The sequence below is a fragment of the Cryptomeria japonica genome, chromosome 7 (assembly GCF_030272615.1).
Source record: "Cryptomeria japonica chromosome 7, Sugi_1.0, whole genome shotgun sequence".
In the NCBI taxonomy this organism is placed as follows: domain Eukaryota; kingdom Viridiplantae; phylum Streptophyta; class Pinopsida; order Cupressales; family Cupressaceae; genus Cryptomeria; species Cryptomeria japonica.
Genome location: NC_081411.1, coordinates 362,611,817 through 362,683,905, shown reverse-complemented (window position 1 = coordinate 362,683,905; position 72,089 = coordinate 362,611,817). Strand labels below are relative to the sequence as shown.

General features: G+C 35.0%; 1 protein-coding gene across 6 annotated transcripts; it reads right to left on the bottom strand.

The window, feature by feature from the left end:
- Positions 1-30,833: 30,833 nt before the first annotated feature.
- On the bottom strand, positions 30,834-64,000 carry LOC131040010 (uncharacterized). 6 transcript variants are annotated; one of them, XM_057972879.2, is made up of 7 exons: positions 63,789-64,000; positions 63,556-63,712; positions 62,534-62,666; positions 41,008-41,111; positions 35,301-35,472; positions 35,070-35,210; positions 30,834-34,950 (listed from the first exon to the last, which is right to left on the bottom strand). In XM_057972879.2, exons 2-7 carry the CDS (start codon positions 63,594-63,596, stop codon positions 31,741-31,743), a joined length of 3,801 nt encoding a protein of 1,266 aa, XP_057828862.2. In that variant the 5' UTR covers positions 63,597-63,712; positions 63,789-64,000; the 3' UTR covers positions 30,834-31,740. The 6 variants fall into 6 exon arrangements, with proteins under 6 accessions (XP_057828862.2, XP_057828863.2, XP_057828864.2 ...); XM_057972880.2 differs by lacking the exon at positions 63,789-64,000 and adding an exon at positions 62,875-62,930 and having other exon boundaries at positions 63,556-63,694; XM_057972881.2 differs by lacking the exon at positions 62,534-62,666.
- Between the last annotated feature and the right edge of the window lie 8,089 nt (positions 64,001-72,089).

Below are 72,089 nucleotides of genomic sequence, written 5' to 3'. Positions count from 1 at the left end.
ATCATAAAAGACAAAAATTTATGTGTGCCTACACCACCCCCTTCATTTTGATAAAACTAATTAAAATTTGATTTTTTTAAATGCTATAGAATGAAATCTAAAATATAAAAAGTTGATTTTTTTTTTTTAATTTTATAAGTGAATTATAAATAACACCAAAATATATATATAGATTTTGTGCGAAAATTGAACAAACTACTAAAGCTAATTAGAGATCAAAATCATAATAATTATATGTTTTTTAAATAATACGTGATTACAAAACTAACATGGAGCTATATCTCATGGTGCTTTATGTTTATAATTTAATCGAATAAACACATAAATGTGATAGAGAGAACACTTTATGTTTATGTGTTTTCTATATTATTTTGTACAACACATCTCTAGTAGCAAATTGAATGTATAACCCTTTAGATTGGAAAACTCAGTTTTGTACCAAGCCTAATTTAGAAATTTGATTGGTTAAAATAAGAATGCGAATGGATTATAACGAAATAATTTATTATAAAAAAATATCAGTCATAGCATGTGTACATTATAACATGCATGCCTTAAGTTTTTCAAAATGCAAGTGTATTTTGAAGAAATATGGAGTTTGGCTACTTTTTGGCCTCCTAATTTTTTCTACTTACCTAAAAAAAACAGCCATTGTCTTGCACCTTTTTATATTGTCCTAGCCTAGCCCCTACCCTTTTGTTGTCATTTTCCAAAATTTAGTGTAGGTTTTTTATTTTCCTAGCGGAATATTTATTTTTCCTTTGTCTTATGTTTATCCTACACTATTATTAAGCTTGCTTAGGTTCATAAGTGATTTTGACTATAGATTATGATTTTGAGGTGTCCCTTCCTTAAAATATGGTGTCCTACCCTTAAAGGGTGGCAAATTCCTTAAAGGGTGGAGCTTTTCCTATTTTTATACTACTAGGTAGCCACACCCTATTGGTTGGATTGGTCACCTCCATCCTCTCCTTATTCCTATATAAACTCACTACCTAGCTTGTATTGGAATTATTCTTTTGCATACATTTTAATGCTCTTGCATAGGTTGGCATTCATGTACTTTGATTCATGTGGTCATTATTTTCCAACATCTCTTTGAGCTCCTAATGCAAGCTTGTCATCTTGACAATTACACATCTCTTGGAATCACTAATCTATAATTGGTTTATTTTATTTATAATTTTATAGCTTATCTCTCCCATAGAAAGATCTTGGTTATGTACCTATTTCATATTTCAAACACCAATCCACCAAGTTGCCAAAAATTTTATTTATTAATCTCTATTAGTGGGTCATTGTCATGTTTTCCTCCAATTTTGTTAGGCAAAAAATACCCATAAATTCCTTCCACCAAAATAAAGTGCTAGAAGAGTTCAATCAATCCACAATGTCAAACATGTGTATGCATCTAGGCTTTGAAAAACATTTTTTGCACTTTTCATACGACACATGTAACCTTCGAGTCATGTCATTGTCCTTTCTCATTTTTTTATATTTGTGTAGCATAATTGCTTTTTGTTAATGTATGCCTTGGGTGCTTTAAACAAATGGGTGCACAAACTAGTGCAAGAATAATGAAAATCAATGAATACTAATCTCTCTCATTTAGTATCCATATATCATTTACATTTAATAATTAATGGATTATTTTATTATTTTCTTTCATATACTTCCTCATAAATAGTTATTTGTAAGTCTACCAAAGCGGTGTTTAAATGTGATAACACAATTTGCATGTACTCTTATCACTCATTTATCATCATTGCATCCCTTTTATTATGTTCATGTCATTTTTTATTCTCTTTCCTTGTCCTTTGTTGTCTTTTATTCATGGTGTTCCCTATGTTGTCTTAAGGATTGTTTAGCTTCTTGAAGCTATAATTGTAGTGTCATAAAATTGCGACCTTGCAATTTTCGATCGCATTTAGGTCTTCACATTGGCGAATGAAACCCTAAGCCTGATTGGAGACTCGAGACTTGCTCACACCTCCTGAAACTTGCATTTCCTCGCACCCTGCACTTCCTATTCCCATTTCCTGTCCTAATTTAGGGCAAGAGAGGGGCGTGGGGCCTCTATCCTTGCCCTATTTTGGGCCCCCTTTGCATTAATCTTGCATTGAGCTTATCAAATGAGAAGCGGGGAAAGTTTTCCTATGTCGTCCTAAGAAGAAAAAATCAATCAAATAACCCTAATTGACGAATATATAATACACATTTTCTCCTCCTATTTGCATAAGTCAATAAGCAAAAATTAGGCGAAAGTAAGGTGAACAAGCATTATCGTCATCCAAGCATTCAAGCATTCGAGCATTCAAATATTCAAGTGTCCATTCAAGCATCCATTGAGCATTTCAAGTCTCCTTTCAAGGCTAAGTGTTGCATTCAAGTCGAGGATTCAACCATTGAGGTGGAGATCACTTTTGACATTCAATTCTACATACCCTTTCAAACAACTCTATCAACATTTCAATTGCGTCCTCTCTTGAGGTGAATTCTACTTCAATCATTTACTTTCATTTACTTGCAAGTATTTTTCATCATTTGGTTAATTTCAAAACCAGGGTTTGACCTGAAGGAAAACCCCCAATCCCAACAACATTTCCTCTCTTTTTTGTGTGTAGGTTGCAGGTGCGCAGCTGTATTTGCAGATTTGGACTTCAGAGACAGTAAAACCCTTTTCAACACGTGGATTTTTTCAAAGGACCAAGTACACTTTCAACACGGTCCTAACAACTTTTGCCCAAATTTGCAGGGGAGCTTCGTCTCAGCCTTTTACTACTAATTCCAGGTGCACAACTTCATCCTGCATTTTTATCTCAAGTTATAATCATTTCTTTGTCACTTTTACACTGAGTCTTAAATCACATAATTCAACTTATCCATTATAAAAGAGGGGTTAATATCACTTTCCAAATTCATTATCAATTCATTTAGCATTCAATCTCCTTCTATTGAGATTGGATCTAGTGAATTTTCCCCCCTCTTTTAAATGTAATGGTGTGTGAGAAGTTGAAGGAAATGCTTTGTGAGATTTTCACTCCTTTTCTTGAGGAGAGAAAATATTTCCATTTGATCTCCTTTCATCACCTTTTTACACCCATTACAATAATTTACATGTATAATTGGCGATCCCTCTGTTTACCCTTAATTTATCATCACTGGGTGAACTCACAATAATGGTTCCCACTTTTTTGCCACTTTTGACACTGAGATGTACATTTTTAAAATAATCTTCAACTTCTGAGAACTATAACTTTTAAACTATTAAAAATTTTAAGATGATGTAAATTAGTGATTTGTAGAATTTTGTTTTTAGATTCTATATACATTTTTTTCAAATTTTTTTGAAGGACTTTTTTAAAAAATTTCCATCTCCCTCGAAAAGTAGTTTTTTACAACAAACTACATTTTTTAAGAGTGACGTGCCTCCCAAAACACATAACTTTTTTTCTATAAATGATAAAAAAAATCAATTCTTTCAAATTTTGGTTTGTAAAATCAATATCCAGGGCTTGCATTTGATTTTATAGTGATATGTTCAATATTTTTCATTTTATAAAGTTTTGAAGTCCGACTAGTCATAATTCAGACATAGGTTTAAGTTTGAACACATAATTTGTTCTATATAAATCAAAATTCAATTTTATTTTTTTTGTTAGAAAGAAGACATCAATACTAGGGGCTTAGATATTTTTCAGAATTTTTTTGAATTAGTTTATTATTTTTCCCAATGCATTGAATAGAGAAGTTCATGTTCGGTGAAAAACCAATTTTCCATAAAATTAAAAAAACAAGAACATAATAAATTCAAAATATAACAAAATTATACTCGTTGGAAAGCTTGCTCCGAGTACTACCATCTAATATTTTTGGGTTATCAGGATTATTTCATTTGTGCTTTGAAGTAGAGCTCCGAAGTCATAAATTCTTCAGAACTCTAAAAAATTCTGGGAGAAACCTCTAATAGGAGGGTTCGAATGAACAGTACTTCGATCGAATGGGGTTTGCTCAAACCATAAGGGGTTCGAGCGAACCCCCATTCAATCGAACCCATGGGCTTGATTTTGGCCCATACTTTTTTGTAACGGCCATGTTCGAACGAACCTGACCATTTTTAACTGTTTGGTTTCGTTCAAACTCTGGCCGACACAATTTTTTTTTTTTCATTTGTGGAGTTCTATAAATGTCCATAATTTTTTTTATTTTTTATCACACAAATGATTAAAATAATTCGCATTTTTTGATGAGAGAAGACATTTGAAAATTATTTTCAGGGCAATAATTTGAAGGTTTTTTTAAAAGCATGGGGAACAAGAAGAGAAGGCAAAATAAGACTTGAAGGAATTATTCTCTCAAAACGGAAGAAAGATATCGAGAACAAAGAAGACAAAGATATCATGATGCAAGTATGTATTTTTAATTTTATTTCTATTTAATTTAATATATATTACGTAACAATTAATTAGTTCAATATTTTTTATCTAATATTTTTAATGAAAATTAATTTAAAAAATCTTAATTAAATTAATTGGAAATAATAGGATTAAAAATAATCTTGTTTTAATTGGAAAGCATAATTAAATTGAGATAATACATGTGTATTTGCAAATTTCAAATTTCATCAACTTGCTTGTTGTGTAATTGCATTTTTCTCCTATATAATTAAGTCCATTTATAATAGATAAGACCTATTAAGTCATAAAATTAATAAGACCTATTATGTCATTATTTCTAGGTTCTAAATTATATATATTGAATATTTAAGACATGTACAAGTAATTTCATGTGATAGGTCCTTTAATATCACATAATATATCTGTCTTAAGGGGAGTTAAGTATATTAATTGTGAAATGTTTTTTCATACGTGGTCATATTGATTTTAATAATAAGGCCTATTAGGACTATTACATTGATTATAGGTCTTAAATGTGACATAAATTTATAACCTATTACATGTTGAATAATTTAGATTCTATTTATATGACTTCACGTACATACAAAAACATTTCAGATTAGGAGGTCTATTATGCAATAATAGGTCTTAAATATACACACATGTGACAAGTTATAGTCCACCTACATTATGGTCCATAAAAAATTAATATGAGGTCACCTTTATCCTATGCATGCATCAAAATATTTGTTCTTTTAATTTTCAAAATTGGATTTCTAATTTATCAAAATTTTATTTTATGTGTTAAATTAGTGCTCAAAATTAGAGATTGAGGTTTTCAAAATAACTCATCAATATTTATTTCCACTTTATATGTTTATTTTTATTTACATTATATTAGTGCAAAACAAAACTTAACCTTAACACTATACATAAGGAATAACATAAATTAAACGATAATAATAAACTAATTATAATTCTTCATGTGTAAATCTAGAATTAAACATTAGAAAAAAATTAAATTAAAATAATTATCATCTTCTTGAAATATTAAAATTACTGAACAAAATTTAACTCTAACTCTAAACCTACTTACACAAGTTAAATTTAAATTTGAGCCCTAATCCTAACCTGAGAACAAATTGAACTTTAAACCTAAACAGGTAATTTAATTAGAGTTATAACAGTAAGGTCCTGAAAGTAATTAAATTTAATAAACCAAATTGAACAGGCTAATTTTAACATGTAAAGCTTTAAGCCAAATTCACCCCTATTCTTAAACCTAATTGAATAATCTCTGATTAATTCAAGAACCTTACACAAACTCTTAAATTATGTGCAGAATGGGCTCAAGAAAAAGGGAGTTCTGAAGCAAGAGTCGAGGCAAATGAACCTATTGAAGAACACAATATAGTTGATGAACATAGGGAGGAGATTGTCCAAGTTGAACCAATGGATACCTTTGAAGGAGAGGGGTCAGTCTCCTTACCTCCTACCACTGATGTGGATGAGCATATTGTGGATCTAGCTAAACCGGTGAAGAGAAATGTTTCTTATAAAAATTTAGATCATTTACTTGAAATGGATGTGGATGAGTTGAAACGTCTCAATGAAGAACCTAGACATACTAAAAGGAGGTCAATGAATAAAAGTGGAAAAGAAATAATGTCTCATTTCAACAATCTTGATACTACACTAGAAAAAGCTCGATTGTTATCAATTGTACTTACTCATAAAGACTTAATAGATCCAATGAAATTGTTGGGTATAGATACAACAAGTCAAAAGAGGAAAACTTCTTAGCTACAAAAATCTATTGTTGATAATGTTAAGAAAGGTTTGGTGAACATTGGTAAAAAATATTGAAAACTAGATAAGACCATTTCAAGAAGAGTGATGTTGACATCTTTAGTAAATGAAAGATTGCCTCAAAAAAGACAAATCTCTTCACTATCATCTGAGTTTGGTTTTAGTAGAAGGACAATATCTAAATATGTTAAAGGAGAAAGATTTTGGATGATACTACCTCAAAAGGGAATTGGGCAATTATGTGTAGAGCTCCTCGTTCTGATAGAATTGAAGATGTTGTTAGGAACTTTGTGACAAGTTTTTGGAATGATAATACTCGTCCTTCATCAAATAGTAGAGATGTTATCAAGCAAAGGATTGGTCCTGATCTTTATGATCTCCATGTTAAACATTGGATAGACACAACAAAACATGAATTGTATGTATTGTTTACTAAAACAAACCCTCATATAAAGATTGGACAAACCATGTTTGAACGGTTAAGGCCATATTATGTGAAGTTAAACAAAGTTTTCGAAACTTGTTGTTGTCGTTATCACATCAAATTTGACTTGTACGATCAGGTGTTTCAAAAGATTAGAGAAGATAGTGATGGTTATGAAAATGCTCTTCCTAAACGAACAAGTCAATTCATAGCATCCATCTTATGTGATAAATCAAATGATAATGCAACCGGTCAAATAAATTGCATAAGAGGAATTTGTGGAACATGTAGGGACTTGGCTAAATTGCCTTTGAGAGATGAAGATACTGACATGCGGAAGATGATAAGTTGCAAGAGTTACAAGTACAAAAAATTTGAAACAAAATTTGGAAAGGAATCTACAAGGCTAGATTATGTAGAAGAGGAAATGCCTATTGGAACATTTATGGAAAATTTTCGTAAGTTGATAAAACCATACATATGCCATGGATTTTTTTCCAAGTGGCAAGTAGAACAATTTAAAAGTTTAAGAGACACTTTTCCACTTGGAACTATTCTATCTGTAGTTGACTTCGCAGAGAATTACTCTTTTGAACATCAAAAAGAGATTCAATTAGAGTATTACTTTTCAAAGCAAATCACTATTTTGGTGCATGTGTGTTATCAACATGCATGGATGAATTTGGATGGTGTTGATAGTACATTTGAAAATTGTGTCATTAAGAAAGAGTACCACTTCTATATCAGTGATGATAAGGAGCATGACACACTTTTTGTACAACATTGTTTTAAGAAGTTTTTTGAATATTTGAAAGATAGAGGCATAACAATAGTTAAACATTTTGTTTGGTTTGATGGATGTGCGGCACAATTCAAATCTTTGAGGCCATTTTGTGCACTATGTAGATATCATCGAAATGACAAAATACCACATGTTTGGAGTTTTTTTTAGAGTGGTCATGGAAAGAGTGAACATGATGGTGAAGGAGCTTGTATCAAACGTGCTCTAAGAAAGCATCAAATAAAGTACATAGAAGATCATATAGAAGATGCACATGATGTTGTTGAATGGTGTGAGAAACACTTTGAGCAACCTAATTATCCTTGGGAATCATCATTGAGAACATACAGACTCATTCCATATAGAGTGTTTTGGGAGATAACTGGTACGTGTTCTCTTTTAGTGTTTTATTTAATTTTTTTTAATCTTTTAAAAAATACATGTTCCTAGTTCAAATGTTCATATGGACTAAGGGGTATGTCGTTCACACTAGGATTTTATAAGGGGTCATATGCAGTGCTAAGGGGTCACGCATGTGTTATAACACATGTGTGACCCCTCAGGACCACATATGACCCCTTAGGACACATAGGAAATGTCATATGTACAATAGGATGTTATAAGGGGTCATATGTGACCTACTAAGGGGTCACGCATGTGTTAATGCATGTGTGACCCCTTAGGACCACATACGACCCCTTAAGACACTATGTGACGAACTAAGGGGTATGTCATTCACACTAGGATTTTATAAGGGGTCATATGTGGTTCTAATGGGTCACGCATGTGTTATAACACATGTGTGACCCCTCAGGACCACATATGACCCCTTAGGACACTATATGATCCTAAGGGGAATGTCATATGTATAGTAGGATGTTATAAGGGGTCATATGTGACCTACTAAGGGGTCACACATGTGTTAATGCATGCGTGACCCCTTAGGACAACATACAACCCCTTAAGACACTATGTGATGGACTAAGGGGTATGTCGTTCACACTAGGATTTTATAAGGGGTCATATGCGGTTCTAAGGGGTCATGCATATGTTATAACACATGCATGACCCCTCAGGACCACATATGACCCCTTAGGACACTATGTGATCCTAAGGGGAATGTCATATGTACAATAGGATGTTATAAGGGGTCCTATGTGACCTACTAAGGGGTCACACATGTGTTATAACACATGTGTGACCCCTCAAGACCACATATGACCCCTTAGGACACATAGGAAATGTCATATGTATAGTAGGATGTTATAAGGGGTCATATGTGACCTACTAAGGGGTCACGCATGTGTTAATGCATGTGTGACCCCTTAGGACCACATATGACCCCTTAAGACACTATGTGATGAACTAAGGGGTATGTCATTCACACTAGGATTTTATAAGGGGTCATATGCGGTTCTAATGGGTCATGCATGTGTTATAACACATGCGTGACCCCTTAGGACCACATATGACCCCTTAGGACACTATATAATCCTAAGGGGAATGTCATATGTATAGTAGGATGTTATAAGGGGTCATATGTGACCTACTAAGGGTTCATACATGTGTTAATGCATGTGTGACCCCTTAAGACAACATACGACCCCTTGAGACACTATGTGATGGACTAAGGGGTATGTCGTTCACACTAGGATTTTATAAGGGGTCATATGCGATTCTAAGGGGTCATGCATATGTTATAACACATGCATGACCCCTCAGGAAAATATATGACCCCTTAGGACACTATGTGATCCTAAGGGGAATATCATATGTATAGTAGGATGTTATAAGGGGTCCTATGTGACCTACTAAGGGGTCACGCATGTGTTATAACACATGTGTGACCCCTTGGGACCACATATGACCCCTTAAGACACATAGGAAATGTCATATGTACAGTAGGATGTTATAAGGGGTCATATGTGACCTACTAAGGGGTCACACATGTGTTAATGCATTCGTACCCCTTAGGACCACATACGACCCCTTAAGACACTATGTGATGAACTAAGGGGTATGTCATTCACACTAGGATTTTATAAGGGGTCATATGCGGTTCTAATGGGTCACGCATGTGATATAACACATGCGTAACCCCTCAAGACCACATATGACCCCTTAGGACACTATATGATCCTAAGGGGAATGTCATATGTACAGTAGGATGTTATAAGGGGTCATGTGTGACCTACTAAGCGGTCACGCATGTGTTATAACACATGTGTGACCCCTCAGGACCACATATGACTCCTTAGGACACATAGGAAATGTCATATGTATAGCAGGATGTTATAAGGGGTCATATGTGACCTACTAAGGGGTCACACATGTGTTAATGCATGTGTGACCCCTTAGGACCACATACGACCCCTTAAGACACTATGTGATGAACTAAGGGGTATGTCATTCACACTAGGGTTTTATAAGGGGTCATATGCAGTTCTAATGGGTCACGCATGTGTTATAACACATGCGTGACCCCTCAAGATCACATATGACCCCTTAGGACACAATATGATCCTAAGAGGAATGTCATATGTATAGTAGGATGTTATAAGGGGTCATATGTGACCTACTAAGGGGTCACGCATGTGTTAATACATGCGTGACCCCTTAGGACAACATACGACCCCTTAAGACACTATGTGATGGACTAAGGGGTATGTCGTTCACACTAGGATTTTATAAGGGGTCAAATGCGGTTCTAAGGGGTCATGCATATGTTATAACACATGCATGACCCCTCAGGACCACATATGACCCCTTAGGACACTGTGATCCTAAGGGGAATGTCATATGTACAGTAGGATGTTATAAGGGGTCCTATGTGACCTAATAAGGGGTCATGAATGTGTTAATTCATGTGTGACCCCTAGGACCACATACGACCCCTTAAGACGCTATGTGATGGACTAAGGAGTATGTCGTTCACACTAGGATTTTATAAGGGGTCATATGCGGTTCTAATGGGTCATGCATGTGTTAAGACACTATTTGATGGACTAAGGGGTATGTCGTTCACACTACAATTTTATAAGGGGTCATATGCGGTTCTAAGGGGTCACACATGTGTTATAACACATGTGTGACCCCTTAGGACCACATATGACCCCTTAGGACACTATGTGATCCTAAAGGGAATGTCATATGTACACTAGTATGTTATATGTGATCCTCTATGACCTCCTAAGGGAACGTATAGTGTCATCAGGGCATATGTGGTCTTAAGGGGTCATGTTGTGCGTGTAATAGGATGTCAAAATGGGTCACATTGTAGAGGATTTATTTTTGCTAATTTGTTTAAATTTGTTATCTAAATTTTCTAATGTTTTTTTAAATTAAAATTTATTAATTTTTTTAACGTTTAATTTATTATATTTATGTTTGTGACATTTTTCTAATTTTCTTTTTTTGCTAATGTTTTTCTAAGTTCTGATTTACTACCTTAGTTTTCTATGTTTTTCATAACAATTTTTTAAAATGTTGAAAAAAAAATACATATATACAATCATGTAATTTTAAAAACAAATTGACACATTTCAGTCAAAACATTAAATTATCAAACATTTTTCTAAAATAATGAAAAACAATAAATTATCAATTATTTATTAATTTAATAAAAAAAAGACATTATTAAACTAAACAAAGGGTTATTTTGTGCACCCGATATAATAAAGGTCGAAAACTGAAATATGAAAGATGCTAGCTACTGCAGACAAAGCTCGGTGACGTGATGCTGACGACTAGTTCGATCCAACCCCCACCAGACAGAAAAAGACAAGTTTGACAATGACCCTTTAACTGTCACTTTCGCTATTTATAAATGTTTTAAAAAAACCTAACTGAAAAAGTGTTCGAGCGAAGGGAGGGTTCGCTTGAACCCACTAAAATAATAATATTGGAGTGGGTTTGCTCGAACCCAAAAGCCACCTGTGGTTCGAGCGAACCCAGGACCGCAACATGGTTCGCTCGAACTCCTAGGGGTAGTTCAAGCGAACACCCCTATTTCACTCGAACACCTAGAAAATTGAACTTCCCACTTTCGCCAAATTCCTTCGTTGGCGAAAGTGGGAACCAACTTTGTGAATTCACCCCACTACACTTTTTATGTGTGTAAATTGCATCTTTCCCCTCTTAAAGCTTTGTCTAAATGAGAAAACATTTCACTTGTACATCTATCCCTATTTGGACACCTTGTAGCTTGATGTGTGGCATCCCCCCTTTACCTCTAAAAAAAGATTTAGCTTTTGAAACATAGACTGGTAGGATGATCACCCACATTTCATTTTCATCTAATTCTAAGTGTTAGGCCTTGAGATCCTTCAAGTGTGTATAGATATCTCTAAAAGAGGGGTATCTACTCAAATGTACATCATTCTTAGTAATCAATAGTGGTCCCTCGAGAAACATAATTTGGAAGTCATAATCATCAAACTAGTGTTTTAGTTTACCACACGACGATATAAAATATATGACATGTGGTCATTTTGATTGGCTCATTGCTTCATTGTATGTGATAAAAAAATATAGTTCATTGTTATCATCTATATTGGATGAAAATTAGAATTAGGGTTTCAATTAGGATGATAAAACCACTAATAAGTCAAAAATTATTGAAACATTGAAGAGGGTGAATCCAATAGATCTAGCCACAATCCAAATAAGGAAAGGGTTGAAATTCTAATTAGATTCACTAGTTGTTAATAGTTATCCTCTTTCTTCATTGAATTTGGAAGGTAATTGTGAAATTAGGGTAAAATAATGAATAATTGAAGCAAATTGTTGAAAACGGAATGCTATAGATATCCCACATAGACACAAATTGAGATCTAGGCAAAATATTTTTAGAACCTATTCCCAAACTTTTAAACAAGTTCCTAATTTTTCACGTTCAGATAGTACATATTTGCCCTAGTCCTCTAATTTTTTTTGTAATGAAGGATGAACTTGTTTGTCATTGTTGATTATGTTGAAATCCCTTAGTATAGCTCCTAAACCTATTTCCTACAAAACAAAAGAGGGAAAGATGTTGTCGATAGAAATTTGTCTTAGGTCAAACACCAGTTTAGGAACTAACCTTGAAATTGAAATAGTAATTGCAATCAAAATTACTGCAAAATGATTTCCTTTTGAGGGAAAGGCCAAATCTGAAGTAAAATGCATGTAATTGAAATGAATATGATGCAGGAGCATCCAGAGTGTAGGAGCAATCTTGCATCACCCAGAAAAATATTTTTTATTTTTCTTTGTTTTGTGGTTTTTCTATGGGACCCATTAGGTTGGTTGCACTATATAAGACATGTAGAAGCTAAAAATAGCCAGAAATAGTCACGCACTATTTTCAAGACTTTTGCTCATTTTTCATTGTATGGACATAAAAAAATGGTCTGAAGGGGGAAATTGAAAAATAAGATGATTGGTGAAAGAATCACCTCAATATCCTAAATATTTTGAAATATACCAAAGTTTTTGTCTTGAGCAATTTCTCCAATGAAGCTTAAAACTCAAAATTGAAAATCTTAGAGGCCCCAAAAAAGTTCAAAACCTAAACAAATAGATCTTTGATTATTTGTTGGTGTCGCTCTATTTGTGAGCTTTCCAATGACATATTAAAATAAAAAATTGGATGCCCGAGTCAAACGTTATGGCTCCTAGAAGTTGTGCCACCAAAACTCAAGTTTCGATGAAATTCCACCTAGGCCAGAAAAATGAACTAATGGACCATTGGGCGTCAAAAGGGGAAAATTTACACTTCCAAAACATTCTAAGGTGGTTATAACTACTATATATAGGGGTGAACAAGGGTTACAAAGGATAGTTCCTATAGTGTAGATTATGGCTCTAGCTTGCAGATTATTGTAATGGGAATGCCCATGTGACTGTTGCATGATATTTTCTGAACCTTGTAATTTCATTTCATTGAGATTATAGAAAGAAAGTGTTTCCTTTGTCACATTTTATGTTTATTTTTCTATTGTTGTTGTGTGTTTGGGTTTATAAGGGGAGTGCCCTTCATCCAATGGTATTAGAGCAGAAGTTCCTAAGTGTGTAAACAGATCACCGAGCATGAGGTGGTTTGCACTAGGACTGTGATTATGGGCTTGTGAGGAAAGTGAGAAATGCCTACATGAAGGAACTATAGTTGAAGAAATTTTGGTGTGATGAAAGAGGGTTTTAGAGCCCTCCAAAGACAAGTTCAAGCACTACAAGAGGAGATGCATAGAGGAGTCAATATCAAGGCAAGAGATGAAAGAGAGGATGAAGAAGAAGACCAGTTCAAAGAAGAATAAGAATTAGTTAGAGATCTTGATGAGGCTAGGTTTTTTAGGGATGTTTCTAAGATTGGACAAAGGCCAAATATTGAAGTTTCCACATATCCTAAAAATTATTAATCCACAAGACCTAATAGATTGGATCAATGATATGGAGGAATATTTTGAGTATGAAGAAGTGGGCGATCCTGAAAGGGTCAAGTTTGCAAAGACCAAACTGAAGGGTCATGTGAGTATTTAGTGGAAAGAAGTGCAGTTAGAGAGATATAGAAGAGGAAAATAGAAAATAACAAGATGGGATTGGATGGTGGACAAATTGAAGAGACAATTCATTCCTGTTGACTATGAGCTTGATTTGCTAAAAAAGATGTAAGAGTTGAAGAAAGTGGGAAAATTTGTCAAGAAGTATATAGAAGAGTTCTATTGAATCCTTATTAGAATAGGAAATTCCAAGGCCGACAAGGAGAAATTTGCTCGTTACATAAATGGGTTGAAGCTAAGTATCCAAGAAGATTTCAGTTTGGTAAGAATGTCTACCATTGAAAATACATATCAATTTTCTTGTAAGATAGAAGAGAAGCTAAATAGAATATTGAGAGCAAGCAAAATGGAAGAGATCATGGTGGAAAGAGTGGTGGATAGTCTGGTGAAGGCCAAAATGTAATCAAAAAGAAGAATGATGATCTAGTAGCAGTCATAATCAAATGTGAAATAATTCCTACCATCCTCACAAACAAAATAATGGAGATCAAAGAGGAAGAGGAAGAAGATGAGGACTAGGAAGAGAAGGCTTTCGTGGAACACGTTTCCAATGTGGGGAAGAAGGACACAGAGCTTATGAGTGTCCCCAATATCAAGGGAGGACAAATAGAAGACATGAGGGTAATGCATGAGTTGCACATGTAGATGAAGATGTTGAGTCTTCACATTCTTAAGATGCAAAGAGAGAAGAGGTTCTTGTTACTAGAAGAGCCTTGTTGATCGATGAGAAGGAGCCAGCCCAAAGGAAGAATTTATTTCGCACAAGATGTAAGTGTAATGGTAAATTTTGCAATGTCATTATAGATGGCAGTAGTACTGATAAGCTTGTTAAGTTAAAAAGAAGAAGGCACTTGAATCCCTATTAGATTGCTTGGTTATAGAAGGACCATAAGGCTTAGTCAATGAGCAATGTCTAGTAAACTTCAAGATTGAAAACTATCATGATAAGGTAATATTTGATATTATTCCCATGGATGTTTGTCATATGTTGTTAGGGAGACTGTCACAATTTGATCCTAATGCAGTACATGATGGATATGCAAATACCTATTCTTTGACGAAGGATCAAATTTGACATGAGTTGAAACCATTGAAGGAGATGAAGGAAAAGGTATGCAATAATGCAATAATATGTTTAGTTGATGGAAGAAAGTTTCTAGAAGGCATGACGCATGACCATATGTGTTTTTCTTTAATTCCAAAAGTTGATAAAGAAGAATTAGAATATGTACATATGGAAGTTACAAATTTATTTAATGAGTTTCAAGATATTGTATCTGATAATGTACCTGATGGATTACCACCAATGAGAAAGATTAGTCATCAGATGGATCTAATTCCTGGAGTCATTTTACCTAATAAGGCAGCCCATAGAATGACTCTAGTAGGGAGTGAAGAGTTGAATAGACAAGTGCAAGAGTTGTTACAAAAAGGGTTGATTCGAGAGAGTTTGAGTCCATGTGCAGTACCTACAGTACTAGCACCAAAGAAAAATAGATAATGGAGGATGTGTACAGACTCCTAAGCTATTAATAAGACTACTATAAAATATATATTTTTGTTGTTGAGGATGGATGACATTATGGATTGTTTGAGTGGGGTTGAGTACTTTACAAAGATATATCTAAAGAGTGGATATCACCAAATTTGGATTAGAGAAGAAGATGAATGGAAGACAACCTTCAAAAAAAAGGAGGACTTGTATGAGTGGTTAGTCATGTCTTTTGGGCTAACCAATGCACCGAGCACATTCATGAATCTCATGAATGAGGTATTAAAACAATTTTTGGGTAAGTTTATTATTGTTTACTTGGATGATATTCTGATTTTCAATAAAACGTTGGATGAGCATATAATACATATTTGTAGGGTCTTTGAGAAGTTGAGAGAAGAAAAGTTATTGATTAACCTGAAGAAGTGCAGTTTTGTGGAGTTAGTATACTTGGGATTTGGTGTCTCACCAGATGGTCTTTAAATGGACCCAGTGAAAGTGAAGGCTATCCTTGAATGGCCTACTCCAAGGAGTGCTACTGAGGTGAGATCTTTTTATCGTTTGGTTGGTTTTTACATAAATTTTATGAAAAATCTCAGTAGTATCTATGGATCTCTAACTAAAACAATGAGTGGGGAGTTTAAATGGACAGTGGGAGTAACAAAGAGTTTTGATCTATTGAAAAGAAAAGTTACAAAGCAACCTATTTTAACACTTCCATATTTTAACAAGGTATTTCATGTTGATTGTGATGCTAGTGGCAATGCCAATGGAGTTGTTTTGAGCCAGAAAGGAAAACCCATTGCTTATTTTAGTGAAAAGTTGAATGATGCTAAAGGAAAATATTTTGTTCATAATCATGAGTTTTATGCTACAGTTCAAGAATTGAGAAACTTGAGACATTGTCTTTTTCCTAAAGAGTTTGTCTTATTTACTAATCATCAAGCTTTACAATATGTGAATAGTCTGGGAAAGTTGAATCAAAGACATTTGAAATGGGTCAAGTTTTTGCAAAGTTGTACTTTTGTTTTGAAGAAAGGGAGTGGAAAGTCTAACAAGGTTGCACATGACTTAAGTTGAAGGAAAAATTTGCTGACAAAGATGCAAATCAAAGTTGTTGGGTTCCATGAAATCAAGAGTTTGTTTCCAAAAGAACTTGATTTTGGAGAGGCTTGGAGAGCTTGCATGGAACCTGTTACTTTAGGCAGGACCAAGTGGTTGGATTTTGTAATCCAAAATGGGATGTTATTTAAAGGAAGCCAGTTGTGCATTCCAAAGAGTTCCATGAGGGAGAACCTAATCAAAGAGAATCATAGTGGAGGACTGGTTGGACACTTTGGTCGAGATAAGATCATTTCTCTTGTTGGTGAGCATTATTGGCCATAATTAGAGCAAAATTTTAAGAAGTTTGTGCAAATTTGTAGAGTATGTTAGATCACAAAAGGGTAAAAGCACAAACCTGTGTCACACTTTTATAAAGGCACCGGCCAACAGAACCAAAAACTATTTAACTTCGACTGCATAAAAGTGGCATTTCTAAATTGAATTTTGAAATGAGGTAAACTGATTAAATGTAGAATTATTAATAAAATTTATGCTTGTTATTTTTTAAAAAATTTAGAAAAAAAATTGATATTTTTTTATAAATTCAAAGACAATTTTTGCATTGTTGAAAATTAGGGGTTCTAGTCGCTGCCACCAAAAAAATGAAAATGGACTTTTTTGGGGGGGGGTTTTTTTCCAAATAGAGAACATATATATGCAATGTTAAAAAAAAATAAAAATTGATGTATATTTTTCTCGTTATAATATTTTGAAGTTCAACATAGCTAAACTTGACAATTTTCATTCGGCATCACCTTTTGACTACTAAATTTATCATTATCCAAAAAAAAAACCCTTTTCAAGAAGATTCTCTCATCTAGTGTAAAATAATTTTTAATTTTTTTTAATTTCATTTAATATTTATTTTTTAATTTCTAATCAACCTCTTTTTTAACATTAAAAAGCTACTCACAATGTTTAATTAATAAAAAATATTAAAAATTATCAAAATAGTAAAAAAAATTATATGACCGGATTCATTACTTTGAGCTCTACAAAAGGGTATTTCTAGATTTTTGTAAAAAAATATTCTACTTGAAGAAAAATTGAGCAAAAGTGAGAAGTTTGAGAAATACAGAGTTTTTTCCCATTTTTGTGCCACGTCACAATGACACATAGGATAGTCCGGTCGGACTAACCTTAGTTATAACATTTTTTTAAAAATTGATTTTTTGAATGGAAGCATTTGAACGAAGGGGAGTCCGACCGCGCTGAGTCTGACTAGACTCCCGGTGCCATTTTGGTGCCACACAAGCACCACGTGGCACCATGTGGCTTGGGGGTAGTCTAGTCGGACTACCCTCAGTTGGCCCAAAATGTGACACAGCTCCATGCTTTGCCCCAAAAGGCACTAGGCAGAATACAAGGTTGTATCAACCATTACCTATATCAAAGAAGCCATGGGAGGATATTAGTATGGATTTTGTTCTTGGCTTACCAAGGGCTCAAAGAGGACATGATTCCATTTTTGTGGTCGTGGATAGATTTTCTAAGATGACACATTTTATTCCTTGTAAGAAGACTAATGATGTTGTTCATGTGGCAGATTTATTTTTCAAAGAGGTGGTGAGACTACATGGTCTACCAAAGAGTATAGTTTCAGATCAAGACACCAAGTTTGTTGGGTACTTTTGGAGGACATTGTGGAAAAGGTTGAAAACATATTTGAAGTATAGTTTAGTACACCATCCATAGACCAATGGGCATACCAAAGTGGTGAATAGGATTTTGGGTAACCTACTGAGGTTCTTAGTAGGAGATAAGCCTAAGGGATGGGAATTGATTTTACCACAGACAGAGTTTGCATATAATAATTTTGTCAATAGGAGTACTAGTAAATCACCATTTCAGATTATATATGGAAGTAGTCCTAGAAATGCTTCAGAATTAAGGGAGATGGATAAGGAGAAAAGAGTATCGTCGAAGCTAAATACTTTGCACAGCACCTGAAGAATTTGCATGAAGAAGTGAGAAAGTATATTAATAAGGTAAATAATTAGTACAAGGCTAATGCATATTAGAAAAGGAGATATAAGGAATTTCATACTGGAGAAGTCATGGTTAACTTGAGAAAAGAGAGGTTTCCAATGGGAACATATAGTAAGTTAAAGATGAAGAAATTTGAGCCATGCAGAATCCTAAAGAAGTATGATTCAAGAAATGCTTATGAGGTAGAGCTACCAAGTAGACTTAACATTTCACCATCTTTAATATTTCAGATTTTATAGAATATCATGAAGGTAGTATTGAAGATGAAACAACAAAAGTGTAGTGGAATGTTCCAACAACTACTTTAGAGGATGAGATAGAAGACATCTTAGATAGTCATGTGGGCAGAAGCATAAGAAATAAGCAGTATGAGGAGTATTTGGTCAAGTGGAAAAAAAGGCCTATTGAAGATTCTTCATGGTTTTCTAAAGTAGAGGTTGATCACCTTGGTTTTCCTCTAAACACCTGAGATTTGACAAGCTCACTTCTCAAATTACCTTGGGTGTTGGATGCAGGAGCATCCAGGGTATAGGAGCAATCTTGCATTACCCAAAAAAGGAAATGTTGTATTTTACTTTGTTTTGTGGTTTGTCCTTGGTTTTGTGGGACCCATTAGGTTGGCTACACTGTATAAAATGTGTAGAAGCTAAAAATAGCCAAAAATAGTCATGCATTATTTTCAGGAATCTTGCTCATTTTTTTGGTCGTATGGATGTGAAAATTGGTTTGAAGGAGCAAAATTGAAAAATAAGATGACTAGTGAAAGAATCACCTCAATATCCTAAACAGTTTGAAAGTTATCAAAGTTTTTGTCCTGAGAAATTTCTCCAATGAAGCTTAAAACTCAAAATTGAAAATCTTAGAGGCCTCGAAAAGGTTCAAAACCCAAACAAATAGATCTTTGATATAATTTTTGTTGTAGATCTCTTCGTGAGCTTTCCAACGATATATTATAACAGAAAATCAGAGGCCCAAGTCAAAAGTTATGGCTCCTAGAAGTTGTGTGACCAAAACTCAAATTTCAATGAAATTTCAACTAGGAGGTAAAAAAAAAACTGATGGACCATTGGGCGCCAAAAGGAGAAAATTTACACTTCTAGAACATTCTAAGGTGGTTATAACTACTATATAAAGGGATGAACAAGGGTTACAAAGGTCAATTCATGTAGTGTAGATTGTGGCTTTGGCTTGCAGACTATTGTAATGGGAATGCCCATCTGATTGTTGCATGATATTTATGAATGGTGTAATTTTATTTCATTGAGATAATAGAAAGGAAGTGCTTCCTCTCTCGCATTTTATGTTTATTTCTCTATTGTTGATGTGTGTTTGGTTTATAAAGGGAGTACCCTTCATTAGCATACCTTGATTAAGTTTTGTTTGATCCTCAAGCAAGGGTTTAAGGATGTCTTCTATAATATCTTCAAAGAAGGTTGGTCATGGATGCCATCTTGAATGCATGAACTTGACTTCACTTCTTCTCCAATTCTTGATGAATGATATATTGCTTAGTCACTCGAATTGAATTAGGATCTTGATTTTTGCCTTTTAGAAAAGTTAGGTTTCAAATGAGAGGGGTAGACCTCCTTTTATACTTGAGTGCCTAAAAACTAATTGAATTTTTGGAGTAGGTTGACACAGGATCAAATTTCCCGCTCATCTAAGAACACTGTTATGAGGACCAAAAATGGGTCCTAGTTGAGAGGACCAGGGCACTCAGCACCCTAGTCCTAAGCTAGGACCAAGACACCATGCAGAAACTTGACTTCACTTCTTCTCCAATGCTTGATGAATGACTAATTTCATACTCACTCGAATTGAATTAGGATCTTGATTTTTGCCTCATAGAAAAGTTAGGTTTCAAATAAGAGGGGTAGACCTCCTTTTATACTTGATTTCCTAAAAACTAATTGAAGTTTTGGAGTAGGCCAACACAGGATCAATTTTCTCACTCATCTGAGATGACTATTGTGAGGACCAAAAATGGGTCCTAATTGAGAGGACTGGGGCACCCAGCACCCTAGTCCTGAGCTAGGACCAAGACACCCAGCGCTCTGGTCCAGACAATCAAGACTCAGTCTTGGAGGGAAGGCACAAAAGAAGATGAAAATGAAGGTTTGTGGATGGTGTGAGTAGAATCAAAAAAGGCATTGGGCATCAAAAGACAAAGCACTAAGGTGAGGTCTAAGTGAGGACAAAATTGTATACAGATTTAATTTAAGACGCTACATTCAGCTCCCATTTTAGTGGGAGTATAAGACTAAGCATACACATGCTAAAGTACAAAGTTGCATTGAAAAAAATTCACCAAGATATCAAAGAGACAAGATGCACCAAGCCCCCAAGGACTTTAGGATCTTACTACTATAATATCAAGATAAAAGGGACCACACATGAGAGAGAGAGAGAGAGCATGACTAAACTGCCCTTGTAAGATTTGCTTACTATGAGTCGTGAAAAAGAAAAATACCAAATTATAAAGCAAAAGGCTCAATTTGCAAAGTAACTTGAGTATCAAAAATATGTCATGGTGTGTGCATAAAGTGTAACATTGAGCAGAGTGTATACCCCCATGTTAAAGCGATTGCATATGTTATTGGGAGCAATTTCTTTAAGGTAGCAGGCATCCAAAATACAATCATGTTACCGCAATGAGATGCTCCCAAGAAAGGACAAACCAAAGGATAATGGTCACAAAACATATAGAAAATAGCACATAAGGGATCCACTAAAGTTGGGGTGGGTATCCTCTTATGATAGTACCTCATACCCCAAAGGCAGTGGAACTACAAACACAATGGAAGAAGAGCACAAGAGAGAACAAACAAGTGTCGTTTTCAGTCAACATGGAAGAGACCAAAAAAGAGATCCCAATGCTTTGCATCATCCCCAAGTAGACAACACAAGGAAAAAGATATAACATATAGAAGAATTGAGATACAAAAAGAGGAATGTCACAGTGGATTCAACCTCTTTATTACCTTGCACCAATGGAGTAACAAGGGTCATCCAAAGAGGACCTAACATAACACAAAAAAATATCAAGCAGCACATCATGGGAGAAGCACAGTATGAACAAACAAACAAGCACACAAAAGAGAATCTAGGGAACGAATGAAGCTAGTCAAGCAAATCGTCTGCCTCCCAATATTTCTTAACATCATCTAGGGATGGTGGAAAAGATGCAAGAGGAGCCACTTTCAAGCACAACATATGGAGCTACTACAATTTCCAAACAAGGACCATTATCTAATAATGAGTCACTTTGTTTGTCAGTTGGACCTAAGATTAATGCTTTTGAAAAATGTGAAGACAACTGATGATTAATCTCAACAAGATCATACATGTCATCAGAATTATTATAATCAACATTGCTAGCCTGAAAAATATTATCATCATCCATATCATCATCTAAATTAATAAAAATAAGATCTCTAACATGAAAGAAGTTGAACCATCATTTTTCTTAAGCATTTTTAATTTAGGTGATTTAATTTGAGCTTCCTCCCTAGGCTCAAGCAAAGGTTGGACAAATGGGACCAAGTCAGCATTCAATGTTTGCAGGGAGTAAATGGTTGGGAAGCAATCTCACGAGACTTAGCACGGTGTCTTCAAATTGGTGTTCTCTCGTACAATGATTCCTTTTAGTTTTAGTCGAGAGTTGTGAAGGTTTAGGATCAATGGACATGGGCTTCTTTTCTTCCATTATAGGAGGAGCAATGGAAAAAACCATAATAGGTTGAGGGAGACTTGATCCTTTGTAGTAAGGAGGAGGCAGGACTGAGGCATATATAGGAGAAATAGTAGGAAGAATACTAGGTCCATTATGAAGAGGAGGGATATCCATAGGTGTAGGATCTCTAGGTTTACTCAAGGACATGATCATCTCATTTTTCCATTTCTGATTAGATAAGAAAAGGATGTTGTTTGAAGGCTTAAGAGGCTCAATTTGTTTAGGCCAAAAGTAATCAAGAGTTAAAATTTCATGCTTCGTTGTGGGTTGGTAAATGCTAAGATTAATTGTTATAAAAGTGTCATTATAAGAAAATTTCAAACATTTAAATGAATTGTACAAGGGATAGCTTTCATAGAAGAGAGCCAAGGATGTCCCAACCTCACACGAAATTGATTTGATGTAAGAATAATAGCAAATGTGACATCTAAGCACTTAGTAGCAACCTCAATGAGAAGGGTAATATAACCAATAGTAGGGCAAGAGAAAAAATCATACACCTTAACCATAACATCATATTTATCATAGATTACTTGATGCAATTGTGAAATATAAAGATGTTCTTCAATAAGCATATTCACCATACAAACTAGATCAAAGAGCACCCCATATGAGAATTTGTATTTAATCTTCAAAGTGATATATAATGGGCCACCAAGTGCAAAAATAGTCTCACTAGGATCAAAAGTAATACATGTCTTCTGGAGGTGTAGGTTTGTCAACAATATTCACAACATTATTAGGTTATATGTCAAGGTTATTGAGAGAAAAGGTAAGAGACTCAAACTCAACAACATTGGTAGAACAATAAGGCAATGGATTGGTAAAGATTTGGAGGTTTTTATTAAGAGGAGCTACAAAGTTATTCCCTTTTTCATTAACACTAGCTATGGATATAACATTGTTATCAATGAATTCATAATTTCTTAGAGTTAAAGAAAAAGTTGATGATCATGGTAAGGTGGAAATTCTTTACAAGAATCAATTGGCTTAATGGGAGGAAGTTGCAACACATTACCATTCATTAACCTCGACATTATACTATGCAAAGACTCAAAAAGAGGAGTTAATTCTTTTGTAAAGTATTTGGATAAAGGGGCCACACTTGATGTCGTGGCTGCCACTTGAGTGTTGATGATGTCATTTATTTTAATGAAATTGGGTTTGAACTTCATAAAAGATTGTTGAGCACTCTCATTCTTATCAACCAAATCCATTGAAGAGGATGATTCAAATTGACTCACTTGAAGCTGATAATTATGAAGCACTATACACAATTACGTAAAAGAAATAAACTCATAAAATAGAAGCTTATCTATAATGTCTTTTTGTAAATTAGAAATAAAAATTATTTGAACATAATGATCAGGCACTTGATAAGCAATTTGAGAATGCAAATGTTTATATCTACTAATAAAATCAGTCACTTTTTCTTTAACTCCTTGCTTACAATGAATCAAATCAGTTAAAGTAATCTTAGGACCAACTTTGTTATTTTGAAATTGTTGAATGAAATCATTAGCCAATTGTTTAATGAAGTAACTAAATAAGGAGACAAATAACAATACCATTGCAAGGCTTTATCTCTAAAGGTTATAGTAAACAACTTAGCCATAAGTCTTTGGTCATGAGCAAAATCACTACACAAAGTTTGAAATATCTTCACATGAGTCAAGGGAACACATTTTCCTTTATACCAACTCCAATTGAGGGACTTCCATATGTTTAGAAGGAACCGCATGGACAATGTCATCAGATCGTGGGCTTGCTACATCAAATGTGGGAACATTGAACTTAGATTGAGTTATGGAAGCCAGTTGATGTTGTTAGGATGTAATAGTTTGGGCTAAGTTATTGATGTTTTCTTTGGTGGATGGATTGAAGTTGGACATATTGGATTATGATGGAGGAGTCACATTGTTGTATGTAGGTGGAGGTTGATAATATGGAAGAGGAACATGTTGTATGTTGGTATGGGAGATGGTTGTGAAACAAATGGAAAACTCACAAAAGGAGGTATGTAAGAATATTGATAATAGGATTTACCTGATGACTAACACGTGTAGGATTAATATGTAAATGTCATATGTGTGGAAGTGGTCATGATAGAAGATGTAAATGTAGGCACACTAGGAAAGGATGTAGGCATAGGAATGGAATGGTTAACTTGACTAATGGGTTGAGAATATCTAACTTCAACACAAATTTTGATTGCCATAATATTAGTATCAACAATATGGACAAGACCACACAAAAAATACACACATATCTTATCACTTTGCACCATTATTTTTAATCCTTAATCAAGGGGATCGCATCACTATCCAAGTTTTGTTGACCCATCCATTGTTGAAGATTTTCAAATTCATTGTCAATCTTCTCCAATTGGTCAATAGTAACCCTAGTTAATGAATCATCCACATCATGAGAAGTATGAGGAGAATCAATATGAGTGATGTAATTTGCTAGGTTAGAGGAAGCACCAACATTCATGTGGAATAAGTTATCTAACTAAAGCTCCATATCCTTAGATTTTAAACCTTGGGAAGCCTTAAGTCTACAACTTCTTCTCACTAGAATATTGTGTGTAGGACTAATGGTAACAAAAATATTCCACAATAGAGGCAAAATTGGATGCAAAAATTGAAAACTATGATTAAGCAATGCAATTCTTTGTAAAAATGATTGATTAGCCAATTAATTAAGCAATTTGAATTGTGATATTGAATGTAACTAGATTCCTATAAATATGAACATAATATGTCATAACAATCAAATCTGAAAACACAACTGAAAAAATTATGCAACCCACAATTCAATTTTAGAATAATAAATTAGGGTTTTTTGTGAGTTTAACCTCTGAATTTATGTAATTCAATTGCAAATAAGATTTATGAGTGCAAAAATTAATGTTAAAGTTCATACAAATCAGTTATGAGATAATAAATCAGAAAAAAGCTTGGAAGAAGTCGAGTTCACCAAAATGTATTGGGTGAAAATTAGAATTAGGGTTTTAATTAAAATAATAAAAACAATAATAAGCCTTACTATTTGCCAGGACATTAGCGCTCAACAAGCTTGCTTCTTTATAGTAGTTATGAGCCCGCCTCCTACAGCCCAAATTTACCAAAACATTGAAAGGGGTGAATCTAATAGAGCCAACCACAATTCAAATAAGGAAATGGATGACATTATAGTTAGATCTATTGCTTGTTAATAATTATCCTCTTTCTTAGTTGAATTTGGAAGATAATTGTGAAATTAGGGTAAAACAATGAATAATTGAAGCAAATTGTCAAAAATAAACTACTACAAATATCCACGGAGCCAAAAACTGAGATCTAGTCAACAAAAGATGTTTAGAACCTATTCCCAAAATTTTGGCTTGATTTTTCAAGACCAAGTAGTATAGATTTGTCTGGGTCCTTTGAATTTCGCTTTGTCGAAAGCTGAACCTATTTGTCATTGTTGACTCTGTTGGAATCCCCAAGTACAGCTCCCAAACTTGTTTCCTACACACAGAAAGAGAGCGAAAGATTTTGTGGATAGGGGTTTGTCTTAAGTCAACCCCTAGTTTAAGAATTAACCTTGAAATTGAAATAGTAATTGAAATGGAAATTACTGCAAAATGCTTTCCTTTTGAGGGAAAGCCTAGATCTGAAGTAAAATGCTTGTAATTGAAATTATATATACCTTGATGAAGTTTTGTTTGATCCCGAGGCAAGAATTTTAGGATGTCTTGTAGAATGTCTTCAAAGAAAGTTGATCATTGATGTCATCTTGAATGCATAAACTTGACTTCACTTCTCTAATTTTTCATGAATGACTGATTGCTTGCTCACTTGAATTGAATTAGGATCTTGATTTTTGCCTCTTGGAAAAGTAAGTTTCAAATGAGAAGGGTAGACCTCCTTTTATACTTGACTGCCCAAAAACTAATTGAATTTTCAGAGTAGGCCAACGTGGGGTCAAATTTCCTGTTCATCCAAGATGACCGTTATGAGGACCAAAAATGGGTCCTAACTAGTCCTCTCTATTAGGACCCATTTTTGGTCCTCATAATGGTCATCTCGGATGAGCCGTAAATTTGATCACGTGTCGATCTACTACAAAAGCTCAATTAGTTTTTGAGCAGTCAAGTATAAAATCAAGACTCAATCTTGGAGGGAAAGTAGAGCAGGAGATGAAAATGCAAGTCTATGGATGGTGTGAGGAAAATCAAAACAGGGATCAGGCATCAGGCATCAAATGATGAAGCACTAAGGTGAGGTCTAAGTGAGGACAAAATTGTATGCGGATACAATTTACGATGATACATCATCAAGCCCATTTTAATGTGAAAGTACTTTAGAAATGTGGTAGCTAAGTCATCAAATAATTTTCATGAATTGGAAGGAAATACAACCATTGAATAGCCTAATCCTTTAAAATCTATGGAAACATATTGACCAAGATATTATCTTCACATGCAAAGTTCAAGAAAATAGCCATAAAGATTGTACATGAAGAATTAGGTAGTTTTTTCATTATAAAGCTCAAATCTAGAGACACAAAATAGAATGGACAATAAATATGTAACCACCTCAAATTTGAATGGCATGCAATGTGGTGATTTATAAGTGATATAATTTTTTGCTAACTTTTTTCTTAATATTGTCTATTAGGTGGTGGTGGAGACATGGGTGGTGTTGATGTATGTGAAACAATGAAGTATTTATAATGTGGTTGTGATCTAAGGGGTCATAAACATTGATAGATGAATCATATTCTAGGAAGCATTGGTCATGGGGTGAGATGGAAAAACAATATGAATCATAGGCTAGGAAGTGGGAATAGTATAATCCATAGAATGAGGAGGAATAGCTTGGGACATATTAATGGATGGAGTAACATGAGTAGCTATGTGGGTAGAAGGATGGGATGTAAATAGACGCTATATGTGACGTAAAAAATAAAGGTGGTCTTGATGGGAGGGATAAAGTTATGATGTAATTGATATTGAGGTGCAAAAAAATTGTAAAATGTGGAGAGATAAATGGTAATAGTAGTAGGGATTGCATTAGGGGTAATAATAGCGACCATAGGAGTGGTGGAGGTAAGCGTAGGATTATATTGAAGGAAGATGGATGGAGGAATGCATGTCATTGGAAAGAGAATATGTTTCTAAGCATATAAAATATTTATCATAGAGATCCCCTTCCAAACTCTTATAAAAAAGATGAGTTATTTTCTTAGGAAACATAAATAATACTAGAACTTTAATGGATATAATTAAATTTATAAATAAAACATATAAATATGAAACAAGATAATAAATAAAATAAAATCAAACTAACAAACAAAAAATTCCTTGAATAATCTTATGTGGTTTGTTGTAAAACGCCAATCCCCACGCTCACAAAAATATAAATGAGAAGAGTGGATGTCAGGGATCAAGGCTGACACTTCCAGGATATCGAAAGAGAAACCCATGATCCCAAATCAATTTACACCAAATAATATGTATTTACAACATGAATTCTAAGGAAATTTGAAAGTTATTGTTGCTCTTGATACTTTATCTAAACCAATGTATGATTTTCTTAAATAAATTAAAAAAGGAGTAACAAGAAAGTAAAAGTAAATCTAATTTAAATGGGGCAATGATAACCTTAGTTCATATATAGATAGTTAGATAAAATCAAACAAAACCAATAAAACCAATACTACATTAACTGATATTCACACGATCAATCATAGCAATGGTGCAATCATTTGAAGGAAATAAGGAACTAGTATTTCAAACTTCATCAAATGAAACAAACACATTTTTGCAACATTCAACATGGATTTTCTACTAAGTTTTGTACAAGCTTTTGAAGGTTCTTTTAAACAAAGGATAATACATGTATATTTATGTAGCATCCTAAAATTGCACCCTTTGCAATTTTCACCACATTTGGGGCCCTCACCTTAGTGTTCTCATCTTCATGCTTGATCAGGACCTATTTATGCCTCCCCCATGCACCAAACTCCATATTTTCATACTTTACCTTGTTGGGACCCCTTGTCCTTGCCCTAAATTGGGGTAGGACCAAGGCATGGCATCGTGGTCCTCACCAGGACCATGGCGCCATGCCATGGACCTCCTCAATTGGGCCCTAATTTGAACCCTTGGCCCTATCTCAAATTTGAGCGGGAAACTTTTCCCCATGTTGGCCTATGTTGGAAAATTAACATTATTAACAACAGGCAAGTATATAAGGAGGTCTTCCCCTCTCATTTGAGCATAAGATAATAAGGCAATAAGGTGGAGATGAGCATAAGGCAAGGAGACTACATTCAAGCATTCAAGCATTCATCATCAAGCATTCTTCAAGGCTGCATATTCTTCATCTATCCATTGGAGCATCATTACATCATTCATTTGCAAGCATGTGTGTATTAGGGTTTTGTCATGCTCATGCCATTTCATACAACATATGTGATTACATCTAAGAAGCAAAGCATCGTCATCATCTATTGCAGATCTAAAGGTATACCTCTCTATCATTTATTTCAAGCATTTGCAATATTTCATTCTAGGTTGATTCCAAACTAGGGTTTGGCCAAAGGCAAACCCCTATTCCCAACCCCTTTCTTCTTTTTGTGTGCGGGAAGCAAGGTACACATCTGTTCTTCTAGAATTAAGCTTTATTTGCAAAGACAGAAAAACCCTTTTTGACGCGTGAAAAGTTTGGAGGACCAAGTTGGGGGTGACCTAGTCCGAACACACAGTCCCTACAACTTTTGGTAGATTTCACAGAGCAGCTTTGAATTATCTCATACTCCTCAAATCCAGGTGCACGATGAAATCCCAAACTTATAGCTCACTGTTTCTGCATATTTTGTCCCCAATTCTAGCATTCTACCTATTTCAACAATTCAACTTACAAAAGAGGAAAACCCAAATCAATCCAATCCACTCAATATTTAGTCCTTGTCTCATTTAGGATTGGATCTAGTGGATTCATCTCCTCTTTTGAATGTAAAGTCCTCCAAGTGAAAATTGACTTAGTGAATTCTCCCTTTTCAAGTGGTGAATTTGCTAAGCTCAAATTTTCCACTTTACAATTTCCAAGTTGGGCAAATCGGTAGAATCAATTATTGAATACTCTTGCATAAAATTTCACCTTATATTTGTATGTTTTTTCTAAAATTTAAATTACAAGTCATATACAAGATACAAAAGCTCTTCAAACGAAAATAAAAAATGTAGATAAAATTCAACCATTCGTGGCATAATTCAATGGTTAAATCATGGCATTGGTGTTGTAGCCACCAAAGTTCAAACCCTTGATAGGTCATAATGAAATGGGCGTTGTGCTCACAGGCTTGAACCTTTTCGTTGATGTTGATTCATGTTGATGACTTCATGCTCCAAACCCAAACTAAACTAGTGAGCATGCAAGCTTTGTGCTCTTGCTAGGTCCTCTACTTGTAGACTCACTTAACTCAAGGCAATCAAACAATTATCATTCTACTAATAAAAAAAAGGTAAATGAAATAAGTTAATTCTTAACTAGAAAATAAAATTTATGTGTTCATGTATATATGTGGTAAATAGAAGGTTCTAAGTGAAATAAATAGCACGTAATTAAATATCTCCTAAACTATATTTCTAGGCATTTTTAGATTAGATATATTAAGAATACTTGTACTAATTGATATTTAATCACATCAAAACATTCTTTTAAAATAGATATAAAACTAGTAAAAATTGAATGGTGTACAAATTTCACCATTACAATTAGATATTTGTTTTACCTCAACAACTATTTTATTATTATTTAGAACAATAGAAATGAATAAGTAATTTTAAACAGTATCAATTAATACATGTTTACAACAAATATAATAACTTAAATTAATGTATTAATTAAATTATTTTATATAGTTACTTTATTTTACCTACTTAAATTATATTGGATAATTTTTTTATTTTGTTTTTACTTTAAAAAATCAATAAATATTTATACTTATATATTACTTTTAAAAGTTTAATTTTATAATATATTTTTTTAATATCTATTATCTTATTTTGACTTTTGAGTCCAAATATCAGCATTCGACTCCTGATATCAATATAAAATGCCTCTTAATATAATTATACGAATTGGACATTTTAAAGTCTTTACATTGAATGACCACGAATGGAGACATACCTAATTTGTAATTTCAAAAGCTTAAAAATTATCAGTGTCACAGAATATTGACCTTGGATTTAACAAATCAGATGAGATTTCTGGTTCATAGACTGTTAATGACAAACTTTCTTTGTTTGCTTGGAAATCTTCAAATATGGGAAAAAATCTCCTTATATGTAATTTGGTAAAAAAATCTGTACAAGAGTATACTCTGTATACCTACGAACAATCAATCAAATCAGTAGTTATGTAATCTGTGGGATAGGTTGATTGATGCAAAGGGAAAAATGGTGAAAACTTGGACTCCCGTTGGAGTTCCAAAATGTCTATGCAGAAATCAGATGAGATTTCTGGGTCATAGACTGTTATTGACAAACTCTTTTTGTTTGCTTGGAAATCTTCATAAATGGGAAAAAATCTCCTTATATGTATGTAATTTGGTAAAAAAATCTGTACAAAAGTATACTCTGTATACTTACGAACGATCAATCAAATCAGTAGTTACGTAATCCGTGGGATAGGTTGATTGATGCAAAGGGAAAAATGGTGAAAACTTGGACTCCCGTTGGAGCTCCAAAATGTCTATGCAGATAGTTGATCTCAAAGAAAATAACCAAAAGAATCGCAGCCTTACCTTATAACCTAATCTTGGAGAAGATAATAAGATCCCTGAAGTTTAGTATTCTGTCCAGTACCCGTCTCATGTAATCCCAATCAAGAGAAACTAATCAAAATTTGCTTACAACCACCCTCTCTCAAGTAGCTTTGGTGCCTCGAGCAGCAAAATGGTAACCCCAATTGTTTTTTCCATGACACTAGAAAGAGACTAATTGAACAGATGAGACCTAAATGTAGATACAAATTATAAGTGTTTCCCAATTATATTTGTACACGTTAGGGATATTCAAATTCTGAACAAGAATGGCTGAAACCGTTGCCACCATCACTGTGTTTGAATATGGGAAAAAGAGAGTCCATCCAACCATCTCCCAAGGATGATTTGTTTTCCAATTGACACTAGATTTGAATCACAGTCTTCTCAAAAAAAGATGCATTTGTCTTGTAAATTCGCCTGATTTCCTTCTAAGAATCAGCACTCAAGTTTCAACTGAATCACATAAAGAAATGCAGAGTGCCCCATCAACGAAACCAGATTACATAAACATCACATCACAAGAGATGATCAAATCTCTCCTACCAATGTTTTCTGTCTTTTCCCTCACTATGAGAAATTCCAGGGTATGGCTATTGAACTATTGCAAGCATAAACTGAAAAGACTGCATCATACAGCACTTATAACATAATGGGGCTATTCGGATGCAGTACTTGCCCTGTGATGCTCTTTCATTGCCATAAATTTGGCAGCCAAGTCATCATAATCTGGAAGCTTTGGATGAACATGGAGAATGCATGGAGAATCAGCATTAGATGTAGTTTCTTTAGAGAGACTAGTCTGCATTGATTGGGATCGAACTGCTGATTTTACTGGAGATGCATTTGAGCGTTCAGGGGGCAATGAAACGACCCTTTCCCATCTACATGGAAGTTTTGGTGGAGGCCTTTGAGGAGGTCTCACGGAAGGGGACGCGGGGCTAGAAGGTCTGCCACATGAACGAAATCCTGATGATAAGGAGGGAGTAGCTGGAGATAATGGAGGGCGACGAGGTGTTGCCACACTAGCAGCATCAGAGTTTCTCTTTACAAAGTCTGTATTCTGATGCATCAAGGAGGTGGAAATGTCACCCATACTTGTTTTTTCTTCACACACATGTTGATTGTAAGATTCAACCTGATCAGCTGTACTTGGGGGATTCCTACTCTTAGATACATTACTTGCCTCATAAAGTGGATTCTTGAGTTCATCCCTTGCCAGGTTATATGTAGAAATCCTGTTCTTTAAGTTTGCTCCATTGGACTGCTGTCTTTCTTTCGTGGGGAAGCAATCTGTTCCATGCATTCTGTGCCTCTCAATGCAAGCCTGGTTATACTCATTTTCTTCCATGTAGCACACTGAACTAGGTTGCTGCTGGGCCTTACCAGGCCTGTCAATGTACACAAAAGAAACCCTTGGACTGCAGAAGTTTCCAATTCTTCTAGCAGTAGACTCATCATATATATTACCTCCAAACTCTGGTTCTTCACAGTTTTCTTCTAGCAATTTACTGCTTCCTCCACGTGGCTTGTTGTCATGAAATCTATAATCAAAACTTCTTCTTCGAACTGATTCAGAATTTGTCATGTGCTCAGCCTTTCGTACCTTTCTTATGGGATGAGATTGTCTAGCATACTGATCTTCGGAGTCTGAACTGTCTATATCACAATCATAATTATCCTTATGACACAAATTCAGTGATTCTTTTCTTCCTTTCTGTGGCTTGTTTTCCAGAGTTTTACCACCCTTGCAATGAATTTCTTGAGATTTGGAATGTCTCATGAGAGTAGGATTTGACCACTGCCTTCTATGATTAGACTGCTGAAATTTCTGCTCCACATCTTCATCATTATTTTCAAGGTGATCATTGTTCTTAGGTGATTGAGAGCCATCCAGAGAATGTAAGGTACTATCACCCCTACGCTGCTGTAGCTTATATGGATGCATACCTACAGAACTGGAAGTGTAAGTTTTATCAATTCCATATAGCATATCTTCACCAGAATCATCTAGAGAGTGTAAGGTAGCTTCATCCCCATTCTGGTGTGGCCCAAGTGGCCGATCTCTTATAAATCTAGCAATATGAATTTCCTTGCTCGGATAGAATATCTGTTTCCTAGAACTGTAAGTCCCATTCAACAGTTCATCATTTTCTGATGGCTGGAAGCCATTAGATGTTTCATTAGACCTCTGTTTACCCATATTACTCTTGTCCTTATTACATACTTTCCTGATGTCATGTTCTTCCTCAAATGAACGTTGTTCATTTTCCTTTTCTCCTCTTTGAATGGTTTTCTTACCATGAAGCTGAACATATCCAGGAGATGGACAATCTCTTACCTGATAGATGTTCTGAGGAATGATGGATATTTCAACATCTGAATCTGAATCTGAGTCAATATAAGAATCAATCATATCATATGATGTCCGATGTCCATTTCTTGATACTGATCTGACTTTATCTTCAAACAATGGCTGTGCCATTACCCGAATATTAGTACCACAATCTGAATATTTTCTGACAGTAACTCCACCCTCTGTTTTGACAAAATCATCAGTATAGAATACCCCTGCTCTATTCTCATTTTTTGAAGAGACAGTTTTAAAATGACCTGATCTATTGGGCATAGGAAAAGTACTATCCGCACTATTATTGTAATCAGGATAAAGACTGTTAATTTCAATGGGATAATGACTAGAAATTGAATGTCTTCTCCTTGATTCTCGTCTGATCTTTTTTCTAGTTCTAGATGAATTCTGATGTTTTAATCTGTCTCCCAATCTGGAGCTGCCATCAACTTCAATATAATCTTTGAAATAGCATCCTTTATCTCTCATAGTCCCTCCTTCAGGGTATCTCTCACTTACTTCAGTGTCATCAACTATAACCAATCTTTCAATTTTTGTGTCTTTCTGTTTTGGACTGCACCATCTACGTTCATCAAATTCTATGCTACCATCTCCAACCTTCTTTACATCAGTATTACTTGTTGGCGATGATCTTGTATTTACATGTCTCTTGAGATAATTGTGAACTCCTTGCTTTTCCCTGTAGCAATCAGATGAAGTCTGCATGAGCTTAGTTTTTTGTGACTTGCTTGGGCTACTGTACCTAGCTGATCTGAGCTCTGAATCTCTGTCAACTAGGACTTCCCTCCTTTGCGGAGAGCATGTTTGGATTCTACTGTATCCATTTTCTGCAGTATGTGCCCAACTTGAATGCTTGCTTTGTAATGGCATAGCATCAGACTGTTGCAACATTTTTTTGTCACTAACATCTTCCTCGTTTTCTGAGGTGTAATCCAGGGAATCAGAGTGTTTAACTTCCATTTGTGACTTGGAAATTTTTAAAAGATTTGTGGCCTGAGATGTAGCTCCATCTGGTGGTTCAGCAGCACTGCCATTATTGTAACCCAAATCCTCAGAATGATTATTATCAATGGAACAAGAATCAAACGAGGCACCCTTCACAAATCCATGCCCATTTGATCCTGGACCAACATTGTGGTATCTATTTATCAAACCAATTCCACATGGCAATCTTTCTGTCTTTTCAAGGCTTGAAGTCTCAACAAATGTTTCTTGGACACTCCCATAAACTACTGGAATATCTCTTTCAAAAATTTGATCTTCACATCCAACATGCAATGCTGATTTCTCATTGTCTTCATTGAAATAAGCACTTCTCTTTTTCTCGATGCTGTCAGAGAACTCATTTATATTGCTCCTGCCATCATTTACAGATTGCATGTAAGTGCTATCTACATATGTTGCATCATTGAAAGATGGATGAAAAGACGAATCAACTCCATCCTGCAAACATTTGGAATTCTCTGAGTTGAACTTTTTGGACCCTCCAGATCCTCCCTGCATCAACACAAACTAATCAGCACAAACATAGTTTTCAAGTCTGGAGCCACATGGACATGCATAAAAACATTAAACAGACGCGATCTGAAGTTTAACTATTTCTTATATGTATATACCAATGAATCTTTGGTGGGCTCGCCAAAGTCTGCTTCAATATTTGAGGAGTCCCACTGGAGGTTGAACTCAACTGCTATACCTTTCAGTAACTTCAACTTAGAATCAATGTCTGGCAATCTATCAGGCAGTTGCTCAATAATCTACAAGCAAAGAAAAGCATAAAGTAGTTTCAGATACAACATTGCAGACACAACAAGAGATAATCGCACCACAAGATTATGAAATTGCACCTGTTGATTTACACAAGAATTGTGATGTAGATACACTGCAGCAGAGGCAAATTCATATCCATATCTCTTTGCAAAAAGACTACGCAAACGCAACAACTCCGGTAAATCAGCACACCTTGCAGAAGCATAAATCAAGCTTGATACTGCTTCATTGATATCTTGAGGGCGATCCCTGGAAATTTTGATTGGGTTTGTAAGTGCATATTGAATTTTCCATTCTAATCATCACAGCTTGAAATGGTAGCCAGCCACTTGTAGTAAACTACAACCTTTCCAATTTAAGAATTGATACACCATATGCATTCATAAATCTATGATATTTGTATATAACTAACATAATATAAAGCAGTATGAAAGCTGAATGGACAAATAAAAAGAAAAGAAAAGAGAAAGTTCAGACACTAGTAGAAATAACAAAAGAACCTAGTGTATTTATTTCAAGTTCCCCCCCACAAATTCATGCACAATCTCTATGTCAGTTGCTTTTTTCATGTGCTTGTTACAGTCCAAAATTAGAAAGTTGCCAGACAAGGCTTATTTTAGTTGCACGAAAGGTGACAGGACACCATTTCACATTTTAACACCATGCATTCAAAATCAATAGTAAACAGCTGTTCTTTTATCAGCCCCGAAACATCCCATATCATTTGCTACAGTATATATTTTAACATATATATTGTAAAACAACTGGATCAACACTCAAACCTTGGTGATCCTAATGTATGGATAGTCTTTTATGGTATACATAACAGTTTCTTCCATGCAATCTTTTAAGTCCATTTTTTGCTGCCTTGCCACTGCTGTCCATTTTCTCACTTATGCATACGAAATGATATTTCTGCAGTGAAATTAAGATTTGGAGAGAGTGCTTTGAATCCCTAAACCTCTGATCATGTGATCCCAAATCAAGTTCAAAGGGTCTATAAACTTTGGTGGCATATATTTCTTCAATATAATAAAGTACTGTAGAGGCCGCTTGTCACAGTTCAAGAGCTCTGCAGAAACAGAGTTTCCCCACTTTGGGAAAAGCTAGTTGCAATCTATAAAACCAAGAAGATTCCACAATTTTGTGACATCCCACAAGCTATGTACTTCATCTCCACAGATCAGAAACAAAGAAAAAAAAGAGAAATACACAAACATACATAGAAGGTTAGAACTACTTCACACCAGCAAATCATTGTCTACATAGTGCCAACATCACAACACAATTTTCACCTGGCGCATGCAACAAGTGGCATCTTCTGGGCATCCTAATATCAAAGGGAAGAGAATTTATTTCCCACACTCCCTATCTTAACTTATTACAATGTGTACATAAATATGAGCATCTTGCTCCTAAGTCACTTTAGCTCCACATTTTCTAAATTCCTTATTCCTTCTCAAAATCCTGCTTTGCAACAAAATTCATGTTAAATAAAATAAATTTATTTATTGAAACTGTAGTTTTCTGTGTAATTGATTCTCTCCCTGCATGTAAAAAACAAAATTCCCACTCAAGAAAGTTGGTTTTCTCATTTTATTTGTCATCCCTCAGATTATCCTTGGATTCAGATCAGTGATATAAAAGTACAGAAGTTTCACAGAGAATGTAACTTATTAAATGAGACCAGGATACAAGAAGAACAGAGTCCCATCCCATGACCCCACAGTTTACCTTCTTACACAAAGGACAGTTTCAAATCGTAACTATCAAAACTGACTTGGTTAGGCTCATGAGATGATTGAAATGCACTGGAATAAGAGAAAAAAGATGTATGGCAGTTGTGTCGAAAGCTCCAAACCTTTTTGTTTTGAACCTTATCTGCCATTGTTGCTTATGCATGTTTAATTGGGTTTTTAACAGTGAATTTAGGGTTGGAGGGAGATAAGTTGTACTTGAATGCAATTCTCAAATGAGCTCATATCTCTCTATCCCTACATGCATAAACTAGCACATACCCCAATGGTGTGTACTTATGCTAAAGGATGAGAACAAAAGTTGAAAAGATCAACCCAATGTAGAACCACACATGAAGCATACACATATATATATGAAGACAAGAAACATACACGAGGTATACCCATAAGCATTGATAGATTCCTTCTTATTGACTAGAACATCTTCCATGTGAAGAGATGGAAAGAGAACCAATTCAAATCCCTAAATGAGTGTCAACTCTACTATTTTGTTGTGCATGGGATGATTTTGCCTACTGCTAAAATGGCTGCCAGCATTGTTCCTATCATGACATGTTTGGCTCTTGCCAAAATGGTATTAGCATTTCAAACCCAATTGAGTATGACACTATCAGACATCTTTCTCTTCTCTCCTGTTCTGATCTGACTCTATGATGAAACTCACACATAAGATGGCTACTCCTGAACCAACTGAAACTGAATATTTATCTAAATAAGTCCAGACCATTGTAGCCTGAATCTTTAATATCACATGATCCAAAATCAAGCTCAAAGGGTCAACAAATGTTCATGTCATATATTTCTTCAAGACAATAAAGCATCATAGAGGCTTCTTGTCTCATTAAAAGGTACTCACGTAAGGGGAAATCCAAATCTCCAATCCGAACAGAAAACCATAGTGAAGTGAATCAGGGATTGGAGGATGGAATGAAGGAACCAATACTCAAGTATGCATAGGCCCAAAACTCCAATAAAGGCAAAGGAACAGGGAAAAGTTTGGCTGAAAGGTATGCCAAGAATAGAAACTCCAAAACTCCAACAAGAACATAATACTTAGGAATGTTGAACACAAGGTCTCCACACATAGGACCTTTTGGGATTTTCTTCAACTTCGTCCCATTTCTCTCCTAAATGTTGCACTTTCCTTCATGAACTTGGCATTTGATGGTGTTGGTCATTTGAAGTTGAAGGAGGCAGCGTATCCACCCCAAAAGGCACACAAACAAGAACAAATCCAAACTTGCAATCTTGATATAGTAATGCAATGCAAAGTGTCAATGATCGGAGTTAGGAGATACCCATACTTGATACCACATTAGGTACCCTTGCATCTCTGACTCTAAAAAAGTTTACATAGGAAAATTTTGAAAGTCAAGGATCCAATAAACCAAGGAAAAGGTACCCAAATAAGAACAAATCCAAACCTCCAACAATTTGAACTTGAAAAGTTTTCTTTCTTCCATAGCCAGTTTTAATTGTGAAAATGAGTGGGTCATGGCAAGAACTTAGATGGATTTTATAGCATCAAATTTGGGCATTAATGGTGAGAGCAATGGAATTTTGAGCTAGGGAGTTAGAGATAATAAGGAATGGGTACTTGGGGAAAGAGATGGACAAAATTCTACCTCCAATATAGAAACTAAGCAAAACGTACGGGAAGTTGAGAGTTGCGCTTTCTTCATACTAGGTCCCCAATTATGAACAAGTCAAAACCCTTAATTTTGACGAAATATTTAGTAAAAGAATCGGGGATTAGATTCAAGGGGAACATGGAAACAGTGTTAGGAACAAATGCCTCATACCCAGTTACATTTATTCCATTTCCTACATAACCCATAAGAGAAAAGGATGCATACATGCCTACGGAATAATTATCATGCATAGATCAAATAGACAAGCCACAAGATAATACCAGATATAGCCTAGGAAAAACTCATGAGGGAAAAACCCAGCCTTCAAAAGCATCCATACTCCGTCATATTTTCCAGCCATAAAGCAATACAAAGCACTTATAGAGTTAAAATGAATACTCCTGAAACATCAAACTTCTCTCATGCATCCTCCATGTGTCCAAGCATGAATCCACACATCCCATGCCATGCTTCACATATGCACTCCTAAGAAACACTCAATAATGACAGCCCACTCAACCAACCAACCCAAACCACCAACATTTGCTTGCTTTTATAGAATCAAGCTCATACAAAATACAACTAGTGGTAAAGTAAAGCCATGTGAATACAATACCATTGACCCCTCATTTACTATTGGGTACTAAGTTTTCACTTTATTAAACATATTTCTCCATTATTAAATACTTATCCCACTGTGACACCCACATTAAATATAATTCCCAATGTTACAATACAACACATAAAATGGCCCCAAGAGTGTTGCTCTCAATGATACGCGTCCATCTAGGTTCCCCCAGGTGCACCACACACATAAGAATAAAGTAATACATTATAAACATTATGCAAGGTGTACAACACCTTATCCAAACAAACAATACTCTAGCAAACAAATGTCTAAAACACCAACACATCAGGTAACTCAAGTGCAACGTGCAAAGGATCAAGGGTTCAGGGATCAAGAGGAAGACATACCACGTACCAATGTGATGGTGAGCCCGAAACTCAGACACAAGAGGAAATAATGCAAGGGGCTAGGATTTCAAAGATCAAGGGGATCATGAAAATGGTACCTAGGGAAGGGAAACTCCAAACTTCAGTGCAAGAAAGAATTTAAGGTAAGTTCTTGAGATTTTAGATATTAGGGGTGAAAAGGAAATGGTACTCTAGTAAGGAAAACCCCAAAAGTCCGAATGTTCAACAAATTTGCAATACAGCCCCCCACACTTAGACCTTTTGAGATCTTGCCACATCCAACACATTGATAAGCACATGAGGGATGACAAAAGATACACTGACAGTAATTTTTTGACAAAGGGGAAACCCACTTAGACTTCTTAGATCTGTTATAAATGGTGTACTAAAACAAGGCACATCCAACAAGGTACACCAGGACTTCAGATTTTGCATTTTGAGGTAGGTTGAAACAAGGCTCCAACAATGACAATAAAAATTAGCTTTCCCGATACCTTCCAATATTGTTCCACCAGTTTATAAAAACATCCAGTAAGCTTGATCATGAGATCTAAACCTATGGAGTACAAAATTCAAATAGAATATATAAGGTGAAGTGAAAAAATATATAAGGTGAAGTGAAAAAGTCTCATTGTTCCCCCGAGAGGGATCTTATGGGCTAAATTAACATGCTGGCTACGATCTAAACTTCAATACATCATAGTTTTCCACCAAGTTTTTGAAAAGCATTGGGGATACATGGATGCAAGGACAGTTTTGAGGAATCTATACAAAATTATCAACAATTATTGCTTAATTAATGCAGCATACATTAAGCTCCAACAGAATTCCATCAAGGGTATGGTTCATTGGTAAAGGTGTGGCACTGTCACAGCAGCCCCCCGAGTTCAAAACCTTGCTAGGCCATTGTGCTTGTGGGCATCATGCCCCTACTTGGCTTTTGCACTTGCAGGGTTTGGACTGCCTATTTGTTTCAGGTAGGGGATGGGCCCCAACATTGGTGCTCTCATCAGCTGGGCCCAATTATTACCCAGTTTAGGCCAAGGATCCACTTGAAATCATTAATCAAAAAAATAATTAGCTCCAACTGATCACAATCTTGATGAGCTAAAGAGGCATATCCCTGTCAATTTATTAAAGCAGGCAAAATATAAAAAACCAGAAATAAGTTCCTGATACAATTTAGTACACAATAACAAAATTAGACTTCTAGATCAATTTTCCTTGTGATTCTATGTAACTTCTATTTATCTGATGGTGTTGTTGTTTATTGCTCAATGTTTGTATTCACTTAGAATTTAGATTAACGATAAAACACTATCAATCATGTACCTTCCAGATTTGGAGTTCTCCCATTAAAAAAGATGCAACAATTTGGGAAAAGAAAAACAAAAATAATGAGCTAACCAAAAAATCCATACTTGTGTCTACGAATATAAGAAAGACGCTCCAAGATGCATTCACAGAATTTTACAACCATATCATATCCATCCAAAAGATTCTGCTCCTGGAATAGAAAATCAACCTGCAAAAAACAGAAAAAGACAAACTTGGAGCTTTATAAAATAGTAATTAAAAAGTGAACAAAGACGTGCAATATATATAACAAGGATATTTAATATAAGGACTTATTCTAATTGATAATTTTTTTCTAGTGAACAGTTACAAAATATAACTAAAAATACTAGGCAAACATACTTTAAAGAGAACACTAGAAGAAATCAAACAAACCATTACAAACCATTAACAATAAAAGTATTAATTTTAGGAATTTTTACTGTTCACTCAAATCAAAAATATATTACAAATCCAGCTTAGAAATTATCAACACGGGAAAACTTTGTAAGTCAAAAACATTTTATTTTTTTGTTTATACTAAGAAAAGAGAATTTTGTATATTTAGTATCATTCCAAGCTTTTGGATGTTACAGAGAAAATGAGTTAACTATTGTGCTTTATGTTTTCATCAGCTCAGATGTACAGAAGTGCTAGAGAAAGCAAACAACTATCTACTTCAAAATTGCTGTTGTAGATATTAAGTTATCATGGGAGTAAAAGCTTTAAAATATGCGCACCAAACATACAGATCCAATTGAAAACACGAAAGGTAGAAAGCCTACTTCCGTGGAGAATGGAACCCAGGCAGGATATTTTTATGAGGAATTTGTTGATTGGGGACACAACAGTCTCAAAGTGATTGCTATTCTTCATAAAAGAATGGGATGTTGAAGGTTGGACTATAAAGGGGATCCTTTATGGACATTTCTCTCAGTTCAACTTCCCTTTCTAACCAAAACATCTCTTAGATTAGATTCCCTTCAGCTACATCATGGTTTTGTGTATCTCTTACTGAATCATGCTCTTGTGGCCCTATGTATGGGTATCTCCCAATTTTGTATCAAAGGCATGCTATATTTCCCTCTAACCCAATGTAGAAGGGTTATGAATTTTGTAAAAAGATGCCTTTCATTTATTGATGTGATTATTCTTTATCCAAAATCAGTCCCTCTCAGCTGTAATCTTTGGTAACAATCCACTTGGTCGTGATTCCCAGGGAACAATTATGCAAGAAAAAGGACTCTTATCTCTGTGTGCATTATCAACAATTGAAATGCTAGGATTAATAAATGTCAGAAAGCCCAAACCTTTCAGTTTCTACTTTGGACTGGAAAGAATTTTCTGTCTGCAAACCAAAAGATTCATAACAAGTATACCTTCAACCACTACTGCATAAACAATTTTAATCAGATGATTCTAATCAAGTGTTTGATGTTTCATTTAGCAAAGATTGATAAAGAAGGAAAGGAATTGTTTCAGTTTCCACGCATGACAAAAGTAGATCAATGGGGCTCATAAAATATCCAAATACAACTGAAAAATTCTAGAGTAAAAAAGAACCTTATGAGCTGAAAAATAAAGTATGAACTAGAAAATTAAAACAAAAGTATGAAATAAAAATTCAAGAGGGTAAACCGAATCAGGTAAATAATAATTGTATGTAGCCTTTTGAGAGGAGGACTACTCAAGGGAGGGAACAAAAGGAGGCCAATGTTGAAGTTGAAGGCCAATGGCTTCAATATAGTGCTTTCACATGTCTATATAAGCACCTGGAGCGGAGGTAGAATCAAAAATATAGATGGAAGAACTGGCAGTATCTCATAATTTCTGTAGGAAAATGTCATATATTAAGGAGTCTACGTTGCAGAATTCAAGCAATAAGCAAGAGACATCCCTTAGAACATGTCCCAAAGCCCAAACAGGGAGTCTTTAGAAGTTGAGAGAAAACTGGTGATGATCCCTTATACCCATGCCTGAACTTCTAGCAGGGAAAACTAAAAGGCTCATGATGCCCGAGTAGAAGCAGAACCAAATCTAAAGTGCATGTTACAATAAAATCAAAATAAGAAAATGGTATTGCAGAACCCAGTTCCGAAAAATCCTCATCTACAGTAAGACCATTATAATTTGAAATCCAAACTAAGTAATAATTTATTCAAAATCTCTCTTAATGTATTCATTAGAATACATATTTAAATATATATATATAGATATCCATCATTAATAGACATGTCCATTGGACATATCCCTTTAGATGAATATCAACAAGAATATAGTCATATCCTTGCATTGAAAGCATCCTATGGGAATAAAATATTAAATGTTCATATATGTCCTTTCAAGAATGAATTATTAAATGAAAATAATTTCCAAACCGCATTATAACCTTGTCTCATGCTTTTGTAAATGATTTTGTAGATAATTTTCCTTCCCCAGTCACCTATATTGTGCACCTCAATTCTTACCTACTTTTTCTTCTTTCATCCCTTTACTATCTGTTGTGGCCTCTTCAACTCCTTCCTCTTTGACCTTAAACGTAAAATTGCTATTAACTACATCTAATTTGAGACGAAGAAAGTTAAAGAACCTCGAATATAAGTAATTAGACAATTATGAGATTTACTTCAAAAAACTACATGTTGATCATATCACTTCTACAACAAAAGAACAAACTGGTACCTACATAATCCAATCCAATCCAACTAAAATTCAACAAGCTTTCTTTTTTTTTTCTTGAAGTTTATGCAAGTACCATTGAGGTCTTTAAATGTTGTAACCTTCCACACAAGAGCTACTTTTGGTTTCCCATCTTATTATGTTACCACTTATAATTTGCACTGCACTTCTTGTAAGGACGGACCCTTAACTCTAGAATGAAATAGTAGTTGCTGCAATGGCATCCAAAAATGCCTGCAAGCTTGAAAAGAGGTGAACAATAGGGTTCTCAACTCTCCTATTCTTTTGTTTTCTTACAACTTGAAGAACATGCTTACTCTTGTGAACAGTAAAATGTTAGTAGTTCCCAAGAGATCTTTGGTGCTATTCATATTTTAAGCAAGCAGCAAAAAGATGCCCACAATCATTACCCTTTCATGGAAACCAGCCTTTTTTTATGCTTTTAATTGTGTGAAAGTAATAGGAGCACATAGAGACATGAATGATTACAAAATACAAACATAAGCTGAATATCCTTATTAAGAATCATGAACAAGGAACGCCCATTGATTATTAATGGAAATCATCCCAGAACAAGCTAAGGCAAATCTTCCTCCAAAGCATCAAGCATACAAAGGAGAAAGCTACAACACCCCATCTATGCATGGAAACAATTGGACATGGATTCAAGTACAAGAAAACATGACTCTCAACCCTTGGCAACCTTATACTCTAAATGAGGAAAGTCACCCTTCTTATATCTACTGCTCTTTGTCTCAACAAAGCTAATCTTATTTTACCAATAGATATTTGTACATTTTCCAAATACTAATACAATACTTGTTTATCAAAAAAAGAGAGATTTGGTACGATATTTTGTCAGTCTAATTAATTAAAAGCCACCATCCAAACATAGATTGAAATATTTGGCATATTAGGAAACCCCTCAAGAATAATTTCTATTGATTTATCACACAACCACCTTATCACCAATCTCAAGCTTTTAGTATTGGTCCTTAGCTTTGTAAGAATAATTTCTATTGATTTATCACACAAACACCTTATCACTAATCTCAAGCTTTTAGTATTGGTCCTTAGCTTTTAGTATTTGTCATGAGGATCTAGCCGAGGATCAAACTGATCATAGGGAGAATCTACCCTTAATTTCTGACAGCCCACACTCAAATCAACTATCACATCATTTCAAAACATGAACCAAGTCTGTCAACAACATAATAACAAACTGGTGAACCAAACACTGTCTTCCACAATCTAAAAACACAAGATGTAGATAGAACATGTGTCTCCTTCCAAACCACAAGTCATAATTCTTCATCAAAGGCAATATGAAAGTTACTAGAGCAAGCATAGACTATGTAACTGCAACCAACTTTCCAAAACAAAATTCAATCAACAAAACAGAATGCCTCGTGATAATACAAACAAGGCTTGATCAATTATGTAGTTATATCCATCAATGGGACTCCATAAATCAGTCACAACTCAAAATGCACTAACATGACAATGACAGTAACACAATTCTCTAACTATCCAGATACATCAGAAGTAAGCAGCAGAGCTGCAACAATCTCCTTCTTCATCAAAGACAACTTCAGTCCAAAACTTTGACATCAATGACAACTTTTGTTCAACAATCCTAAATGCCCCAAGGACTTGGGGACTTGGAGGGGGCTTCCCCTTTTTCCAACATTGGTTTGACTACCCCATTTGGTGCATAAAAATTTAAGGTAAATTTTTAAGGAAAATAATGCTAAATGTTTAAGTAGCCAACCAATATTAGCAAATCTAGAACACCAAACAACTGTTCACACACAAGAGAGAAGCAACAAAAGATGTTATTCTACCATTCAAGAATACAAGCATGAATATAACATTCATAAGATGCATAATGTACAAGAGAAGACTTGCTTAAAAAGGTAAGGTGAGACCTAGGCATAGGATTAAGATATGTCTCACAATCATATGCAATGAGACAAAAAGAGATAAGTATACCATGTGTACTCTAGAAGCTACCTAAATTAATTTAAGAACTAGGTGTGAATAGGTCCAAGAAAGAAACCAGTTAGGGAATAACTCTTTTCACACCAGCACCCCCCTCCCTTAAGTGCAACTTAAGGAGGAACAAACCGATGCAAGGATGGTCTTGCAACAAGGCCTGATTAGGTACCCATGTACAAAAACAATCTCTCACAAATGAAGAAAAATAGAAAAACCTTGTGGGGAAAAACTCCTCTCCAAAAGAGAGAAAAGATGCAAAGAAAACATGAGAAGTGAAGAAAGGACTCTAAAAGAGCCCCCAAGGACAACTTCCTTCACCCCAAGGACAATTGAAGATAACAAGGTGATGTCAAAGATTCACTAAAGATATTTGCAACTTACTCCTAAGTAGGCAAGTACTCCAAGCTGAGAACACCATCCTAGATAAGTTGTCTAATGAAGTGCATGTGGAACTCGATATGCTTAGTATGCTAATGCTCCACTAGGTTGTGTGAGATGTGAATAGCACTATGATTATCACACCAAAGAGTAGTGGGATGATTGCGAGGAGATCCAAACCCAATCATCATCTATCAAAGCCAAAGAACCTCTTGATTAGCCTAAACTTTATCTTGATGCTCAACCTTTATCAATGATAATGCAATAGTTGCCTACTTCTTGCATGACCATGCAATTGGACCCTAACCAAGGCAAAAGACAAATTCAAAGTAGACTTCCAATCATCAACATTACCAACCCAATATGAGTTAATGAAGCCCACAATCTAAGAATCTTTTAATGTGTAATGAATGCCAAAGTGTGATGTGTGTAATGTCCCCTTCTCAAGCTAGTTAGCAGGTGTGGTCGTTAGCCCATTCCTAAATTCTTGCAGGCTATTCAATGGTGGCAAGGGAACTCCAATGTTCCTAGAGAGCTCAGTTTCGATTTCTATTGGCGTTCGGTGGTCTTGTTGAGCTCAATTGGTATCCAAGATTGTCATGACGTTTTTTGAAGCGTTTTCAAGCCCTTGACCTATTCTCCACACTTCTTGGAAGGCATGCCTATTTTAGTAAGTTCTCATTATAGTACTTGGCATCATTTCTTACCTTCAATTACTTCATGGCATGATCAATTTCAGTTTCTAGTGCCTTCGCGATACTTTCCACAATTTGATCCAAAATATTAAAATATGCACAAAAGTTTGATATCAATGTTTTATTATTCTACTTTAGGGAAGGGGGACTTGGACATATGTTAATTTTAAATTGTCAAAAGGACATTTAAGGGAAAATGAACTATTTTGAGTTTGCTATTGCTCTTTATTTCCCTCCAACTCTGTAAAATGGGATCTTGTGCTCTAATTTGGTTTATGCAAAAGAGTACACATAACAAGATGTTGGATTGAACGGAAAGTTCTTCCAAGGATTGATTGAGGACAAAAATCCTCAACTAATCACCAGTTTCACATTCGAGGGATGGTCTTGTTGATGTGTTTTTTATGCACAGTGTAACACAGAATAAAATACCCAAAAGTATCTTATCCTCTCTTGAACAAAGTTACTCAAATGTTGAAGATTAGCTTAAGGATCACTTGAGACAACTCCAAGGTTCATAAATGTCAGGTCACAACATATGGATAAGCTTGTTCGTTTGATGTGATTATGTTGGAATCACAAAGGGGACTTATGTTGAATTGTTGAATGCTTGAATCGTTGGAACTTAGATCCTAACTACTTGCTTGGAAAATAAGAAAGAACAAAAGGCATGGGGTTTAGGAAGTCTAAAACTGTAGGAACGATGGACAATATTTGGTGTTATCAACTAAGCCTTGCTTTGACATGTGAAGCAACAATTCCACAAAGCTTAGTGCGATCTTCTAAGGTAAGCACATGATGTTCAAATCACTATCGACAACAAGGATACCATTCAAGGCAATGCATATCAAAGTGTGAATAGAAATAGAAGTTAAGCTCATTAAGAATTCCAGTTGACCACGCAAGGCGCACTTACAATCAGCAAGAGGCTAGTGGTATGGAGTAGAAGTTTCACCATAAATCATACACAACGTTCTTTCATCCATCTAATTATCATTAGCTAACACGAATATCCAACAAGAAATCATGCAAGTGTAAAAGAAACAACACATTCCACCATAACTTCAATGTAAAGGAAATTTATTTACAACTTAGGCAACAATTTATGCCTTCTCCTCCTGATCTACTCTAGCTGCTATTTGCTACTAAACTACTAATTATTCTTTATTATATTTCTCTCTCTATTAACCTTTACAAAAGAAGAGCTTGAGCATTATATAGAGAACTCATTTTACAATGAATGGCCAGGATTAAACCCCACCAATGGCCAAGATTTTACAACAAAACCCTAATTAGGGTTTGTTACAACAAACTCCTCTTAGCCAATGAAATAATTACATTCAAGTTCAATACTAAATGTGAACCAATAGAAAATTGGGGTAGGTATCTCGAAGTTTGTGTCTCCATATGATGAGCTTGGTTCATTGAATCAAGACATGCTGATGTGGAACTTTCTATTTGTTGGAATGATGACTAGGACGCCACCTCAATGTACTTGTTCGTGTAGACTTGATTCATCGTCATGAAACTTGAAAAAGTGTTGAGCAATATCTCTTGATACTCAACATTATCCAGTGTGCTCAATGTGGTGATGATGAGAAGCATTGTCATGATCTAACAAACTTTGATTAACTCTTCTGAAACTATCTACTTCCTTGATCATGTTTGATGTAGACTATGTGATGACCTTGATGGATCCTCCCTTGTTCATAATACATTTGAATTGTGCACCTAGTGGGATTAGACTCCTCAATGTACTAGCTTTGATTCTTGGATTCCCGAAGGGAATTCAAGCTTGTAAAACATTTCTTTGTCATGTAAGTTATCCTTTTCATGCTCCAAAACCTTGACTCTAATCTTTACATTGCAAGTCTCGAACTTGATCTTGATGTTGAACTGTCTTTGATTCCTTACTTAATCACCTCTTTATAGCGCAAACCTTGTTTTGATATTGTCCTCTTATTGAATCCAAGTCTTTCATCTTTGCAATTCATTGAATCTTCCTCCATGCTCTTGAATTATTCTTGATGTTGTTTGCAGTTCGTATCTTCATCCTTTGTCACCTGCAAAATAAACAAGGATGGTATTAAACACACATGGATAGATTTTAAAAACCTACAATTTGGTATATCTTCAAAACGATGATAAAATGGTGATTCTATCTTTCATTCCCATATTTGGTTTTGAAGTGCTCCAAGGTCTAAGTCACATGTTTGGAGATTTTATTCCACCTTTTATATGCAGATGTAAAAGTGATGATACACAGATTTTGATCTGAAAATGCTTCTAAATCATAATAAATCAATATTGCCCTCTGTTGTGACGTTTTCACACATTGCCCCATTGCAAATGGGGACCCCTGCTTTTTTTTGCTTTTTAGGGTTTGTCTTTTTAGGTTTTTTAGGGTTTTGTCAATTAGCCTTTGCATTTTGAGTGTCGCCCGGGGGATCACATGGATAAGCAAGTCCGGCTTGAGTGAGGTCCTGATCCTGAAATTTGGCTAAGTTTGGAATATCCTGAAATTTGGCTAAGTCTGGAATGTCCTGATCCTGAATTTGACTAAGTCTAGAAACTGAAAAACCTCAAAAAACTAGATTTTGCAATATAACTCCTGGAGGTCTGAAACCACTCTCAAACATCCTGAAAGTATATATGGAATATAACTTAAAGTATAAGAAAGAAGAAACATAGAAGGAAATGTTATATTCCATTAAAATTGTCCTGATTGAGAGTTCAAAAAGTCAAATTTCGCTCCTGTCCTTCACTGAGGATCCAGAGCAAAAAGCGCTCCTGTCCCTCTCCAAGGATCCAAGGCGAATCGCTCATGTCCCTCACCAAGGGTCCAGAGCGAAAAAGCTTAGTGGAGTCATTCCTGACCTTGTTTGGACGAATTGAGACATCAAAGGCATGGTGAAGGACGAAATGAGCATGATAGAGCATCCACACTTGATCAAAAACAATGAAATGATGAAGTTTTTGCCTAGAAGGTCAAATTCGCTCCTGTCCCTCACTGAAGGACCAGAGCGCTTTTCTTTATATGCACAATTTTAGACCTTTTTTGGACATTAACTTTTATTCATAGCATGAAGTAAGATGATATCTTCCTTAGCCAAGACATTTTTTGATGAAAATTGTAACGATTTGGCCTAGAGAGCAAAATTCGCTCCTGTCCCTCACTGAAGGACCGGAGCTTGAATCCCAAATTTGCATTATCCTCACAAGACTTAAATAATTTTGCGATTGGAAGAGGCCAAGGGGAGTGTGCTCTGTCCGTTGAATATAATTTAAGTGGGCCACAAAGGAGAAAACCAACCTAAATGACAAGTTCGCTCCTGTCCCTCACCAAGGGACCAGGGCTATTTTCAAAGGGCGCTCCTGTCCCTCTCCAAGGGACCAGAGCGATTTTCCCTCAAGGCAAGTTTTTGGCAAAAGGAAAGCAAGTTTCGCGTTTGAGGTGGGTGGAGGAAGACACAATCAATCCGTTGAAGATAATTTTCGAAGCTAGCAAAGGACGAATTGGCTTGTAATTGCAAAAGTGCTCCCGTCCCTCACTGAAGGACCGGAGCTTGAATTTCAAATTTGCACTGTTCTTGCAGGATCAAGACAATTTTATGATTTGAAGAGACCAAGGAAAACATGATTTATCCATTGAATATAATTTGGAAGGCTAACAAAGGACGGATAAGCTTGGATTTGCAAAATAGCTCCTGTCCCTCTCCAAGGGACCAAGGCGAAAAACTTAATATCCAGTCCTTCTCGCCAAGTTTGGACAAATCTAAGCCAAGGCGCGAATTTGAAATGATGTTTAAAATGCCTCGAGGTGGAAAGGAGTTACAAGGACCACGAATTTCGATGAAAATTGGCTAGGGCGCTCCTGTCCCTCTCCAAGGGACTAGAGCGAAATCTTCAAAACGCCTAAGTGCCTAACGATTGAAATACCATTTCTCATTTTCACGACTTAAGATAAAATGGAGAAAGCATGTTTTGTGCCTTAAAGGTAATTCAAGGACGAGGAGATCAAGAATTTGCACAATCAACTAAATGGCGCTCCTATCCTTCACTCAAGGACCAAGGCGATATTCTTCAAATCAATCATTTCCTTCCAAAACCATGTCTAGGCAAGGGTTGTACAAAGTAAGAAATGTCTTTCGAAGATGATAAACAAGGAATTGACCCCAAGACTCAAACAATTTTAGGCTTGAATATAAAAATCGCTCCTGTCCTTCACTGGAGGACCAAGGCGATAATCTTTGGGAGGGATATTTTTGTCTTGAGAAGGCGAGTTAACATGCATAGAGCAAACAACGAAGATTATTGCTTACCTCCAAACTTGATTTGGCAATTAAAAAGACAAGGACCAAGGACAAAAAGATAAAATCGCTCCTCTCCCTCTCCAAGGGACCAGGGCGAAAATGGTTCTAAGGAGCATTCATTCCAAAAATTGGATAAATTGAACTCAAAGTTACGAATGAGAATCCCATTTTGGACGTCCAGGAAGAGATTTTGAACGTGAAAAAACAAGAAGTGTGAGGTCTAGAATGAGATCGCTCCTGTCCCTCACCAAGGGACCAGAGCGATCTTGTTAATAGCCATTATTTTTTATGATTGGGCGCCAAATATCCTTCAAATTACATTAAATGCCAGATTCGATAAAACCTTGAAATATTTTTGGCATTTAATAAAATCGCATGGTATTTAATAATTAATTTTGAGCCTAAAAAAATCGAATTTTTTAATTATAAAGGCATTTAAAATTAATTATTATTATTTTAAAAAATAAAATAAAATTGGAGCGCTTGGGGTATTATTTAATATTTTGGTTAAGTCGGCCTCTCCTTTTATTTAATCTTTTGTTTATTTTTGGCCTATTTTTGAAGTCGGCCTATGGGGAGATGAAATGGTGAGCGCTCTATATATTGGAGGTGTTGTTTCACAATTCAAATCATTCATTCATTACTTCAAGTGCGATTTGAGGAGCAAGGAAGGAGCGCGTGGAGACAGTTTCTACCAAGTGTGGAGACTAAGGAGGGCAAAATTCATCTTGAAGGCTATTGGAGAGGCGTATTTCTTGCTAGATTGGAGGATAAATTCTAGATGTTTTGAAGGTATTTGAAGGCGAATTTCCAGATTTTTGAAGAGGAAGGTGGAGTTCTTTTCCAAGCTAAAGGAGGTGCATTTTATCCAAGGGAGAGCTTTGATCTACACTTTGCCTAGCAAAATTCATCTATTTTTTAGAGTTAATTCTCAAGAGGAGGTATGGCAAAATCATCTTGACACCCTTATTCAAGGTTGGATTTTTTTTTTTAGACATTTTTTTAGAAAAGTCTAAGTATTGCGTAGTTAATTAGGAAATGATAATTCAAAGATTTATCATAAGGTTTCCTAATTAAAATCTTGAATCTTCCTTTTAAAGTTTAATTTTTAGATTTCAAGATATATTACTAATTTTGAAATGTTGTGTAGGTATCAAGATGGCGACTCCAAGCTCGAAAGATCTACAAGTCGAAAGACTCTCCTCAAGGAAAATCAAGCCAGATCAAGAGCGATCAAGCAAGGACAAGGACGACCTTCTTCGCTCCAGCCTAGCATCGACAAGGACGACCTTCTTTGGACTAACATCATCAAGGGCAACTTCTCCAATCCTGTATTCCAAGGCGAGGTACATCAATCATCCTACAAATCAAGGACACAAGAAGTCAAAACAAGGGTTCGTTGAAGAAGCAAATAGTTCCAGATGAACTAATTAAAGCTAGCTTCTCAACAACATCAAGTTGAATATTTACCAAGTTACAAGTGTCAGACGAGGTGGCATCCTAGTCATCACTTCTCCAGTCAATGTGGTCCACCTCAGCATGTCCAGATTCAATGTACCTAACTCATGGAAGGTGGCACAAACTCCGATGTACCTACCCCGGCTATCCATTGGTCGATTTTTCTAGAGAGGACATGTGTCCAAGCAATACAATTTTATCATTGGTCAAGCATTACATGTTATGTAATGGTTGTAACAAACCCTAATTAGGGTTTTCATTGTTGAATCTTGGCCATCGATCTCGAATTGATCTAAGCCATCGAATTGTATTGAGGGCACTATATAAGCCCTCGCATTTCATTTTGTAAAGGCAGTTAGAAGGAGTTGGAAAGCGGTTAGAAGACAAATAGAGAGTAGTTAGCTAGTTGATAGAATAGTAATTAGAGTAGAGTAGAGAGAGAAGGCAAAGATTGTTGCCAAGATGTTGTAAAAGACTTGTAACTTCATTGAAGAAATTGTAAAATTTATGGGTCGATTCGACAATTTGCATGGTCTTTATACTTCTCATATTTGATTTCATGTTATTAGATGAGTGGAAGAAATGTGTTTGATTGATGGTGAAATTCGTATATCAATACTACTAGCAGTTTGTTGATTGCAGACTTGCCTTGTGTAGTCAATTGGAATCATTCAGCTTAAACTTAACTTCAATTATTGCTTCTTCATTGATATGCATCAACCTGATGGTGTCTATGCTTGCAGTGATGATTTGAACATGATAAAGCTTTCCTTCGAAGATCGCACTAACCTTGTGGAGATGTTCTTGTGATGTCAAAACAAGACTTAGTTAGAATTTCATCAAAGATTATTCATTGCTCTTACATTCTTAGTGTTAGGATTAGATCTTTTCCTCGCCCTCCTCTTTTTTCCTTTTTTTCAAGTCAAAGTTAGTAAGAGCCTGTGTTCCAGCAATATTCAAAGCAGATCAGAAGTTCAATCATCAAATGTAAGTCCCCTTGTGATTCCAGCAAATCACATCATACCACAAAGAGCTTATCCATACGTAGAGATCCTACATATAAGAACCTTGAAGTTTCTCCGATTGATCCTTTTCGCGATATCTTCAGCATTCGGAAACTTTATTCAAGAGAGGATAAGGTACCCTTGGGTATTTTATCCTGTGTTAGGCTGTGTACAAAATACACGTCAACACCCTCCTTGCAAGTGTGTTTGATCAATGAAATGATCAAATCTGCTATCCAAAATCACTGCTTGTAGGTGAATTCACCCTTCTTACAAATGTGTAATGATTCAAATTCGCCTTGAAAATCTGAACATTGATCTTCAAATTGATGTCTCCTTCACAATCACTGATGTCGAAGGAGTTCGCCTTTCTTGATTATAAATCTGAATGTTGTCTTATGTAGTTCACTGTCTTTAAATTGCAGAGCTGCTTGTAATTGATTGCTTTGATTGATGCCTTAGAATGAAGATCACCACTCTCTTATATAGGCGCTGGGGTTTAAGGTGCGTGTCTCCTCATTTTAAACTTCCCTAGGCCGACTTACATCACTATTAAAAATAAAATTAATTTTTTGATCTTTCCAACATTGGTGGCTTTTGAATTGATCATTGCAATGCAATTTATCAAATCGGATTTTCAAGCCATCATTGCAATGCAATTTATCAAATCGGATTTTCAAGCCATCATTGCAACTTCATACCAAGGCAGAAATTTGAGGGGTCATTGCAAGTTGATACCTTGGTGGAAATTTGAGGGGTCATTGCAAAATGATACCTTGGCGGAAATTTGAGGGGTCATTGCAAGTTTTGCTCAAGGCGGAATTTTAGAAGACCGTTACATGTTAACATCATGGCAGCATTTCAAGGCACCATTGCAAGATTTGCTTGAGGCAGCAAATTGCAGTAGCATTGCAAGACTTGCTCTTAGGCGACCTAATGAGTGAGCATTGCAACTCTTCACCTAGGCAGCTTTTTAGGAAAGCATTGCAAGTTATCAGCTTTTGGGGAGATCATTGCAACTTGATTACCTTGGCGGAAATTTGAGACCCCATTGCAACTTAGCATGCTAGCGGAAATTTGAGACCTCATTGCAACTTAGCATGCTGGCGGAAATTTGAGACCTCATTGCAAGTCATCACTTGAAGTCGGATTTTCAAATCACCATTGCAATTTCATCATCAAGTCGGAATTTTGGAGGAAGCATTACAATTCAACCACCAAGGCGATCTTTAGAAGGAGCTTTACAACTTATCCACCAAGGCAGATTTTAGGAAGACCTTTGTAATATTTGTTTAAGGCGGCTTTTTAAGACCCCTTTGCACCTCAACATCAAGTCTGTTTTTAGAGGCACCTTTGCAAGTTGACATCTGATCAACCAACCAGCTTTGCAATTCACTTCTTAGTTGGCCAACTAGAAGGCCTTTGTGATCCATTTGCATCCCAAAGCTTCATCAAGATTTTGAGACTATGTTTGGCAACCTTTCAAATCTTGATTCAATACTTCATCCTTCGGTCATCTAAGGCTCCTTTGCACTAGATCTTGATGTTTCAACATGATTAAGACAAACCTTCATCCCAAACCTAGATTAGGTGACTTCAATGATCTTAATACTTGGACACACCTCTTGACTCATGAATTTCATTCTTAGCCATGGCGCTTGGAATTGCTCTAGAACAAGGGAAACCATTTGAAGATAGTGTTATATCTCATTTCATTCAGAAGAAGGAGATCTGATCCACCTCGAAGTATTACATGTAAGAGGCTAATAGAAAAGACACGACAACACTAAGACAACTAAGCTAAGGCAACTAACTTAGAAAGTGAAAAAGTGGGGTTCCCCATTTGCAATGGGGCGATGTGTGAATACATCACAACAGGTCCCTAGCCTGTTGGAGTGATTTCATGCAGGAATCGCTTTTGTTTTCACAATTTTCAAAGGTTAGGGTTTCCAAAAAATATGATCTTCAAGGTATTCTGATTTCATGTTTTGGGATTTGTTTCTAAACTTGATAGCAGAGATTTTGTAGTGTTTTGAAGGAGATTTGTAAAGTATTCATGGTAGGCCGTACTATTGAGGTTTAATGGTATTGCCCTAGTAGGGTCATACATCTCTTTTTCTTCTAGAAGTTATACCAAGTGATGGGTGGCCTTGAAACTTTAAAAGAACAATCCACCTTGTTGGGTGACCACATTGTGACTCATTTTAAGGTGTCTATTTTCTGTTTTAATTTACTAGACGAATTGTACAACTTCATTAGGTTGTACAAAGGGTCGCTGTGCATGACATGTGTAATTTCCAGGGGTAGCATTGTGATATCAGGATTCTTTTCAGCCCCAAACAGACGCATAGCTTGTTAACATTGGTTGCAATGTATTGCAAGCTAGATAATTGTGTTTTGGTGAAGATATGAATTTATTTGCGAAATTTTCCTGCCTGTAGCGCCTTCATTTTTGGGTCTGTACGGGCTTGCAACTAAAAATCAGACCATAAACTTATTTTTTCTCGATAACAGTGAGAGTTTGGGATTGTTGGAAGTGAAGAAGGCAGTTGAGCAACTTTGGAGGGTGGAAATAAGGTAAAGAAGTTGTTGTTCAGCAGATAAGACATGATATCAAGACCTGCAATGACCTACAGTTTGTTAATGCTCTATTCCAAGTGCTGGGTGAAAGGAAATGCTTCTATGCCTATGGCTACAGCTGGTGGTAAAACTCATTGTTGAAGGGTTGATGGGTTTGTAGATTTTTTATAGCTGCCATACCCTTCATTAGGCTACAGCAGAGCTGCAAGATGTATGTTAATGCTCTAATCTAGGGTGTTTAACTTGTATTTCAGTTGTGTGTCATTTTGTTGTATTGAAGCAAGTTTCTTGAACGCACATCCACCTCCAAACTTGTAACAGCAAAACATATTAATATTGCAATTCAAATTAGAACTTCTAGTGGTAGATTATCTTTAAATTGCATGTTAATTGCACTTTCATTTTAATGCTATGCTCCACCAAATTTCCTGACTTGAGGACATGGGGGACTGGTTTTGGGGACAGGGGTACGGGGGCCCAACGCTTGGAGAAGTCAGGGCGGGTTTGTGCAAATATATATAGTACTTGAAAATTAGTTATAAAAAAATGTATAGGGAATAAGTATAAGAATTGTAAATGAATTTTTGGCATACTATACAAAGTTTTAAGTATTAAACTAATAAACATTAAAAACATGACAATGATTGCATTGAAATTTGAATGTTTTAATGTTAACAATGGTGGGCAGTTTTCGAACTTTAGGAGAAAACCAAGAATAAATATAAGAATTGTAAATGAAACTTTGGCATACTAAGTGAAGTTTAAAGTTTAAACTAATAAACATAAAAAACATGGCAATGATTGCATTGTCAATAACAATGGTGGGTGGAGATTTGTGGTCAATGTGGAATGCCCCTTGTCGGGATTTGAGGCAAATCCCCCAACGAAGTCATGGAGCAGAGCCTCCAACGCGGTCAAGGGGCAAAGCCCCAACGAGGTCAAGAGGCAATACCCCTCATGGGAGGTTGTTACAATATGTCCTGAATATACCTCAAAATATATTTGGCTGCCTTCCAATGAATCTCATGAGGCTCCTAAAAGAAATGAGAGGCAAGTAAAACTACAAAGGAAATATCAAGACAACTATGTGTCAAGTACAAAAGAAGTCCAGCCAGTTGTTGATACAAGGTAGCATCAACTGTAGGAGTAGAGCAACCAGTAGCCAGTAAAATACTTGACTAAAATGGTGTGGGGGCAAGCTTGCAATCAGCCACGCAAAATCTGTAAAGAAATCTAGAGCATACTTCTGCTAAAAAATAAAGATCCCCTCAGAAGTTTGGTGAACCTAGAGTCTAAGGAAGTAATGTGGAAGTCCAAAATCAATCATATCAAAATGCTCCATCAATGCTCGTAGAGTGCTTTCGATCATGGAAGTGGAACTCCCTGTGAGAATCAAATCATCCACATATAACACAACAATCAGAAGATCCTCCCCATGTCTCTAAGTATAAATTGTAGGATCAAAATGGCAGCATATGAAACCAAAAGCAAGCAAGAAGCTATCCTTGTTTTCATAACAAGTTCAAGGGGACTATTTGAGACCATATGATGAACGGCAAGGCATGTGAACAAGTGAAGAATCCTACACAAATCTAGAAGGCTACTCCATATAGATCTCCTCATGAAGATACCCATGCAAGAAAGCACTCTTCACAGCCATATGAAACATTAACAATCCCTAAGATGCAACTAGAGAGAGTAGATGCAACTAGAGAAAGTAGAAGACAAATGGAATCCATCTTGGCAATAGGAGCAAAACTGAATAGTCAACACCCTCAACGTGTGAAATATGATCTTAAAACTAAATGTGCAAAAAAAAGGAAATAAATCATGGTCAAACCAACCTCAGATATGAGGTATTTGTGCATGTTAACTGTTATGAAAAGGCTCATCCCAGATCAACAGAGAGTTGAAATATCCCGTCTTATTATGACTGAAAACAAGGAATATTTTGCTGTCCAAACTGCGTGTTATGCTGTTCTGAAGTTTGTGTGTTATGCTGACAGTTTTAGTTTGTAATGAAGACCACCATACATGAACATTTCATGGATAATCAACTACTAAATGACTCTCTTTGACCGATAGTTACCTAGAGATGCATAAGCAGCTATTGATGACATTTATGAGTCTAAGTCAACAAAATCATGACCTACGACAAACTGACGTTATGATAAACAGTTGTCAAACATCCTCAGAAAAGAACATGTAAGAGATGCAATCAATTCTCCTTTCTTCTTCATTCATATGAAGACCAAATAAGACATTACAATGACAGTGATATAATCAGACATATTGACTGATATTAATTGACCATTTTCAGACTTCTGAAGACAAATGACAGCTCTAATCTTATGCACACAAACTGAGAATTACAATGAAATTTATTTGCAAATGAACCTGGGATAAAGCACCTTGAAGAAGCAAGCAATATCAAGGTCAAAGGAGCCTCCAATGTGCCAGTTCAATCTCCTTCAAAAATCGCCCCTACTGCTGCTAATGAAAGGTTTGATATTAAATGATGATCAGCAGTAAACCCTCAATCTTCTCTCCTAAAAGGTTCGCCTTCACCTTACAAGGGTAGTGCTACCATTAATGATGAGATTTGATGCCAAAAGGAAGTGGTGTGAACAAAATCGAAGAAACACAGCTGACCAGTATGATTTTGATTCAGACTAATAGAACTCTAATTCCTCCACAATATCACCTAGAAATATCTCAAGAAGAATCGCCTTTGACTTCCAAAAATATCGCTGTCCTCAAACTTAGTATTTGATGCTTCAATGATGAAGGATGAACAAAATCATGGGTATATAGGCTGAAGTCGATTTTTCTATCAGACCTGCAAATTGACCAAACTTCATACAATTCGACCTCCAACCATCCACTAATAATATCTCCTACTAGCCTCAAGGAAAGTTGATGCAAAAAGGGCACTCGATCTGAAAATCTGAAGATGCCATGAATACCCCATACACCATGAAAACTACAGCAAACTCAATAAGCACACTTTGGAAGACTGATGCGTCTCCCTCTCTTAATAGCAGCCTCTCTGAAGATCTCTCACCTCCTCAGTTATGCTAACCATCGGGAGTTTTCGTTCCCAAATGATTGTCTGCAAAAACCCTTCGGCTCCACAAGTCTACACAAGAAGAGATATTCAACAACTGATGATCAACAATGAATCACCTCGCTTTATTTAATCTTTTCATATCCAATCATATGATTCCTTCTAGAAGATCCCTTCTTATCCGGTAGATACACTATATTATTTTATTTTATTATATTATTTTTAATTGCACTTTTTTTTAAATATTATTACATTATAATTAAAGTGCACACATCTCACAATACGTGTTATCTCCTTATTTCGCCATAGAATCAAGTAGACATGAAATATGAAGCCATGAATCACTGCAAATTGACCCCCTAATCAATCCTCTTGGCCTACAAGGGTCAGGTGATAGGCCAAACTCGTGAGTATCTGGAGACTAATAAGAAGGGGACATTACAAGAGTCCCATGCAATGCCCAAAAATTGGAATCATAATTTCCTGAATGATCTTTACTCCTAACAATACCAGTCTCTCCAATGATGAAAAAGGTAATTCAGACTCTAATAATGTAGACCTACTTTGGAGCTATAAATATATCTAAACTAATCACAAATAGTATAATCAGGTCTGCAAACATCAGCATGATGCTGGGGAGCATGAAGATACTAAAAATTCAAGATGAGATAAAATGTTTACTTACAAAACAAAAAGTTTAGATTGCCGAAAGTCTCTCTGTGTTATTTCAGAGGAATAGACCCCAAAGGTTCAAGACCACTAGGCACTGTTCAAGGCCACCAAATTTCTCCACACTACGATTTGTACTCCTCCTCAATTATCTTTTATGGAGGTTTGTTATAAATTCCTAGAAACAACATTGGCCTTGCCGCTTGATATTGTTATAGACCGTGGCAACCGTGTTATTAATTTAAGAACTTAAATTATTTAAGGATCGACTGTCAGTAATAATTGATAGAGCTTTCCATACAAATTGTTTTCGTCTTGTTTTTCCATATACAATTAAGGAATTAGGGGTATTTATCTTACTAGGGTTTGTCACTTTTGAAGGTGGAGATCCACTCTGCCAAATTTTTGACCGTATAATATGTTAGTAGATGTCAGGTATTTACAAGAGCATTTTTAAGTCGATGTATCGTCCACGGCTGTCGGGGTCGGGGACGGGGGACGGGGACGGGGGTCGGGGACGGGGGACGGGGGACGTGAGGAATTGGGTCTGGAGTGGAGAAACACGTTTCCACTGTATATTATCTTAGTATATGGTTTTGGTATTCATATTCATTAGAATTTTAAGTTGATAATAAAAATAGTTGGTATTTTTATTGAGATAATTTTTACATCTTAAAACATCAATTCTTTTATTAAGTTCAAGACATAGCTTTCATCTATTTCAACACTACAAGACCATACATGTGGGATGGACCTATTTTTTTCATAATTCAAAATTAATCCTAGGCCCAAGCTAACTCAATCAATCCATCATTAGGACAACCCCTTCTCATCTATCAATCACAAAGATCACTTAGAAATCACTAGATAGTCTCTTGCTTAGTCACATCAGCTACATCATCCTTCACATCAACAAAAATATTAAACCATAATTCTTGCACTAGGTCACTTGGACATCCATTGTTACTATCATCACAAATACATCACTATCAATTGCATTTGCCAATTATTGTCTCCCAACTTTATTTAAAGTGTTGAATAAATTAATAGGGCTTGACTAAGACACAAAGAAAGAACACGTTGACTTCTCCTCCTTAGAATTCCAAGTCTGGTATTTTTCAACGAAGTTTTTAAATTGTGGGTACAAACACAAGCAACTCATTATTACGAAGTTTTTAAATTGTGGGTACAAACACAAGCAACTCATTAGTGAAGGTATTTAAAATTTAAAGATCCCAAGTTCAAGACCACACACAAGGTTCAGATTTACATTATCATATTAGAAACATAAATTAAGAGGTCAAGCCCATAAATGTAAATTTAATCCAAATTCATGTTCCAACATATATTTCACAAAGTACATTTTTCTCAAATCAAATAACAAACTATAAGAAACACTGGTCTATAGTGATATTTTTTATCTCCTCTTCTTCAACATCAAAATACACATTTCTATTATTATTATTTTATTTATATTCTTAAATATAATCAAATACACATCTTAAAAACCAATTATTATAACTAATCTAAACTAACTAGTAAAATTAGCTATTCTTATATTTACATAGGGTTGTTTTATTTCCCTCCATATGTGATAAGTGAAAGTAAATCCTAACATTCCCAAGTCAACATACAGGTTAGCATACCAACTGATTAAATTGGAAATTATCTCCTACGGACATCCTGGTCCACGTCATTGGAAACAGAGCTAATGGTTGTTTCATTAGGATTTTGCATATTAACAGAATGTTGAATCCGACAAATGTTTCTAACGGGCTTGAACTTGGTCTCTGGGGAGATAAACAGATCCCAGATCCCTGATCCCTAACCGTGAAATCTAGAAGCACTGGGCAATATCCATGCCTATTATCGATTCTAAAAAATAAAACTTATTTTTATGCCTGCACCGTTTACGACACAGGCTTTCATGTAACTAAAGCTAGTTTTAGCCTCTAGCGTACTAAATTCTAAGAGTGAAGTTTTTAATCTTTATTACAAGAATGGGTTCAATATAGCCAGCCTCTTGCATTTATTAATTCGAGAGAACTAACGTTTTAAACTCTAAACAAAGAATGTGTTCAAAATAGTCCCATAGTTTTTGAACTCTTAAAATTACCGAAAAAGTGCGTTTATTTCCACAAATGTCTGTGAGGGTTTTTCAGAACCCTCAATTGCCCGCAATTATGAACAAAAATTGTGATCTTAAATCTGGTATATATTTTATTGTTCCATTGGCAGTTTGTAATTAGATTAAATTGTTTGTTATTCACCTCTTGAAGTAGATTTTAAATATTTAACCCTTCTAGATGTATCCTTTCTGACATGATTCTGTTTTACAGCTTTTCATTTCCAGAAATGAAGAAGCGACCTATAGCACATGCCCCCGCCAAACGAGAAAACAAAGCAACCTCCACCCGTGCAGCGAAATTACGCTTCGAAATTCGATATAAAGTACTTTTGATAACTCGTACAAAGGTTCGACTCCCACGAAGTCACAAAATAACACAGACCAACAGTCATCTAACTGTTCAATCCAAAACTGAAGAAGCCACCTGGAAGCCATAAATACCTCCGTCTGGCTAACGAGGAGTCTTTGTGCTTTAATTGTTATCAGTTAGCTTTGTGGAAACTCAAACCATAGCATCCTCTGCTAAATACAACTCAACCGCTCTAATAAACGAAAAAATACAGCGAAACGGCCGAAATAAATGCAAAGCTTTATCAATCCAAGCTATTAATTGATCAAATCGGAAAGCAATAGCTCTACTCACACGTTTGAAGCAATTTTGGTGTTGGCCATTCCCTAAAAGTTGAGCAATATCTTGCCTCGCCTGCTTTATCTTTATACTTCTCTTGTTCCGCATCAATTTGACGCGGTTTATCACGGTTTTCACCAGAGATTTGCTACATCATTCACGTCTTTCGAGAATCAAAATCAAGAAGTAAAGAAAACCCAGTCTCGCTAAAATAACTATATCATTCAGCAGAAACAAAATGAAAAATGAAATAAAACTTGTTTAAACCAACAAGGTACCCGCTAAAATAAATACATGATTCACCAAAATCAAGATGCCAGGCACAAAATTCATTCTAGAAAAGTTATATAATTCACCAAAATCAAAATGAAAAACCTCTCCTCCACCTGGGCCGCCCCCAAACCCAGTCTTCCTAAAATAACATCATCATTTACCAAAATTAAAATGTCAATAAAAACCAGAGTCGCGCTAAATAATTACATCTTATATTCTTACGGGAATCGAAATCGAAATCAAAATCAAAAAACTTCAGTATCACTAAAATAACCATATCATTCACCAAAATTAGGAGAGGGAAAAAATTAGTGTCTCACTAAATTCTCTACACCATTTAACAGAATCATAAACAAAATGCGCATTAAAAAAACACACACACACACAGTCTACCTAAAGTAACTATACCAGTCGCCTGAATTAAGATTAAAATGCCAAAGAAAAAACTGCAACCTGGCTAAAATAATAACATCATTCAACAGAATTAATTTAATCAGATTTAAAGAGAACGAAAAAATAAATTACGGTTTCACTAAAATGACTAACAACATTCGCCACAACCAAAATCAAAATCAAAATGGAAAAGACTTCAAACAGGCTAAAATAATTACCATCTTCACCAAAAGCAAAATCAAAATGCCAAAGAAAACTACAATCTCCCTAAAATAACTAAATCGTTCACCACAATGAACGTCACAAAGCCAGAAAAAAACTAGTCTCACTAAAATAATTAAGTTCTCCAAAATCATCATGAAATTGCTCACCATTTGGAGGCTTTGCTCCAGCCGAACAGTCTTTCCAGCATAGCCGCTCGCAAAACACATAACCAGAGCTTGACTACTGATCGAATCTCCAGAGCTCCATTCAACTGCTTTAATTCTTCTTCCTCATCATCTTTTCACATAGTTGAAATGCATAGCTCTGTAAAGTGCAGAAGGTTGCATTTGCATGAGACCTTTAGAAGCAGCAATTTACAGACAGCTAAAAATAACATTACCTAAGTAAAAGCAAGTTGGTAGTAGAAGGCATCGTTTGCTTTCAACAATCCATGGAAGTCCAGAATGCTCTTTAAAACTCAAAATTCCAAGAATCCAGTCCGGCCTGTCGGCTTTTTTCTTCTCAAAACCAGCCTTCTTAAAAACCCCTTTTTCGGGCTTTACAGACCGCGGCTTTGGCTTTGCTAGCAGTTTTTGTTGTTTTTTTTTGCTTTTTTGTTTTTTTCCTTATTATTAGGAAGTTTAATTATCTGCAGGGTATCTCAGCAAATTATTTTTTGCTTTTTGCTTTTTCGAAACTACAGTCAAGTCCCTGTCGACTCATCATCGTTCTGTCATTCACTAGTTTTGGCGACGGTTATTTCTAGTTAGATAATTTGTAACCTACGCTCAAGTTGACGGTCTAACCTACTAGTGAGAAGTAAACGTTTAGGGTTGATTTTTACTTTACTACTCAATTTTTATGTAATTTTTTATGTTTATACATGTTTTTAAAATTAGGGAGGAAAAAATAGATCAATCAATTTTTGTTATGAGATTTTAGAAATCAAGTAACTCTTTTATAAACTACAATGTATGGGATAAACTTTTTAACATGACTAGTAACATTGACATGACATACCTTCTGATACCACATGATAGATCAATCAAATGTTTTTTATAGCTACAATTTCTATACATAAATATTTAATAATATATAAAGAAAAAAATGTTAATAGGTTTGATTTTAGTGGTGGATAATAGGGAGTTCTACACCATAGATTTAGGATCAAATCAACAAGTGTGGCATCTTAGAGTCACCATGGAACACTTGGAGATAGAGGTCAAACTTACGGCAATGTGTGGGCCAAATGTCCACATGATGTTTCACCATGAGTGTATAATGTATAATATGATCAAGTGTAAGTTACATATTATGGGACAAGGCCCACCCCTATGTTTTCTATACCCTAGAAAATTGCACATGTTAATAAAGTAATATGAACGTGGACAAATGGAATACCTCTTGGAAACCACATAAAGTTGGTTTTGTTGAGTTAAATCTTCATAGGGCCTCAAAAGAAAGTCTTCGACGAATAGAAGAAGTTGGTGTTATGATTAAATCCTCCTAGTGATGATTAGCAACAATGCATACCTTGTGCATCCCCTTTAGAGCTAACACAATATCAAGATGGCCTTGTGCATAGATGTACATTCTAAGGCTCTACTTCATGCAACTACACAAGCTTCACCAACTCTTAATGTACAACACTTAGCATGAATTCATATAGCATCTATACAGCCACATATGCTATGCACATTTCAACATTGTGTTCCATCAAACATGCTCTATAATTTAGTCTACCTAGCATCAAACCATATGCATGCAACATGTGGCATTAGTTCCTCCACAAGAAACATCACCATACCCTCTCAACACCTAGTGACCCTCTATGCCATAAGAAGTGGCTCCATATGAGTTTGACAATTGGCACCATATATGCTCAACACCTAGTAGCATAAGAAATAGTACCATTCAACTTTGACCCTTAGTAACAACCTATCCACCTACGCCACATGACCATACACCTTGGAGACATATCAAAATAGACACAATGCCAAGCTATTAGCTTGGTTGGACTTCATTTATAATGTATGTACTATATGTGTTGCATGAGTTCATAGCAACCATTAAAGCTTACCAACATACTTTGTGTATTTGACACCAACATAATCTACACAAGTCAAAAGGATACACCATGCCTTATCAAATCATAAGAATCCTAATTCTCAACCTCGTGATTCTTTGTGCATTCATATATCAAGTACCATATTGTATGTAACTGTTCATGCAAGTAGCTTACTTGCTAATCTTGTGCAAACAAATGTGTAATAGTTGATTGCATATTATGTTTTGAGTAGTACTTACCACATGCCAATTGTAGATTGTCATAATGCATCTCATAAAACATTTTTAAAAAATACCATCGAATTATGGGGAAATAGAATTCAACTTAGCACTTATCTAGTTATTTTGGAGTTGGTTGACTAAGCCAATAATCATGGACCCCTACTAGCATGGTGATAAGGATTATAGCACCATATAGAAACTTTTTATGAAAAGTCTTGCAATTTGAGTATAAACACATGCACTAGTGAGAAAATAGATAAGTATCAATGTTCCTTCATCAAACGAGGATTTTCTTCTTGTTAAGAGTTTTGGCAAGGAGATGGGAAATAGGTGTGTAGAAGCTTATAAGTTGTTGCCAACGTATGAAAGATAAGGTGAAAAAGCTAAAAAAAAACTTTATGTAAAAACAATCATGCAGTATTATCACGAAGAATATAAGTCTATAAAGACCTCCAATTAAATCATTGTGTCTTAAGAATTCATGCTTTATATAAACAATCATTAAATAATCATGAAAAATATGTCTTTAAACATCTTCAATTGATTTAACATGACCATCATTATCCCTAACAAATTCAACCAAAACCACTAACAAACTTTTCACCCCTAAAAATAAAAATATATTGTAATTTTTATTTTTTTTGGGTCAATACTCTTTTCCATCCTTCTAATTATTAATATTGAATTTTTCCTCGTGTAAGAAAATTTATATTTCGCCGCGGTCAAATCAAATCCCCTGTTCCATTGACCTATAAAATTAAAACTTCAAAAAAAAAGTACCCTGAATTATGGTGAAAGAGAATTCAGCTTAGCGCTTATGTAGTTATTTTAGAGGTGGCCGGCTAAGTCAGTAATCGTGGACCCCTACTAGAAGAAATAAATGAAGCCCGTTTAATTCTTGATTGGGCGGCTGACTTGGCGTTTTCACAAGGCAACGTATACAGAAGTTCATAAATTTCCTTTATAACACTTAAAGTCATACTAGGCTACCAAACACCATCTATTTAACTTGTTCCGTTCACTCTCTCTGACTTACGTGGCAACAACTCACCTTACACGTGACAAGGATAGAATCCAAAATTCTAACCTAATAGCCTACCATCTTTCAGCTACCCCGGCTCTTGTTCTCAAGAAATCGACTTAATTTTGCATTTGCAATTCTGTTTATACCTTTGACTACACCAACTGAATAACGCCGACCCTTCTTTAGAAGTTCCAAAGACTTCGCCATCAAGGCCTGAGAAGATTGAAATAAATTATTGTTGAAGTGCCTTGTTTTCCTTAGTATCACAAATTCTCTTGTATTTTTTATTTTTTTGAGGAGCCCACGTACCTTATATGATATGTTTACTAAAAACTCTCTAGGAGTAAAGTCAAGCATAAATATCTAGGGGTGAAGTCACATATATGCCAAATGAATGAATGACTGGTTTTAATATAATTTACGAGACCAAAGAGTTTGTGGAATATAAAGATAATAATAAAATTGTTTTCCAAACAAATGTTTTCAATGGATGCTGTCTGAATTACCTACGTCCAAGTGGTGTCGCCCACATAAGTTGAAAGGAAAAGGATACACTTACGAACCCATGAAAACTACATAGATTCCTTAGAATTCACATTGTATCTCAAACTAGAGGATTAAGAAGAATCAACTTGGCATTAAGGACTAAAAGGACGTTATTATGCTCCAACAACATGATATAGTGGACACAACCCTAAGTTTACGGTGGAAAGCTCTATCATCAACGCAATAGGTAGGGTTTTTTTTAATTAGGTTTGTAGAAGTGATGGTATTAGGGTTTTACTATTAGTGCATGGAAGGGGTTTCAATAAAATTAATTCTATTCTTTTTATAAGATTGTTAAATATTTGAATCATAATTATTATTTTAAAACCCTAAGTTTAGGACGGAAAGTTCTATCATCAACACAATCAACACAATAGGTAGGGTTTTTTTTAATTAGGTTTGTAGAAGTGATGGTATTAGGGTTTTACTATTAGTATTATTCTTCTTACAAGAGTGTTAAATATTTGAATCATAATTATTATTTTAAAATAAATTAATTGTTTAATTATACAAATTAATTAATTAATTGTAAAAAAATATAATATAAATAAATTATTAGTGTATTAATATACTTATTTTCATATTCTAGTTATTATTTATTAATATATTTCTTTTTCGTATTCTAGTTATTTATTTATTTAGGTGTATTCTTACACATGTCATCTTGTTGAGAGCATTTTTAATAATTAGTTAGTTGTTGTTTATTTAGTTTCTTCATATAAACTTACTCATTTGGTGATTCAATTGTTATGCATTAGAACTCTTCTTGAGCATTTTTTACATATGATCACTTCTACCTCACAGTATTATATAATAAATTGTTAAACACATAGTTTTTGGGAGAACCAAAAGTCTCTCCTTGATCTCCAGTATTACAATATATATTCAATTAGTGAATCTTGTTTATGAGAATATACTTTCCATGGTGAATCTTTTTTTGAACCTATACACATGGATGACTCTTTGGCTTCAAAGGTTTCCAAGGCCCACCCCCATGAATGCGCACTTAGTCCACTTGCATACGGTTTCTTGCATCTTTCAAATATAATAGCAAAGCCTATCATTTCTTAGATAAAATGTGTCTACACATTGATGCTCTCTTCTCTATAATAGAATCAACTATTAAACACGCAAGTGCACGCGCGCGCGCGCACACACACACACACACACACACACACACACACACATTCAAATTATCCAAAATATTGAACATCTAGTCTCAACCAACTCATGAAGGTGTTCAAACATCAAATAAAATTAAGATGTAGGTTATTGATTGTAACATCTATCATTCCTAGTCCTTTTATAATTCTATGTTGTTCCAATTCTATTATAAAATTGAAATTTCTTTATTGACTTTTATTGGATGCAAAGTGTCAACTTAGTGTTAGATATAATATTTGATTACATTATCACAACTAACTGATTAAATGTGATTATATAAATATATAATTCTAACAATGCTACTAAAGTATATGCAGGAAGATTATGGTGTGCAACACAAACAACATCAAAGAAGAACTAAGTCATGGTGTTGAAGTGTCCTAAAATAGTCCAAGTATATTTATCATATTTGTAAAGTCTTTATGTCATTTGAATCTTATTCCATCATTGTTTTCCTATAATTTGTGAAGTGCTTGTATCCTATTTTTATTCAATGTTTTTGTTTTATATGTTTTTTTTAATGTATGTGGCTTGTGCATTGAAATTGTGAATATTTTGTCATGTATTAGTTAAATGATATTAATTTTATATATGTTTGTGTATTAATTATTTGTTACTAGTATGTTTGGCTATGTGTGTTGTGCAAAGGTTGGGATGCATGTGCTCCTACCTTGACCATGGGTTATTAAGAAGGCATATCAAATCATATGGATAATTATTTCGTAGTATGAGATGTAAGTAGTAATTTATGTGGATGTGGATTACAATTATGGATGTGTAAATGAGTTTGACTTAAAAAATACACAATTGAATCCTAATATCAATATCATAATGTGTTATACTAAGTCAAACCTTAAAAGATTAAAAATAATTGTACTTTATCATTGATGCTCATCTTTTGTTGTTATTTCATTAATATGTATATTGGATAATATAAAAGATGTGTTATGAATATTGGTTATCTTGTAATGATTATTTGACATGTTTCTATTATTGAGAAGATGCATTGTGAAATCTATTCAATGTATTTTAATATTTTTAGATCTATGGTGTGTATGATAGGTATAAATAAAGAAATAAACTAAGAAAGATAATTACTAATAGTCTATTACATTTGTATTGTAGATACTTCTCCTTAACTTTGAGTGTTGGATGGGGAGGAAAGAGACACCCTAATGGCGAGTTCAACTCCTTTATTTAGTAGCGATAGCAAGGGATCTTGAAGGATTAGATCATTAAGTTGAGCTCAGAATTCTTTAGATACTATAGATGACCATGTAAATTATTTTTAGATTGCTTGGATACGTATGGTTGTTCTCATGACCTATTTTTTTAATCATGGATGCAGGTTGTAGTTTTAGCCCCTTGTATATCTCAGTTATGAAATAATGCTATCTTTATTATTGAGTACTATACCTGTACTTGTGAGACTTTCCTATTATTATAATGTACTCGAGATGCACTTATTATTTCACTTTTCAAGTGGGAGTTTTATGTATATATATGTATATCTATGTATATAGATCTATATATATGTATATATATAGATATATATGTATATATAGATACATAGGTATATATATATATATATATATATATATATATATATATATATATATATATATATATATATATATATTCTGACATTGACTGCACAAGGTAACTCTATGAATACCTTCATTGCGATATGAAGAGCATAGGTGGAATGTGTAGAGATGTTTGGGGAATCTATCTATATCGCTAAGCCAGTTCATTTAGGATTATCAGTCAAAAATGACCTCCCGCATGGAAATTGCCAACTTCTCTCTTCGCTATAAAGTCAAGTATGCAGATTGAAAATACAACAAAGAACAAAGTATAGAGGGGTTGGGGCCAGAGGACCTTGGCATAGTCCTAATTATGGATTGCAAGAAGGCGTCAATGGACATGCAAATGAGGGAAATATTTGTGTTAGGCATGGATGAGGTGGAGGAAGCAGTGAAGAAGATCTTGGGAGATGCACATGCCTAACCCATGGTCATGTTCACATTGTTGAGCTCCTTCAGAGCTTTATTTATATTCTAGTACAGACTACTAGGGGCCATGAGGCAGTGGAGAAGGTTATTAGATGCATTGTTATCCCCCTTCTTTAGGACCCAACTATGAGGTCCCTACCGAGGCTTAAGTTTGAAGCCTTTAATGGTCTAGTTGTTGATGCTTTTGACATAGAAATGGTTTTAGAAAATAAGGATAGGCATGATATTGTAATGTCTCTAAAGATGGCTTGAGCAGAAATAATCTTGAGATGTATGAGTATATGATGAGTGTAAATGGGTATTTTCCCCCTTATGAGCAGTTGAGTAGAGTTCAAGAGGTTATAGAGGCTATTAAGATTGTATTTGTTTTTTGTTGAATCTATTTTTTTTTCTTCTGTGATCAATGAAATAGTTGCTACCATCTTTGTAGCGATATGCCTATATATATATATATATATATATATATATATATATATATATATATATATATATATATATATATATATATATATATATATATATATATATATATATATATATATATATATATATATATAAGCTTTTGTTTATGTGGTTCATCTTTAGTTAGTTTTCAAAAGTTTCATTTTTGTCTTTTATGGTTTTATTCTCAATCATTTCCATTATGGAAAGATTGTCTTGTAATTTTCTATATAAGGAGTATTCCTCTCCTTAATTAATAACAACATTGAATTATCATTTTAGTGTGTTGGGAAAGGATTTTTCACTTTGGTCAAACCCTTAACACATAATTTAATAGTTCTAAAATGAAAAATCCTTGCCCAACACACCAAAATGATAATTTGATATTGTTATTAATTAAGGAGAGGAATACTCCTTATATAGAAAATTACAAGACAATATTTTCATAATGAAAACAATTGAGAATAAAAACATGAAAGACAAAAGGGAAACTTCTAAAAACTAACTAAAGACGAAAGACATAAACAAAAGTTTCTAAATACTAACTAAATGACTAAGATTGCCATTATATTAATATTACAATAATAATTTAATACCCTCTCTTAATGGTCATGATTCTACTAACTACCCTATAGAAGATGTGATATAATGTGTAGGCCATTTGGCCACGAATGCATAGAAGGTTGCCCCCTTCTCCTCAAAATGCTTTGCGACATGAGCTTACTATTGAGACCCTCCCTAGTTCTATAGATTTTCTGGATATGACCAAGTTTACCATAATCCTTTGAACCTTTCAACATGATGTTGGGTAACAAAGTCATCCCTCCCTTTATCTAGAGACACCAAGATCATCTTCTCAAAACTAATGAAAAAAAAATCCATCATAATATTTTTTGGAAAAGAATCAAAAAACAACAACACCCTTAATATTTTTTGTTGGAAAAAATCAGAAAACCCTCCAATAAAGAAAGAACCCACAATTTTTGTGTGAAAAATTTGTGCAAAAAATGAACATAAAAAACACAATTTTTGAAGAGGAAATCGTGGAAGACCCTCGATGATTTTTTAGGAGAAAATTGTACAAAACCTCCCAATTTGTTCAAAAAAATGATTCGTGACCATGACAAGTAGTAAATAGAAATAAAACTCCATAATTTTTCTGAAAAAAATAAAGCAAAACCTTTCCATAATTTTTTGTGGAAAAATTTCAAAAAACCCACAA

What these genes read in the sequence shown, in the direction of transcription:
- LOC131040010 (XM_057972879.2), bottom strand. Translation starts at nt 63,596, where the DNA reads ATGCTGGAAAGACTGTTCGGCTGGAGCAAAGCCTCCAAATG. An exon ending in TGGAGCAAAGCCTCCAAATG is followed by an intron (nt 62,667 to 63,555) that starts GTGAGCAATTTC and finishes TGAATGATGTAG; the next exon opens with CAAATCTCTGGTGAAAACCG. An exon ending in ATTCTTGTGTAAATCAACAG is followed by an intron (nt 35,211 to 35,300) that starts GTGCAATTTCAT and finishes CTTTGCTTGTAG; the next exon opens with ATTATTGAGCAACTGCCTGA.